Source organism: Vicia villosa, linkage group LG7, assembly GCF_029867415.1.
Source record: "Vicia villosa cultivar HV-30 ecotype Madison, WI linkage group LG7, Vvil1.0, whole genome shotgun sequence".
NCBI lineage: Eukaryota > Viridiplantae > Streptophyta > Magnoliopsida > Fabales > Fabaceae > Vicia > Vicia villosa.
In genome coordinates, this window is record NC_081186.1 from 128034916 (window position 1) to 128107004 (window position 72089).

Below are 72089 nucleotides of genomic sequence, written 5' to 3' on the forward strand. Positions count from 1 at the left end.
AAAAAAAACGTTATAAAAAAACGTTAAAAAACATTATAAAAAAACGTTAAAAAAAAACAATTTAAAAAAAAATACTGAGTTAATATATATAAAATGTTAATATATCATTTCATTGATAACATATGTAATATATCAGTTTCAGTTCAAACATTAAACATAATAAACCAGTTGGCCTAGTGGATGTGTCCAATGCCTATAACATTGAAGACATGGGTTTGATACCCATTGCTTGCAAGATTTTGGGACAAAAACAACTTATTAAATTTTACAAACTTAAAATAATAATAAATAATTTGCCAAATCATCATTAAAATAAATAAAAAATATAAAAAAAGCCACCTGGGACATTACTAGAAATAAAATAAATAAAAAATATTTTAAAAAAGCCACGTAGGACACAGTCAGCGAAATAGTGACAAAGGGGGGACTGCAAATGGAATCTGGGAGTTACGAGGGGAGAATCTCAATTTTTTTTAAGGGGGCGTAAATCAAAACTCGCCCTAATGGCAGGGGGTAACAGTTATTTATCCCTAATTAGAATAATTAGTTAGGGATATTTTAATTAGATAAATAGAATAATATTGGTGTTATAAGTAATAAGGGCGAAATGGTAAAATCAAGAGGGTTAATTGGAACAAAAAGAGAAAAGAAGGAATATGGGTTGTCATTCAATCGTAAAAGTTTGGAAGGACGTGAAAGAGAGGAGAGCTAGGGCTTGGGAGAAACTTGAAGGCTTTGTAGAACGCGAAGAGGAATTCGAGATCGAATTTCAATTTGAGGTAAGGGGATTCTATCCTAGTTATTATGGTTGACTTAAATGAATGATAATTGTGAGATTAGTTTTGGAGTTTTGGGTTTATGATGAATTGTGATGATGTGATGGATGTAGAGGATTTAAGTGAGTTAATTGGTAATATAATGATATCTATAATGTGAAATACATGGGAGTTGTGTTTATGCAATGAAAATATGATTTTAGATGATAATTTAGGACTAGTAACATGAAGGAATCGCAGAAATTGGATTGGTTTTTATGCAAGAATCGCGTCAGAATTTCTCTAATAGTGCATTTTCGTCGGGCGAAGCGATTGTCTCGTCAGGCGAGAGAAGTTTATTCAGGGGCGTCGGGCGAAGGGTACAAGTAAGGAGGAGTGTTGGTCACTCTGCCTTGTCTCGTCAGGCGAGTGAAGTGGCTCGCCGACCCAGAGACTTGAGAATTTGAGAGGTTTGGCTACAGTCTTTTGTTGTCGGGTGAAGACGGGTGCTCGCCGGGAAAGAGGTGTCAGAATCAGAAAAATTGTAGAGGTCATAACTTGAGTTTTCGCACTTCGTTTGATGCGTCGTTCGAAGCGTAAGAGAGCTAATGAAATAATTTGGAGGAAAAAGTGAATCATAGGATGTATATTTCTAGGAGTGTTTCGTGATGAAATGATGATACTTTGTGGCGAATAGTAGTAAGTAATGCTTGCTATTGTGGAAATAAATCAAACTTGTCTTGTTATTACTTGACTTGTATATTGTAATGTTTTGGTGATGTTGTGACGACATGAGTATTATGATGTATATGATGAATATGATGTATATGATGTATATGGTGCATATGATTATTATGATGAATGGTGATGCATTGTTGACTAGCCGTGGTCGTAATGTGTGTTGTTGTGCATCATGCATTCATAGCATTTGTGGAACAGGTGGTCTAGTGAAGTTTGCAGGATGATAAACCAGTGAAGTTGTAGAACAATTGGTCTAGTGACGACCTTTAATCCCATCGTGTGGATTAAATGCAAATTGTGATGTACTGCGACTCAAGTGGGAATCGATCCTATGGTGGGGATCTTTGGAGAATAACGATGACTAAGTCATCAGTGACGTTTGGTACCACATGCATGAATCTAATGACGTTGTATTTCATTATTTGTGGCATTGCATACTAATTGAATTATATGATGTATGTGATTGTCTTTGAGTAATGATGGTATATGTGAAGACATTGGAGACGATGATTATAATGTGGATGTAATAGATGATGTAATGTTGTGTTTTTCCCATGCTATGACTACTATATCTATTACTTATGCTTTTTATAATGATTGTGATTTACTCTTTCTGTTTGAATGTTGTCTCCACGTGGGTAACGCACAGGTGACAAAGATTAGCGTAAGAAGCTTAGGAGATAGCTTTGCAGAGCGCCTATTTGATTTTCCGTTAAGTCTATGGGTCTTGCTTTGATATGTAACATTTGGATTGAGATCGATTGATTTTAGAACGATGATTTATTCCTTGTTATTTTTGAGAAATTTTGTATTAACTTTATAATCATGTAGACTTAACATGAGGTAGGGTGATTGGTTGATGTTGAACCACCCTTCGTGTTATTGGTTATTTATGATGAAGACGCTTGAATTATTTATTCCGATGCAAAGCTTTAGGCTTTGTTTGCGAGTTTGGAGGGGAATGGAGGAGAGGACTTTGGTAAATAGGAAGGATTGAGTGAAAAGAATAGAAAGGTTTTGAGTCGGAGGGTTTTGGAGGGTTTGATTTTATTTATAACACCAAAAACCCCATGAAATGGGGGAACTAAAAAATTGTATTGAAGGAGGATTTTGGAGGGCTTACATAAATTTTTCAAATATCTTTTAGGTTGTTATAGTATTCTGAAAATTAAAAATTTACTAATGATAATGACTCTTTTATCATTCTAAACAAAATCATTTTTTCAAAAAATGTCAAATATTTTCCTATAACTTTTTTAATTTTCATTTTTGGAAGTCTTCCCCTCCCCTTCCCTCCAAACTCGCAAACAAAGCTTTAAAGTAATATGTTTGATGATACTAAAGAAGTTATCTAAGATTTAAATGTTTTTGCAACCTGTGTTACGAAGTAGGGCTATTTGTTGAATGAGATTATTATGAAGATGTGACACCCTTGTTGATGTCTGTTTTGTTTTTTGTTTAAATTATATGCGAAATTCCATGTGGGATAGAAGGGTGTTACATTGACCCCTGCTCTTCCTATTTGATTTCCAAGAAAGTCACAGTTTGGGGCGTTACATCATCCAGATCAGTTGTAACTTCTAGAAGACATCCTAACACAGGATGTCGGTGGAGCTTCCTAGATCTATCAGGACCCACTTGATATCTCAGTTGTCATGCTAAATGGTGAGGGATCGTTGTTGTAAGGATCAATACCTATGGTATCCTCTTTAGAAAAAAGAGGTTGACATCTGCCCTTCCTATGGGGTCTCCAAGAAAGTCGGGGGATATGACTTTTGGCGTGAACAGTTGCTTTGCGTATCTTCTTCAGGCGGCTCTGGAGAGGCCCTTCCCGGAGATACCTCCAACAATGATATTGGCATTGTGACGTAAGGTCTTGTTAGCATCTCCAGAAAAGGGATGTTAGTGTTGGGGTGAAAAATGTGATCCAGATTAGTTTTACCGAGGCTCCACGGTAGGTGTCAATGTTCTAGTAAAAAATATAGATGTGCATGTCCTCCTGCAAGGGCAGGGAGACTCAGTGGCCTTAGTAGGTGTATAACATGTTTTAGTAGTGATGACTTGCTCATGGAGGCAAGAAGCCATGTATGGTGGTTTTTGAGTCTGTTTAGGGGACCAACTCACGTGAGGTGAGAGACCTTATAGACGGTCGGCGCTGCTTAATTGTAGGCGGGCGGTTTGGTTAATCTTGTGTTACAGTTATAAAGAGCGTATAGCTCCTTTAGATAATAGAAGATGTGTATGACTTAGAGTTTGTCCCTTCCCTTCTTGAAAAAAATGTATTTATATAGGTATCTAGGGTTCAGGGTTCCCTCGAAAAAAACCTCCACCCACTTAGTCAAATATTGGACAGTTGAATCCCTATTTCCAAAAGAGATATGAGTTAGTAATGACCCTGAATTTCTCTTCATCCAAGACACATCTTATCCCATGTTTTTCCTGCATGGATGAAGAAGACTTAAGGGCGAGGCGATATTTTTCACCGAGTGACCTTACATCGCCGCCTCCTCTTGAAGTCCTTTTACATGGGAAACTAACTTGTTTTCCCAACAAGGATACAAAACATATTAGACTATATTTAAATCATTAATCAAAATTATCTCTTAACTTAATATGTTTAATACATTTTGAGAGGTATTTTTCCACTTATAGAAAATGAATATATGTGATCTCAATTCATTTTCTTTATCTTGATGATTTTATCTTCTTTTCCTTTAATACATTATATTGGTCTTGATGTTTGAGGAAATATCAATTTGTTAGTATTTTTCTATAAGTGGAAAAATATATAGTCATTTTAATTTTAAAACACTCATAAATTAAAAAATAATAATTCAAATAAGCTATGATAAATATGATTTTAAAAATTTACAACTCGGTATTTTCCGAACCTTCATTTTTTGACAGAAATTCGGAGTTCGTTTATCACTCGAGTCTAATTAGTTATACACATTATATCTTTACTTGCTCTATTTTTCACATCAAAATCCAGCACAAAAGATGATTTATCTATTTTAGTCCTTTATGATTATTCATACAAAGTTTAACATAAAAATGATATAAATAATTTAATTCTTCTTAATTATTTAAATTAATCATTTGCTAGCCATCAAATTACATGTCCAAAAACAGAAATTTAAGGGAGACCCACATCTCAATTATACTCAATAATTGAGAAATCTTGAAACTCTGTATTGTTTCTTTTCCAAATTTGTTGTCACAGAAAATTCCACCCGTGACTTCTTTCTTGGAGCTTCTCTCTCCCGTAGAGATACAACGTGTTTCAAAAACAGTGAACTGAATTGCATTCTCAAAATGTATTTTGCAACATTCATGAAAATTTCTCTTTATTTATGCATTAGTTCATTTGATGAAGCTGAAATAGGTTTATCAATGTTATTGTAAAGAGTCTTTGTCACCACTTAAATCAAAGATGATGATTATGATGATGATAATAATAATAATAATAATAATAATAATAATAATAATAATAATAATAATAATAATAATAATAATAATAATAATAATAATAATAATAATAATAATAATAATAATAATAATAATAATTATTATTATTATTATTATTATTATTATTATTATTATTATTATTATTATTATAATAATAGTATTAATAATAAATATAATAATAATAATAATAGTATTAATAATAATAATAATAATTATATTATCAGAGAAACTCTAACCCCACCCCTTTGGGTCTCTTATGCACCATGCGTGTTGACAAAAATGTTTCCTGCTTCCGTAGATGTACCGCCGGAAGCACATTTTCTATTTTGATCTTATATTCGCGTCAGACTCTTTTCATCTCTCATTCTTCACTTTTCTTCTTCTTCACTCTCAAACTATCTCAATCTTAAAAATCAAAATCCACCAAAGTTGTTTTTTTCTCTCGAGTTTGGCGGTAAACGTGTGCATCAACGACCAACACATTCCAACAACTTCAAAACTCAATCTAATCGTTAAGTTTTCGAGATTTCGAGTTCTTTTAGAGTATTTTCCGTAATAGAGTTTGAATACACTTTTAGGTGTAGAAATCATTAGTTAGTTTTAGAAACATAGTTTAGAGACAATGTAGGTATTTTTTTATGTGTAAAACTCAAGCCACCAAAATGAGGTTTTATAGTGGTTGGAACAGTGACAGACGCCTTTGTTGCGTCCCTGGAGTTTTAGAACCTTTCATAGGTGCATCTACGGAACAAATGAAACATTAGATTGTTCCGTCGATGCACCTACGGAATAATCCTAGTTTTTGAAATGCTGGGTGCTTCCGTAGCTACATGAAAGATTTCTGTATTTGCACGTACGGAGGTAAAAAAATTTTCTTTTCTTTTTATAAATAAATTGTATCTAACTCGATTTTATTTATAATACAATGCAGACATTATGGCCGACCAGTCAGACAGACTTATACGTGAGAAGGCTGCACAACATGCCTTTGTCAGACGTGCACGAATGTAGGTAGTGTCACAGGTGATAGATGGATCCGCCGTTCCAGCATATGTACCTGATACATTCGTTCTAGTGGAGGTACCTGTTACACCTGTTCCACCAGAGGGGCCTTCCACATCCACTACTTCATCCCGGAGTCCTCAGGATGATGGTGAGAGTTCCTCACGGATGCCCTCCGCCCACAATCGTTGCTGGGTAACTTCTTCTACTATTGTGCCACCTCTGACCGATGTTGGATCTCCCATGCCACCTCCAGATGGTATTGACCTGTTACACGAGGAGGCTGATACAGCTGAAGCGCCTGTGCCCAACCTAAGGGGTCCTTCATATTTATCCCGGTTGACAGGGTATGCAGATCATACAGTCAGACATGTCTTGGACGGAGAGGTAAAATTTCTTAGACTTATTACTTTTTTGTCCTTGGTGAAAATTTATTATTTCTAATTTTGCTTATTATTAATAGTGTTTTCTTTGGAAAATTTCAAGATAGGCATCCCTAGAAGTTCTACAACCATGGGCGGAAGATTGCCTTTCTGCAACAGCCTACGGAGTCGTGGTTCCAGGATGTCCTCGCAGCTTCTGGGCTGAAGGACCTCTGTCATATCGGGTACTCCACCATACATAATAGGATGGTGATGGCATTTGTAGAGAGGTGACACCCAGAAACGCCATCATTCAATCTGCCTCATGGTGAGGTTATCATCACTCTTGACGACATTGCATGCCTCCTTCATATATCTATCAGGGGTACATTGATTGAAAAAGGTAAGACACAACAAAGGGGGTTGGATTGTGTCCCTTTTAAAATTTGTTTATATATTAAAAGTTTACTAAAATTAGGATGTATGTTAAAGAAATAAACTAACAGTTTATGTCAAATAAGGATTCTTAGTATGTGAGATTAAATATAATAGTGAATAATATAAGTAAAACACAATAATAGAATAGCACAATAACTTATTCTGGTTCACCAACTTGGTTAGTCCAGTCCTCACACCTTGTGAGATTTTCCTTTTATTGGTTCTTCTTGTGAACACTCTTTCTTCTATGTATTCTTAGCCTCACCAGACTTACACTTCTGAATGTTATAGCTTACATACAACATACAAGATAATTGGTTTTGTATATCTTTGTTGTGATATACAATATGGTATGAGGATGCTTACAATATGTTTCTAGATACTCTCGATATGGAAATGAGTATATGAACTGAGTTTTGGAATCACAATATGATAACTCTAAGATTTAAGTGCTCACTATTTGGTAGTGAGTATTGGAAGTGATTTCTAACGTGAATGATATTCTTGGCTTTTGGATTTTGCTTCTCTCGTTATGCTTAAATGTGTTATGGATACAGAGTGTGTAACTTCTATTTATAGAGAGCCAAGACTTTGTGGCATATCTTTATCATAAAGAAGATTGATTTTTACCAGAATGACCTTGAGAATATAATGACAAGTTCTGAGAATTACTTAGGATATGTTAAGAGTAACTCTTGTCTTATTCTGGAAAGACTAAGTCTAATGCTTGACAGATGCTGAGAATTACTTTTAGAAGTGTTGAGAGTAACTTTGTCTTATTCTATAAAGACTGAGTCTGATGCTTGATAGATTCTGAGAATACTCCTGGTAGTTCTGAGATTAACTCTTGACTTATTCTTGACAGATGATGAGAATTACTTTTGGAAGTTCTTAGGGTAACCCTTGTTTTCTAAGTCTGATGCTGAGAAGTACTTTGGAAATTCTGAGAGTAACTCTTGTCTTATTCTTGAGAATGCAATTACTTGTTCTTGAAGGACTAAGTTTTATACTCAAGGACCAAGTCTTATGCTCATATTAAATCTTTGTTGAATAGAGACCATGTTTTATATGTAATATCAAGATTAATTTAATGATGAGATATACTTAGATTTTCTATAATAAAATAGTTTGTAATATTCAAAACACTAAAAGAATATGTTTCAAAATACCCTCCTTGGTCACTGTAGACTAAAGAATGAGGAAGCGGGGAGGATCTAATTGAGGAGCTCAGGGCTCATCCTGAGGAGGTGGCGAGGACCCGTAGCGCGCACGTGAGGTTTTCCTTCTTGACACAGTAGTACGAGGTCGAGCTACTTGCAACACAGCAGGATGGTGGTGACCCAATAGAGTTGGAGATACACAGACAGCGAGTGCTGAGATGTTACTTCCTATTTTTGTCAGGCACTCAGCTGTTTGTAGACACAAGCTCCTCGTACACAGATGTCGTTTACCTGAGGTACTTATCGGATATCGCACGTATCCATGAGTACAACTGGGGAGCGGCTACACTGGTGTACAACTACCATATACTCGAAGAGGAATGCCTATAGAAGGCAAGGACTGTGGCTGGCAGTTGTTCCCTTTTAGTGGTAACAATCTTACATCATTCTATGTTTTTTCAAAGTTGTTCATTATATATTTGTGATAATGTTTGATCCCCGTATTATTTTAGGGTTGGATATTACAACACTTCTCCATGATCATTGGTTGGGGAGAGGTGCCTGGCTACACTTGGGAGCAGATACAATTATTGGTACAAGATGGGTATTCAAAAATAAACTTGAAAATGGAAAGGTAATTAGAAACAAATCCATATTAGTGGATCAGGGATACAATCAACAAGAAGGTATAGACTATGATGAAACATATGCACCCGTTGCAAGGTTAGAAGCTATTCGAATTCTCCTAGCATATGTTGCACATAAAGGTAGTAAACTCTTTCAAATGGATGTGAAAAGTGCTTTTTAAATGGTTTCTTAAATGAAGAGGTATATGTTCATCAACCACCTGGTTTTGATAAACTCTCTCATCCTAATTATGTCATTAAACTAACAAAAGCATTATATGGTCTCAAACAAGCTCCTAAAGCAAGGTATGACAGACTTAGTGTATTTCTCATTAAAAATGATTTTCTTAGAGGAAAAATTGATACGAATCTCTTTAAAAAATCATATAAAAATGATTTACTTATAGTCCAAGTATATGTTGATGACATCATTTTTGGTTCAACATATGAAAAAATGTGTGATGATTTCTCAAATCTAATACAAATTGAATTTGAAATGAGTATGATGGGCGAACTAAATTTCTTTCTTGGTTTACAAATCAAACAACTCAAAAATGGAATTTTCATATGTCAAGAAAAGTATATTAAAGATTTGTTAAAAAAATTTGGAATGAATGAAGCAAAAATTATGACAACTCATATGCATCCTTCCTCAAACCTTGATAAAGATGAACAAGGTCTATCCATATCAGAAAAGGAATATTGAGGTATGATTGGTTCATTATTATATCTAACTGCCAGTAGGTCTAACATTGTCTTTTCAGTAGGTCTATGTGCATGTTTTCAAACTGATCCTAAAGAATCACATTTAACTGTTGTCAAACGCATCTTCCGATATCTCGTTGAAACCACTGACATTGGTCTACGAAAGAGGAGATTACTTCAATTTAATAGCTTACTGTGGTGTTGATTATCTTGGAGATAAAATTGAAAGAAAAAGTACAAGTGGAGCGTATCAATTTTTAGGGAAAGCTCTCATTACTTAGTCATGTAGAAAGCAAAACACCATAGTCATATCAACTACTAAAGCTGAATACGCCTCTACTGCCAATTGTTGCTCACAAATACTGTGGGGCAAAAATCAATTGGAAGACTACTCGCTTCAATACTCAAAGGTATCAATTTTTTGTGACAATACTAGTGCTATTAATTTATCAAAAAATCCTATTCAACACTCTAGTTCTAAACATATTGAAATAAAACATCACTTTATAAGAGAGCTTGTTCAAAAAGAAAACATAGATCTTATTTTTGTAGATACAAATAATGAATTAGCTGAAAAGAAATTTAAACCATTGGTTAAAGATAGATTTGATTTTATAAAGTCAGAATTATCTATTATAAAAATACCACATTAAATGTATCATTCTCACTACAAAAATGGTTTCTTTAAAAAGAAATATATAGTTATATGAGAATATATTAAATTGAGGATATCAAGGACTACATCATGGTCACAAATAGGGGTGGACAAGGAACCGCAACCCAATTAAAACTACACAAAACCGAAAAAAATAATGATATTGGACAGGTTGTAATGGGCCAGCGGATTGACGGGTTACATATACGGTTTGAAGTGGGTTTGAATGGGCGGAACCGGGTAGAAAAAACTGAACCGCGAGTATCCTCACCCGCCCAAGTATGTGATATGTACAAAACTCTGCCGTTTTGCAATAGGTTTAATCCCTTACTCTCATCCTGACTTCTCTTCTCAGCCTCACTACTCTCACTCTTGTTCACTCTGAGCCGCAACAAGAAACTTCTCCTCTCTTCTCCCTCTCATTACTCACTCACCTCGTATAAAACAACACCACCGTCCACTACCATCACTCACCCACAGTTAACCACCATCACTTTCCTTTTGTCATTCGTTCTAATAGATATGTTAGGGTTCTAAGTTTACTTCTAATATTTAGGTTAGGGTTCATAGTTTCGTTCTAATTTTTGTTCTAATTTTCGTTCTTCTTGTCTACAGGTAAAGGTAAAGATTTAGCTTAACATTTTCTAATATTTTTGTTTTAATTTTTGTTCTTGTCTACAGGTAAAGATCTAGATTTGTGTTTGTGAAGTTGTTATTTATTATTTTAAAGTTGGTTGGAGTGTGGAGTGGAAATAGGGAGTTGTGGGTTTTATTTATAGGTGTGTTTTGCTTTCTTCTTCACATAATTTGTTGGTTTTAAAATGCTCTCCAACTGTTTTTTTTTATTTCCAGGTTTATTGATTTAAATGATTGCTTTAAAGGATTGGGGAGATTTAAGAGGTAATTATTTTCATTTTTTATTATAGAATATTAATCAACAACATTATACCTTGTTGAAATTTGATTTAGAGTTTTTTTTATGAACTCTCCTTCTGTCAATAATACTGCAAAGTGTGCAAAGTGTTTAGTTGTGGAGGTAGATTTCTTAAAAATTATAATGTTTGAATAATTCATAGTGGATTTTGGTTTTTTTTACTAATTGAAATATTTCAGGGTTGCTGGTTATGTGGTGGTGAATTCACATCCTCTATTACCTTTGTAAGAATTGTTTTCATCAACCAATCATCCTTTTGTTAGTTTAGAAAAGATCATGATTCTAATGTACTTCTCTTTGCATAAATAAGAAGAGATCATGATACTTTTGTTCAGTAGTAGTATTTTGTTATTCAATTATTTTAATTTTTTATTTTCAAGCTCTAACTTGAACCAATATCAAGTGCTTGTAAATATTGGTGGCCATGAGTTTTAAATTGTTAGAAATATGAAGAACTAAATATATTCTTGTTGTTTATGGAAGCAGGAGGAGTGGTGACGGCCTAGATGGCATGCGGTGATCTGTGCAGGAAGATCGGATGCAGTGTATCGTGACAGGATAGGTTTATGAAACAAAGCTAATTAACTGTATTATACTTCTTCCTTTTCAGAGTCAGAGTGATGAAGGGAAATTGACGAAGGTGATATAAATCCAACATTGATAAAATACTTCAAATGTTTAGTTAATTTACATTTACAACTTATTTCATTTAGCTTTCAATCTCTATTGGCCATTGATATGTTTAAATTTGAAATTATTGATTTAGTTTTTAATTTGTTTTGTCTATTAATGTTTGAATTTGACATTATTATGTTAAATATTTGGCAAGATAATTTTTAAATAGATTGAACCAAAAAATTTCAGAGATGAGATTTTAAAATAACCTTAAATGTTATTGGGCTAAGCAATTAGATCAACCCAATAACCCGAAATAGTTATCCGAACTAAACCGCAACCCGTTTAAAACCAACCCGATAAAACCGAATTGAAATTTGGGCGGAATCGGACCATAGTTTTTCATCCACGGTTTCGGTTGGGTGGAGGTTTTGGGCCCGAAACCGCCCAACCCGGCCTATTGTCCACCCTTAGTCACAAAACAACAAAAATATGTCATTTTCTCCTTCCAATCAAATCAGCCTACTTTCTACCAACTTTAGTCTCTTCTCTCTTCCCTAGACTGCATGCGCCAACTTTTTGACATCTTTTACACTTCCCCATTCCTCCCGTTTAAAACCAACCCGATAAAACCGAATTGAAGCTTTTCACTGTTTCAACTTCTCTTCCTCTTAGTTGCTATACTCTTTTTCAATGTCTTCAAAATTATTCACATTCATTGATCTCATATTTCCTTTCTCTCTCAAAACAAAAAATATCTTCCAATGGACCGCCCTCCAACCAAACGACGAACCACCGTCTCTCGTCCCAAATCCTCCATGAAATCAAATCCTATCCGATGATTATCTCGTCATGCTGCTACATCCACTTACGATTCTCTTCCTTCAACCAATAACGAACCCATTTCCCAAAACCCTAACAACCTTATTCAAACTTCTAAACATTGCTCGTCTCACATATCAAATCAATCAAGTGAAGGAAATCCCCTCGTATCCGCCTCGTTTCAAGCTTATGACTCTCCTTCTGAAAATTTTGTTGATATGTTCATCAATGATCTGCTTATTTGTGAACTCTTTGATAACAAATGGCGTTATGTTCCTATCGTCACTAGAAAATCAATCAATCTTGATAGCTACAGTCACTGGGGTTACAATTTGAAAAATCTTGCTGATGAAACAGGTTGGGCAAACTTTCTCCAACTTTCAGATGTTTTTTACCCTAAACTTGGTAGGAGCTTTTATGCCACAATTGAACCTACTAGCACTGATACCAAACTAGTGTCAACTGTTAAAGGCTGTAAAATAACCCTAAACCCTTAAAATCTTTGCACTATTCTAAATGTCCCAAACGATGGTCTTCATCTGTTTTATGATGACTGGTTTGGTAACTACAATACTGATGTTGACTCTTTTAGATTCTCCATCACCAAAGACCCTTCAGAAAGATTTGTTTCAGCCAACCTTGAATTCTTAAGCCATATCATCTACAAGTTCTGTGTACACACCATTCTTTATAGGAAAGGTAGTATGGAAAGAGTCATTGAACAAGATATGTTTGTCATACATCATCTCTATAAGAGGATAACTCTCAATATTGGTTATCTGGTTCTAAACTACATCAAAAATGCCAGCCTCCGAGCAAGAAGCGCCCCCTATGGTATGCTTAATCGGTTTTCAAACACTTCAACATTCCTCTGGACAACGAACAACCTTTTGAAATCAATAAAATAGTGGATGCATCTAAATTTCGTCGCGTGAAAGTTTCATATTTAAAGCCTGAGTCTTCCCCCAAACCGAATCCCAAACCCAAACACAAGCACCTTGTTAAAACATATGCCCCATCAAAATCTATGAAAACAGGTCAAAACTCATCTAATTCTCCAAGTAGCTCAATTCCAAGTAGCCCAATTTCACTATCAGTTGCTCTCCCTGCATCAATTGACATAGCCTCTACACAAATCTCTCTAACTCCCTCACCTGAAACACATCCTACTGACCAACCCTTATCTCCACCACTTGAGGCAGAAATTAATCCCTCTATCACTGAAAGTTTAGAGGACATTAGTACAAACACCGGCTCGCCAATTATTGTTATCCTTGAAAATTTGACAAATGTTGCAAAGTCTCCTAACTCGGATGTTCCTAACCTTCAAGTGGTAAATATTTTTGCTTCTGAATTTCTTCTTCAAAACTCTGAGTACAACTTACAAACTTCTGAGCCTAACTAAGACCCTTATAACACCACACCTACTTCACCTCACACTCCTACCTCTCCTATACTCCCCAAAAATCAATTATCCTCTTTAATCTCTATGCTTGAAACCAAACTTCTCACCCCACCATCCTCAGCGGTTCAAAACATCACCATTAGCTCCCCAAATGTCACTTAAACTTCTCCAACTATCTCAACTAATCCTGAAAAATACTGCATCACCATTACTCTCCCCTGATTCTTACAAAGAACCATTTCCATCAAGGATCAATCTATCCACCATTCAAGAAACAAATTCTGATGACCTCCACCAATAATTGGATAAATTACTTTTCAACCATGAAAATCAATCTTCTAGACAATAGTTTGGTATTACTAATACAATTGTTGCTTCTTCCATACCATCCTCTGATCCATATGCCATACTTGTATCATCTCCCATCTTCTCCTCTCCAAAGGATAAAGAAAATAATTTTGATGTAAACACTCTACTTGCTCCCAAATATGATTCATCCCCTCCTCGCAACACCACCAACAATTCTAACACTTTGCTCCCTGATCCTGCTAGAATCACATATCTAACATCATCATTCTTTAGGGATCTCCCAAGCATTGGTACACGACCTCCTATTCATCCTCGTACTACCACCTCTTTTGACATCCACATGATGACATCCATCTTCGGTCCATTACCGCACTACAAAAACATCAGATGGCTTCTGACAAATTCTGGGCCAACTACATCACTGAATAAGTTGTCCTAGGTTTCCAAGAATGCTTCCTCTAGATATTACCAGATGCAGTTTCCTCTTCTCCCTCTCTCCTCTGAAGCCACTTTAGACGATGAGACTCCTAACAATTAGCTTAGCATCTCTTGTTTGCTTTCCTTTTTTCCCCCTTCTTTTTGCTTGTTGACAGATGCTATGTCAACAGATGCAGGGAGAGAAACTGATAGTGGAATTGGGCTACTTGGAATTGAGCTAATTGGAGAATTAGATTAGTTTTGACTTGTTTTCAGATATTTGGATGGGGCATATATTTTAACGAGACGCTTGCGTTTGGGTTTGGAATTTCAACAAGACTCGGGTCTCAGAGATGGAATTTTCATGCGACGAAGATTAGATGCATCCACTATTTTATTGATTTCAAAATGTTGTTCATTGTCCAGAGAAATGTTGAAGTGTTTGAAGACCTTAGTGAGAAGCATATCATAGAGGGTGTTGCACCCCAATTTTTTACCACTGAGATCTCACCATATCTTAAATATTAGGATCGTCATTGTCATTATAACCATCATGCATTTATCATTTGCTAACCAAAATACAAAAAAAAAATTATTGTTTGTTGCTCGTGTCTCAAGACAGGAGACTGATCAAGAAGAAATTGAGCAAGTTAGGGTTTTGAGACCCACAAGGAAATTAAACATCCTTCTATGATTCAAAGGACTCTCTAATCAATACCAAGGTCCAAGGATGGGTCAATGCAAGATCAATCACCTTCAAGATCATCAGAAGCTCAAATTAGGGTTTTTGACCTAATTTCACTAGAGGGTTGACTTTTAATCAGGAGATGGTTCAAGGCTCAAAATATGATTCAAGGGCATCAAAATCAACATTATAGTCCATCCATATCATTTATTTGAAGAGGAGAGCTTGATTCATTTGGAAATCACAAAACTGCATTCATTTGGAAAAAGTCAACTGTGCAAGTCAACCTTTGACTTTTGAGAAAAATAGTCAACTATGGACTTTTAAGGATCCTAATCATCATCATATGGATATTAAAGAAATTTGATCAAAGAAAATTCAAAGAATTCATCAAGAATCAAAAAGTCAACAAAAAGTCAAATTCGGGTTTTTAAGTATATTTTGACCTAATTCATGGATCTCCAAATTTTGCTTACACACTCAAAAATCTCCCAACATGAAAGTTGTAGATCTTGGAAAAACAAACAACTTATCACATTGGAACTTTTTGCAAAAAATTATTATTTTGAGAGATATGGAATTAAGAAGATAATTTTCAAAAGACTTTTAGAAATTTTCAAGTGTTTTACTTGGATTTTTTCTTAACTTTATTACCATTTTTCTCAATGATCCAAAAAGAGTTTGAGGAAACTTTTAACTAGTGAATTGAAGTATGTAGCAAGGGATTTCCAAAGAGCTAAGTAGCATGAAAATCCATGGCTTGATCAAAGAGATATGAATTTGTCAACAGGGCACCGTGAACACTTGAAATGGAGCATTTTCATGAAGAACATAAAGAACAAAGTCCAAAATTCATCCAAATCTGTAGGAATCTCTCAAGTACAACCATTCTTTTGAGCTATGGACCAAGTGTTTTATGCATTGTCCAAGTTTCATGCATTTATGAACTAAAGTCTCCACTTCCATTTTGGAAAAGCTAGCTTTATGCACAAAGTCCACTCCTTGAGCCACTACAATGTCTCATCTGCATCAAAAGCAAATTGAACACCACAAGCAAGTTCTCTAAACTCAGAATAAAGTCATGGAAGCATGCTTGAACTTGTACCTTGCCATTGGAACTCCAATTTTCTCATTTCTTCACAAACAAGCAAAGAAGTACAAAGTCACATGGGAGCTTCAAAACTCTAAACTTTTTCCTCCCACAAACCCTAATTCTTGCCTATAAATAGAGAGTATCACTCCCTTGATCAATTACACCAGAATTCTCCAAGTCACCTATCACTTGAAATTCTCATTTTTCTCATCTTTGCATTTTCATAGTGATTTTGAGTTCCATAAGTTTTGGGTGTCAACCAACACTTTGAACAACTTCTAAATACCATTTGGAAGCTGTCTAATCCTTCCTTAACCTCTCAAAGGTCCCTTAACCAAAATTCACCATTTTCACTTTATTAAAGCTTTCTTTAAGCTCTTAACCTACCAAAATCCAAACCAAACATTTCTCAACCAAACAAACACTTCAAATAGCTTCTATTAATCATATAGGAACTGTCCATAACCATCAAACACTTGCCAAACACATAAAACCAGAAAACACCTTTCAAAAACTCCATTAAAGCACCTTGTGAACCAAAGTTGTGATTTTCATTTTTACTCGTGCATTTTGAGGCCTTTTGTTCAAATACCTTCTATATTGTATATAGAAGCTATTCAGATACTTAACATTGATCTGTATTACCTAGAACTATATATTCTAGCCATAACTTTTTCTTGTTGTAGGTGAATTCGTGTTTGAAGAAGGAGGAGTGTTCAAACCAATTTAGCTGCCCGGAAAGCATCCTTAGGGATCATTGAAGCTATTTATATCAAAAGAAATATGTAACACCTCCAGGAACGAGTTAGAACTCCATTTTCAGAGGTACATAACTCAAACTTTAGCATATCTGTTTAGGCATCTTTCTGATTGAAACTTGTTACCATTCTACTTGAAATCATGTAGGGATTAAAAGCCCTAAGGTTTTGGGGCTTGATTGTGTGTTGACAGAATTTAATTGGAAATTTAAATTTTAGGGTTCATATGGTTTTCTCTAAAATTCATGATTTAGAATGTGTTTTAATTGTTGTTAATATCATGGTTGAACTCGTGATAAAATTCTAAGCATTTTAGCAGTTTACTTTTCTGAAATTGATTGAGTTTTGAGAAAGTTCAAAAATCCAGCCATGGTGTTTTGTTGTTGTTCACGCGGAGAAGATGAAGTTGGTGGAGGGAAATTTGAATCTTTGAAACCAAGTTTATTTTATGTTTAGTGGAATCCATTGCTTAAAGACTTCATCATAATAGCACAATTGGATACACACTTGCCTCTTAAAGCCCTCATGACCCCTTAGGTCTGTGGTTCAAATCCCCCTCGCCCCCAGACCTTTTGTTTTATTTTTTTTCACAATTTTCACTCTTTGATAAGTGTTATGTTGGATTGAATGAGCTCTATGACCAGATGCGCGCGCTTGGCCTAGTGGCTAGTGTTTTATGCTGCAATAGAGAGGGCCTGAGTTCAAACCTTGGCTCCCACAAAACCTTATTTTTATCACTATTTCATTTTAGTTTTTTTTATTAAACTTCAAAATTCATAAAAAATAGTAGATTTAATATTTTTTTATCCTTTCTTTTTTGTGTGATTTATTTATTTCATGTATTTTCATACCATGTTAAAAAATCCCAAAAAATATTTATTATTTCTTTATTTAAAAATTAATTAAAAACAAGTCTTTTATGTTAAGAAAATCAACTAAAAATTATTTTGTTTTGATTATTTATTTCATATAACTTTGTGAATGTTTTTGTACATATTTGTTTAGGGTTAAAATGGGGTGTCTTTGACTTTTTCATGTGCCCTTAGACCATTTCTCTTAAAGAAATTGGTATTTAATAATTAAAATTAATTAGGTTTAGGTGTTTATGTTTAACCCTAATTTGAAAAGAACCTAGGTTTAAAACCCTAACCCAAAAACATGTTGATCTTTTGTTTATCCATGATTAATTAAGTTTGTTATCTTGTACATACTTATTGATTTTAATCCATGTTTTGTACTTAATTGTTATTTTAATCATTATTTTGTTAATTCCTCTTATGTATTGTTTATCTAACCCCGTGTTTATTTATCATATCAATCATTCATCATTCATACAGGAGTTTGAATCCATGGGTTTAGATACATCTATCTCTCTTGCTTATTGATTATCATACTCACTTGTTTGTTCTTGTGCCACATGATATCACACACACACACTTGAGGTGTTTATTGTTAATTGCTTGAGTTTGTTAGTTTTGTCCAAAAGGATGAGAATGATATTGACTAAATTGTCAAAGGTACTCAAACTCTTTTCCAATCTCTTTTACTTTTGTGTTAAGTATTTTAAAGCTTTTCACTTGTTTATGGTTTTGTATTGTTAAAGCTTAACCAAAACCCTTTGTTTTTTAAACCTTGGCACTAAGAGTAGAATTATTCCCGGTGAAACTATTCTTAGTCCATTGACCTTTGTATTGTTAAAGTTAGGTCTTTTGTTTTAAAACCTTGGTGGTGAAACTCCTCCTAACCCGTTGACCTTGTATTTTAAAGCTTGGTCCCTTTTTGTTTAATATTGTTTAGTATTTTAAAACTTAACCTTTTAAATTTATTAGGTATTTTAAAGCCTAATCCCCTTTAAATTTGTTAAGTATTTTAAAGCTTAACCCTCTTTTAAAAACTTGTGAGTATTTTAAAGCTCACACACCAAAAAGATTTTGGCCACTTCGGCCCCCTTTTTTTCCTTTTAAGAGGAACTACAGAAGCTCTGACTTCCCTATTGCACTTAAGGGGTATGTAGGTCTAAGATGCGATATCTTATCGAGCTCACTTTCATAAACTTCCCTTCTCATCCCCACCCTCTATTTCAAACAAGTTTTTCACATAGGATTTTCAAAAAAAAAGGCTATGTATAAACAAAAGACAATAACACAAAACAAAGAGGTTCCCATGGAGTACCATGAATATGAGGGGTGCTTAAAATCTTCCCCTTGTATAATAAACCCTCCGTAGCCAGAACTCTGATAAGTTTATTAGTTTTCATTTTAAAAACATCTGTGGGTTTTATTTGCTCTTTCACCCATTCCTTTTTGGAAACAATAAAGCACGGTGGCGGCTCTGTTTAAAATGAGCTAAGTCTTCTCATGACTCTAGTCTCACCAATTTCACCGCTACAAAGGGCGCTTCTTGCTCGGAGGTTGGCATGTTTGACAAGCAATATTGAGAGGTATCCTCTTATACCAATTGATGAAAAAAGGAAAGACACAACAAGGGGATTGGATTGTGCCCCTTTTAAAATTTGTTTATAAATTAAAAGTTCACTAAAAGTAGGATGTATGATAAAGAAATAAACTAATAGTTTGTGTCAAATAAGGATTTTTAGTATATGAGATTAAATATAATAGTGAATAATATAAGTAAAAGACAATAATAGAATAGCACAATAACTTATCCTGGTTCACCAACTTGATTAGTTCAGTCCTCACACCTTGTGAGATTTTCCTTTTATTGGTTCTTCTTGTGACAACTCTTTCTCCTATGTATTCTTAGTCTCACCAGACTTACACTTCTGAATGTTATAGCTTACAGACAGCTTACAAGATAATTGGTTTTGTATATCTTTGTTGTGATATACAATATGGTCTCAGAATGTTTACAATATGTTTCTAGATACTCTCTATCTGCCAGTGAGTATATGAACTGAGTTTTGGAATCACAATATGATAACTCTAAGATTTAAGTGATCACTATTTGGTAGTGAGTATTGGAAGTGATTTCTAACGTGAATGATATTCTTGGCTTTTGGATTTTTACTTATCTCGTTATGCTCAAATGTGTTATGGATACAAAGTGTGTAACTTCTATTTATAGAGAGAAAAGACTTTGTGGCATATCTTTATCATAAAGAAGATTGACATATACCAAAATGACCTTGAGAATATAAGTGACAAGTTCTGAGAATTACTTAGGATATGCTGAGAGTAACGCTTGTCTTATTCTGGAAAGACAGAGTCTAATGCTTGACAGATTCTGAGAAGTACTCCTGGTAGCTCTGAGAGAAACTCTTGACTTATTTTTGACAGATGCTGAGAATTACTTTTGGAAGTTCTTAGGTTAACTCTTATTTTCTAAGTCTGATGCTGATGCTGAGAAGTACTTTGGAAATTCTGAGAGTAACTCTTGTCTTATTCTTGAGAATGCAACTACTTGTTCTTGAAGGACTAAGTCTTATACTCAAGGACCAGTCTTATGCTCGTATTAAATCTTTGTTTGATAGAGACCATGTTATATATGTAATATTAAGATTAATTTAATGATGAGATACTTAGAGTTTTTATAATAAAATATTTTGTAATATTCAAAACACTAAAAGAATATGTCTAAAAGATCTTAATATCTGATCTATTGGAACCAGGGGAGTTACCCATAACAGTCCACAATGAGGATATTTGATCTTTATCAAGTCTCAGACTCAAGGGGGAGTTTTTCATTCAAAGGATAAGTATTTATTACCCTCTATTCTAAAATTCTTTCTCTGATTATTTACAAAATTGTGTCATCAAAATACATAGTTTTGTCATCATCGAAAAGGGGGAGATTGTTAGAACAAGATTTGGTTCTCAAATATATGTCTAAGTTTTGATGATAACAATGAGTATGTTTGCATGAACAATTTTGATACTCTAATGTTTGTTGCTTTGAGCTTTTAACAAACAGGTTTTGAATCTGATGAAAGGCGTGGACAATACATCAAAAGATACCAAGTTCCGCATCTGCGCTACACAAGTTCTGATGAACAGGAAAAAAACGCTTCAGAAGCCTCTGAAGTTGTCATTCTGAAACGAAGTCTGAAGAAACCAATATTAAGACCAAGTGTTGAAAGACTCTGAAGACTTGAAGCTCTGAAGATTCATGTTTTTGAAGACAAAGGGTACTGAAGACTAAGTGTTGAGGACTCTGAAGACGTGGTTTTGAAGACTCTGAAGACTTGAAGTTCTGAAGACCCAAAAGCTTATTTTCTTTCTTCCAACTCATATTGTCAGCCTCTGAAGTTCAAGAAGAATATAAGATAACGTTGTGTAGTACAAGGTACAGACGAATGTTTCGTTCCACTACTGTGAGAAGACGGACGTTGCGTACTATCTTGTCTCCTACTACGTTCAAGCCGCTAAACTTCTGGAAATTCCATAACTGCCCTTCAACGGATATATTATTATATTGGCTATATAAAGGGCTTCAAGACTCGGAAAGCTAATAATTCACAATCATATCCATTCTTGAAAGATTATTCATAGCTTTGTTCTCTTAAAGTCTGGAATCTGAAATATTATTCATAGCTTTGTTGTTTGATTGTTCCTCAAGAGACCTGTTGGTTAGAATTCTTGGGAAGTTTAGGACTAGTATGTCTTAAAGGTTGTTAGTCACTTGTGGGTAGCTTGTGCATTGTTGTTAGTCCATTGCGGGTAGCTTGTGCATTGTTGTTAGTCACTTGCGAGTAGCTTGTGCATTGTTGTTAGTCACTTGCGGGTAGCTTGTGCATTGTTGTTAGTCACTTGCGGGTAGCTTGTGCATTGTTGTTAGTCACTTGTGGGTAGCTTATGCATTGTATTGTTAGTCACTTACAGGTAGCTTGTGTAGTGTTAGTCATCGACAGTTAGCCCAAGCAATTGTAATCAGTTTGGTTATAGTGGATTAAGACCTCGATTGAGAGAGGCGAAATCACCTTGGCGGGTGGACTAGACTAGCTTGAGGGTTTCTCAAGTGAACTAGTATAAACATACATTGTTCTTTCCTTCTTGCACTTTATAATTAGTATCAAGAGTAAAGAGTTTGTTCTTCAAAAAGGGGAGTTGTTTTTTATCAAAGTTTTGTTTGTTAAAAACCCTATTCAAACCCTAAATTTATAGTGTTTTTCACACCTTCAGCGAGGAGGCTCTGATTGAGGAGCTCGGGTTGATCGTGAGGAGGAGGCGAGGATCCGCGACGCGCACATGAGATTTTCCTTCTTGACACAAAAGTACGAGGTCGAGCTCCTTGCGACACAGCAGGCTGCTGGTGACCCAATAGAGGTGGAGATACACAGACACCGAGTGCTGAGATGTTACTTCCTATTTTTGTTAGGCACTCAGCTGTTTGTAGACATAAGCTTCTCGTACGCATATGTCGTTTACTTGAGGTACTTATCGAATACCGCACGTATCCATAAGTACAACTGGGAAGTGGCTACACTGGCGTACAACTACCAGACTCAGAGAGGGATACCTGTGGAAGGCAAGGACAGTGGCTGGCAGTTGTTCCCTCTTAGTGGTAACAATCTTATATCATTCTACTTTTTCTCAAAGTTGTTCATTATATATTTGTGATAGTGTTTGATCCCCGTATTTTTTTCAGGGTTGGATATTACAGCATTTACCCATGATTATTGGCTGGGGAGAGGTGCATGGCTACACTGAGGTCATGTCGCGTGCTAGTGCCTTCATCCCTATTAGATTGTACCAGATGTTGAATCCTTACAGACGATATCTTGACTGCATGGCTACATAGGACATCTGATACGACTGCTATGTTGCTCACCGTGAGACGGTTGCGTGGGATGACGTTGCCCTATATTCTGGATGGTTGGCTGCCAGTTTGACCATCACCGTTTGTTATCTTCCAGAGCGCGTCATGCGACAGTTCGGCTATTGTCTAACGATACTTCGTCACCCTTTCGTCTTCGCTCCTATCGTCATTAACCGTCAGCAGATAGATGAGGTCTTGGCAGACTTTGAGCATCACATGGTTCCTTACGAGGCTTGGGCGACCAGATCAGAAAGACTAAAGTTGCGCCAACAGGTACATCACTTGGTACTTCATGGTGTCACACTCATACATGATCCCCACTACAGCGGGATCACCACCCTGACCAGTCCATGAGAAGATCTTGCAGACTCATCAGTCTCAGTTGGACCACACTAATGATGTTCTTCCTCGTTGTCGTGAGATAGTTGACATGGCGCAGGCAAGCATTGCCGATGGTTTCTTCCTTGAGGGGTTTGATCACATGCGTATACTGGATGAGATTATTCAGGTGGCAGATGAGGCATTTTGTACCAACATCGTGCCAAGATAGGTAGGGTACTTGACGGTAGAGGCAGAGTAGCCAGCAAACGACGTGATTGACACAGAGGCAGGGCCAGAGGCAGGGGAAAGGATGAGGATGTTGTCTGGCACACAAAGTAGTGATGCTTGTGATTTTATTGATGTTTGTATTTTGATTACATTTATGTACTTCATTTTGATTATGTATTTGACACTATTTGGATGATTTATACGATGTATTCTTTTGGTGTAATATATTTCATTGTCTTTAAATTGCATTAATTTGATGTACTATAATTTGATGTTCCAGTTTTGTTAAAAATATTAGAGTTTAAGAGTGAAATGTAATTGATTTGAAAATATAACAAAAAGTTCTGTAGGTACACATTTACGAAACATTTTGTTTTTAACATGTTCCGTAGATACATCTACGGAAGATTCACTGAACTGAATTAATTTAAATTTTTCCCAACGTTCATTATGTTTTTAATGCTTCCGTAGATGTACCTACGGAAAAAACTAAATTTTATCCATAAAAAGTACTTCCGAATGTGTATCTACGAAATCAGGGGGCATAATTGAAATTTCGCCAGGTGCCTAAGAGTATCAAGGAGTGCATTAAGATATTCTCTAATATCAATAGTATATATGGTGATTTCAGATTTATCAAAAGGAGAAAAATAAAAGAGAAAGCCATAAAGGGGCTGACAAGAATTGAACATGGCATGGCACCTATGTATATGCTGCTCAATCTTCAATGATGTACCGGTTCCTCCTTGCCCCAAATGCAAATCTCTGTAAGGTAAACAGAAAAGAAGGCGTTGAGTTCGGAACATGATAGATTATGTTATGGTCCCTAGTTCCATGATAAAAGAAAATTTATGACATGTGCATGAATGAACTAATGCAATGATGCATACAAGTACGAGATTTAAACTATTGAAAATTAGGATTTTCTTAACTGAAAATATCTGTGAATAGGCTTTCAAACCCGTGAGGAACCGGATGTATGTCGGCTTCATTGATCTGTTGGTAGGGATAGATCTAATGTTTGGAACTAGGTATTCTGCAACCTGAGAATCACCATAGATATGTTAGAAATGTAATGATGTTCCTTCACTTAACAGGTTAAGCTTTTGGAAGAGTTGAATCATGTGAGTAATTGTGAAGAATTTAACTTCAAATATTCTACAGATCAATAGTCTATATTGTTTTCCGCTTGAGTTTACTTTCACGAAGTTATTCATAAAAGCTACATACATATCTATGAAACATGAATGGACAAAATCACTTGCTATGATTGTCGGGTGATCAAAATGATTTAATAGAACGCATTAGGATACAATGTCAGCAAGTTTATCTTTCATAATTCATTGCTATGAAATGTCAAAATATTATAATATACATGAAAATCTTACCACTTCGGCTGGTTCAGCTAAGACATTAATAAAAAATTTAGCCTGCAAAGAAGAAAGAAGTCAGTCAGTTTAAAGAACTAAGTGGAAACTGTAAGATAGCTGCATATTTACCTGTTTCGTATTGGCGCCAGACATGAGAAGATCAGTTGTTACCATTCCTGGCTGCAACACCAAAAAGAAGGGGGTAAAAAGAGAAAAACATGTCCTAACAATTGAGATGAAATGAGAGAGCATCAACCATCAAAGCTTTACTGGAATTCCATCCTGATGTCTTTTCTTAAAACGTGACAAGATGAAAATACTTGAACAAACTAAAACCACCAATAAATAAATAAGAAAGCCATGCAAATACAAGGTTTAAGAAATTATTTTTTTCTGGCAATGGATTGCAGTTAGACGCATTTGGTTTTGATGATTTTGCACATTTTTAAGCTTAAACAAAGATCTAATACCATAATTCTCTTTAATACAGTGAGCCTGTGTTTTTTCAAGAGTTTCTCCTTCTAAGAATTATATCAATCAAGCTTGTGGTCAAAAGGTAATTTTGTTCCTCTAGATTCCTTTCTGCTTCTTTAACATTGCATCTATTGAACTATTCAGGATATCAAATTCATGTGCATTTCCCCACATGATCTGCATACAAAATTAGTCTGTGAGGTGAAGAATCCCTCTTATAAATACACACTCACGCCTAGGATTGAACATTTGGAGCATGATCTGTGTGTCTTGGTGGCAATGACCTTATAGCACGTGGCCAAATGAATCTTAGATAGGCTCTCCTATCATCTTAGTTTGTTGAGCCTAACTCAATCCCACTAATAAACACATTTTAGATCATATCTCATCTAATGTGGGACTTTTAACAACTCGCAAGTATGATTTGCTCTTTTGAATTTTGAATTAGATCCTCAAAACCATTGTATTGTTCAAGGGATGAAAAATATGTAATAGGGTTGGCACAAAATAGTATAAAGGGCAACCTAGATATAATTTAAATAAGTTTCCTATAGACCAGTAAATAATACCCTTTTGATTATTTTAAATTAGCATATAATAGAGTAATGGACTCGGATTATGTCACTAAATAATCCAAATATTTCAGTGTTTTTTTGTAGACAGACTACCTTTCTATGGATAAGGATCTAGAAGAACAACAGCAATGTTTTCACTACATCAGTACTTAATTTGCTAGTGTTACTTCCTCCATAATGAGGTATGTACTTAAGAGGGTACAGTAATTATGCTTTTGTTGATGACATATCAACGATTGAGATTTCAACAACTTCATATTTGTTATATATATGTGTGTGTATGTATTTCATCATAGTATAAATCACAGGTTTCCCAATAACAACGAAACTCTGCACTTTATCTTGAAAAGTGCACTCCTGGTTTTACATGAATCAAATTGTAAATTGATATACTATTTTTTTTTTTATAACATTTGGGTCAGTTAGGTTTGAGAAAACATTTTTTGTTTTCACTATGCTTCTTATTTCCAAAGATTTTGGATCCTACCCAATGGTAAGAGCTTGACCTTGTAACCTCAAGGGACTGAGTTCAAAAGGCCCTTAAATTTTTTATGGATGGGGATAACATCATTATTTAACCTACTTGGACAAGCATGGTGGTTTTTATCATTGCTAAAGCTAACATAGTTTTATTTAAAGTTCTTTCTCTAACAAGCGCATTCGGAATGTATGTGGTAATAAGTATGCATGTTCATTACAAATCAAATTTAGCATATCCAAGCCAGTAACTCAGAAAATGTGGCTGTTAACGTGAAGGGGCTCATCAGTTCTAAGTTCTAACATAGTAATAAAGACTGAAATCATTCAGCACAACAAAAAGTGTCAAATTACTAATTCTTTGCAGCCAGATTTATTAAATTATCATACGAATAAATAAATAACTATAACAAAGCTTATATTATAGAAGACGGAAGTTTTAATATCCGTGCGGAAATGCCTATTATACTTTACCAAAGGATAAAGAAGTCAAAACATACCGAAAGATTGTGAACCATGATGTTTTTAACATCTTGCATCTGCAATTCGGCCTGTGAAATTCAAGAAGATTGTTTTAATAAATTTTACAAGATACTTAAATGTAGTATCCTGCCCACCAAATATCTCATTTCTGATACTTGAATGCAAAAAGTAAAATTATCTACTAATATAAAATTTGAGGAATAATGTAACTTACTATACTTTTAAAGATATTGTCAGGCATTACAGGTCATCTAAAAAGGCTGCCCGACACATAACTCAGTCCCAATTATTGTTTATTTTTTATTAACCATGTTATAGGTGCTATGGTTTTGCCAATGACTAATATCCGACAGAAAACCTAGATGGCCTTTAGTAGGGTCTGACATTGTTTAGTTTTAAGGGTTACTTAAGAATTATCTTATAAGCTCATTTCAGTCTGACCACCTAGAATTACATTTAGAGAATTACGATAAAGAAAGAAAAAAAGTAGCATCCTTTTAACATGATCAGGCTGATAATTGTGATGATGTCTTAGTTAATATCATAGGTAGGGGTCAAAGAACACAAGAATCAGTAAGGTCCATCACAGAATTAGCAAGGTGACTTGATTCACAAAAGATTTGTTGAGATCTCCCTAATTTCCCTGTTTCCTTTGTATACACAAACTTATGTAAATTAGGAAACGGCTGCGATTATTGAACATTTTACATCTAAAACATCAACCTGTAATGACTTTGTTAAATGAACCACGCTTCTCTTTGTTGCTCCATATGCAGCAAACCTAAGAAAAAGGGAAAAAAAATCAATAATTTTCCCCATGGCATGTACAAAGACTATAATATACAGTAGAATCTAAGGTTCATTTTTGGATTTTCATCTAAAAAATACCTTTCAGTTGACAACGCCCATAAAACACCAACTCTCAGGCTTTGCAAGTATTAGTAAAGAATATAAGCAATTATTAAACTTAAAAAAGAACTTAATCTATGACTTTAATCAAAATGGGTGTTAAATCAATTGGACCACAAAAGACCACAGCACGGTTAACCAAAGATCAACAAAAGATGATTCAGTATGGCATGTTTAATTTGGCTGCCAGTCCTAGAAGTAGTTAATAAACAGCAACAATCTAAAAGTGTAGCCAGGAAATTGCACCCAACCAACTGATTATGCAACAGTCCAATGATGTCAAAAAATACCTGGGAGTTGGTCTTCCATCTGAACCTGCTCCGTCAATATTGAAAATATGTCCTCCGCGAGGTTGGCCCACCATCATCTTTATTGCCTAAATAGAAACTAAACATCCATGCATAACAAAGTACCTACTTTATTTACAGTGTGCCTCTTACATGAGAATACATTTTACCTCTCGACAGCATATCATCAAGCCAAGTGTGTTTGTTGTAACCACCTCACTGCACACACGGAATTGGGAGTTAAAAGAAAAATAATACAAAAAAAATCACATTTAGGGTGAAAAGTTTATTGTGGCTCACATAAGATCCTCGTCCGATGCTTCAGCAAGTGGCTTGTAGCTATATGCATTTGATCCAGCATTATTGATCTGTACCATTTTCATAGGGCGAGAAAGAATGGAATTAGTATACTTCAACAAACACATTAAATTAAACGAGGGAGTTGAAACAAATGAAAAATTGGCATAGCTACAAGAAAAAGTCGAATAAGTATGAGGAATTGAAGGGAAAGGGAAGATGGAAGGGACATGCTTAATGCTGTCCGTAAGTGAAGATGATTGTGAATATAACTACGAAAATAAAATGACCAGAAATATTTTCAGAACATCAGCTTACATAGTTAATCAGACCATGACTTTAACAATGCTAGCAATATTTTTCTACCCATATATGCAAAATAAGAAACCGCAATGGAAAAAGAAACCAAACATTAATACCCAAATATCAATGTATTTCAGTTTTTCTTTGGCAAACGAAACTAATTTCTTCACATCCTCTCCATTTTTGACATCGCATGTAGTGCCCTGCAAGAAACATAATGTGAACATGGGAACACACAAGCTATCTATATATATTGATCATAGATTGGATTCAATTTCAACTAAGAAAGAAGTTCAAGAGGAGGTACCCACACATGCTGCTCTCCAAATTCTTCTCTCAAGCACTTGACAGCAGTCTCTACCCTTTCATCTTTAAAACAACGTGTTTACAATTACATTAACATATAAATATAAATAAATGTCGCCGTCAAGGAATGAACCCTGAACAAGCAGTTTACACTCATTTAACTCAACTACCGCACCTGATCTTGAACAAACTAAGACATTATCCCCTGCTTTCAGAAACTCTTTTGCCAAAGCAAACCCTATCCCTGAATCATATAGAGAAAACAATTCAAGTAAATTATTGAAATTAGGCGCAAAAGTAGAACAATTCGACCTAATAAATGAAAAATTAGGAAGTGAACTTGAGTTTTACTGAATGATGAGAGAATAATGCGAACCTTTGGTTGAGCCGGTAATCAAGACGTTGTAAGGGGGGAGCATGGGTTGTGTGTTGGTAGAAGAAGAAGCCGTTACGGAGAAAGATGGAGTTGGTTTAGTGAGAGAAAGAGAGAAGAGGGTTTTGTTGTTGGGAATAATTTGGCGGGAAGAAACGGTTGGGGAAGTGTGAGTGATGAATGTGTAAGAAGGAGTAGTATTGTTGAAATGGGTTAGACGTGTGAATGGAGAGAGGGAAAGTTGGGGAGAATGGGAAGTGAGAGCCATTGTGAGGGAATGAGAATGGGAGACTAGCTAAGCCAGAAATGATGCCGTATGCTTTTCCTGGATATTTTATCTTTTGCTTTAAAATTTTATTCTTACTTACTCAACAAACTTAAATTGGATTTAGATTTCATTAGGGGTGCTCAAAACCAAACCAACCCAATAGAAAACCGCAAACCAAACCAAATCAAACTGAAACCGCAAAAAATCGCATTTGGTTCGGATTAGTTTGGGTCATTTTTTAACAAAACCGCACGGTTCGGTTTGCGGTTTGTATTTTGTAAACCGAATCAAATCGAATCAAACCGCATTATGTTACAACCTAAATTTTACTTAACTCACATCCAACCCAAAATTAAACCTATTATACATTAGCCTTATTAATACGAACAATATTCTCATCCTTACACATATAATTTCAGTCCCGATCTTCTCAAATTTCTAATAACATTATTTCACCTTCTTTGCCACATACATCTTCCCTCTTCTTCTATAATCTTTACTCTCCTATATTCTTTCTTTTTCACCTTCTCATTTTTATGTAAATGTTCCGTATTTCAGTTTCATTTATATCGCACATCTTCTTCTCTAATCTCTCAACACTTTTTCTTTTTCTTTTTCACCTTCACTAATCTTTCGTCTCTTCTATTTTTTTGTTTCATTATAGTAATTTTATATTTTTTATGCTATTATTTTATGTTTAATATTCCACTTTTGTCTAATTTAATTTTTACATATTACATGGAAAATTGTTGTCAAAATATGACGAGTTTTGTTGTTATTTGTTAGTGTATGAATGTCTAAATATAAAATTATGTTGTCATATATATGTGTATGTATGGCTCAATAAAATATTTGTAAAAAACCGAACCAACCGAACCGAACCAAACCGCATTAGTTTGGTTTGGTTCGGATTTTTTTTAAAAGTCAACCGAACCAAACCAAACCGCACTATTTTTTCTCTTGCGGTTCGGATGATTTTTTTCGTCAAAACCGTTCAAACCGCACCGCGTGCACCCCTAGATTTCATACCTAAACTAGTACTAAGATGTCCGCACAGGTAAATTTATTTGATATGATATAAATTTTAAATATATATATATATATATATATATATATATATATATATATATATATATATATAAATTTAAAATGAGTTAACACATAAAATGAATAATAATAACAATATAAATTTAATTTTGATATATAAAAATTAAAATTTTGTATCTTAAATAAAGATAATTGTTAATTAAAATAAAATATGTATTTTGTTTGTAGTGACCCGTGAAAAAATAAAAAATTTGACATTTAAAATTAAGAGTTTTGTGTCTCAAATAAAGATAATTGTTAATTAAAAGAAAATATGTATTTTGCTAATAGTTGTCCGTGAGAAAAATAGAAATTTTGACATATAAGAGTTATATGTCTCAAATAAACACAATTGTTTATTTAAATAATAGATATTTTGTTGATAGTTGTCTGGGAGCAAAATAGAAATTTTAACATTTAAAAATAAGAATTTTATGTCTCAAATAAAGACAATTGTTAGTTAAAATAAAATAATTATTTTACTGATAATGATCCGTGAGAAAAATAGAAATTTTAACATTTTAAAATAATAATTATGTGTCTTAAATAAAGACAATTGTTAATTAAAATAAAATATGTATTTTGCTCATAGTGTGTGAGAAACATAGCATTTTTTGCATTTGAAAATAATTTTTTTAATAATTATAAAATAATTATATTTTCGGTTGAGTAAATTTTTATTTAATTTAATTAAATTTATTTAATTAATAAAATTAAATTTATTTAATTAATAAAATTAAATTTATGTATTTGTGCTTTGAAAATAAAAAGGGAAAGAGAACAAGTTAAAATAGAAGTGAAAAAGTGTATGAAAGAGAAATTGTGAGTGAAAGAGTGATAAGTGGAGGAAAAAGTGAAAGTTGAAAAAGTATCGAATAAAAATTTGACACTTGTAAGCATTTGGTTAAGTAAAGTGAATTAATTGAGAGATTATGTTTTTACTATTTTAACCTTTTGCAAGTGTTAAAAAAATTTAAGTAAAAAATATTATTGGTAGTTTATAGGCATGTTGTTTTAATGGATAGATACTTAATAGTTGACTACCAAAATATATGTGCGTGTAAAATACATGTGCGTGGAATAAATTTATTTAACACAATAGAGATTTTAGGTTTAAATGCAATTTCTACCTTTTAAATTTTTCAATTATTTAATTTTGATCCCCAAATTTTAATTATTTGATTTTGATTAAGTATGCCCTCTTTTATATTTGATAGTCCCCAGTAAAATATAGACTAAATTTCACTTATCTAACATTTAAAAAATGATGATAATAATAATAATATTCTGGACTGGGCCAAGATTCGGCTCAATCTACCTTCGGCCCACTTAACCTTGGAGGCCTAAACCATCCCTGGACCCGTAAGGAGCAAATAGTGCTCGTCTATTCTATGCCCGGCATAAGTGTTCCCTGCGGGCTATCCGATGCCCGGCATAAGGGCTCCCCGCGAGCATCCCCACCTAACGAGGACTTACCTCCTCTCCTAGATCCAAGCGTGTCGAGCGTGCTCCCTGCGAGCACCTTTTCTGCCGAGGACCTTTCTCCTCGCAACGTTCCTTCATATCCAACCCCCGAATAATACGGAGTCCACGTGGTCCCTAAAAGACCGCGTCTCCCTTGAACTTCGGAGTGGTTGACCAGGACGGAGAGCACTCACGCATCTCCGATATTTCCGCCTAGGAAACCTGGCAGTCTCCTAGTTGGGCCTGGAAATCCAGCCCAGTAGCGAGATCATGGCCCAGCGCTGGGGGCAATAAATACCCTCTTTCACTAGAGGGTCAGGTATTCATTCTCTTCTAACCTTTAGCTCGTACTTGCACTATGATTGCTCGTTTTCTTACTTTAGCATCGGAGTACCTTGCAGGTACACCCCCCTCCACTTCTCAAAGATCTAGTTCCGAAAAGGCCATGACGATCCGTCTGATCAGGTACGATCAAATAATAATAATAATAATAATAATAATAATAAAGTTGCTGATGGAATACAAATTTTTATTTTCTTCTTTTTTTTACCTTTATTTTTTAATTTTCTTCTCTATAATTATTTTTGTTATCTTTTTTTATTAGTTAAGCTTAGAACATAATACCTTGAAAATCTTAAATATTTCTTCAACATATGTGTAATGACAAAAAAAATTGATAACAAAAAGATAAACTATTAACTAATTAAAATAAAAGACTCTTTGGTCAAATTCCACATATGTCAAATAGCCAAAACAACAATAAAAAAGTCTAAGAAGTTGTGACAATAACAATTCACCATATGTGTTATGGTCAAAATCAACAATAAAAAATCTAAGAATAAAGATAAAGATTAAGTTTTGTTTGTTAAAGTTTGAGTGTCCATCGTATCTTAGTCTTTCTTCTCTTCCCTTTGTGTTAAACTAACTCTGGAATACTTAAGAGATTTTTGTGACTACATAAACAAACAAACAAACAATTATCATAATGATAACTATAACAATCATCATAACATAACATAACAAGAATTATACAAATTATCATAACAAAGTAGAAGATACAACCGATCAAACAGACAACACAAATTAAACACAATAAATAATATAATTACAATTCATACATGTACTAGTGTAAAATAAAATCTTTTTGGTTGCTGCTATTAAACCACATGCAACAAATAACATGTACACAAGATATCCCAGATTAATATGTTGAGTGAAATATTTAAGAATTCTAAGACGTTATATTAAAAGCTTAAATAATTAAAAAAGAAGAAAGATAGTAGAATTGTAGAGAAGAAAATTAGGAAACAAATTATAAAAAAAAGAAGAAGAAAATAAAGATCAATGCACATTTGTCACATTAGCCATTTTTTAAATGTCACATAAGCAAAATTTAGCCTACATGTCACTAGGGAGCTATCAAATGCAAAATAGGAGAAACTTTATGGGACAAAATCAAGCATTTGAAATTTAGGGGTCAAAATCAAACAATTGAGAAAAAGTCGATTTTTTGGAAACACAAAAAAGTCGAGTTTTTTTTAAATACGAAAAAATTGATTTTTTTCGGAAAAACGAATAAGAAGAAAAAGGGGTTTTCGGAAGAACGAAAAATCGGGTTTTTTAGAAATACAAAAAATCAAATTTTTTCAAAAAAGAAAAAATCGAATATTTCATAAACACGAAAAATGAAAAATCAAGTTTTCAAAAACACGAAAAAATCATGTTTTTTCAGAAGAAAAAAAAACAAAATGTCGAGTTTTTTAGGAAAAACAAAAAATCAAGTTTTTCATAATTATGAAAAATCAATTTTTTTTCATAAAATATGGAAAGTCGAGTTTTTTCGGAAACACGAAAAAATCGAGTTTTTACAAAAAAAAAATCAAGTTTTTGAAAACACAAAAAATCAAGTTTCTCAGAAATACAAAACAGTCGAGTTTTTTTTCGAAAAACGAAACAAAAATCAAGTTTTTTGAAAAAACGAGTTTTTCAAAAAATCGTGTTTTTCTGAAATATGATAAATCAAGTTTTTTTAGAAATACAAAAATCGAGTCTTTTCAAAAACACAGAAAATCAAGTTTTTTAGAAGTATGAAAAACCGATTTTCCAAAAAAATAGTTTTTTTTTCTGAAATATGAAATATCGATTTTATTTTTGAAAATGGAAAAAAAAATATTATATGCAAAATATTTTGAATAAATTTAAATTAGTTTTTTGGATGGATGGATATTCATTCATTAAAATAATGTTAATTGATGGATTTTTTACTTAATAGATGAATTGGATTGGATATTCTTAAAGTTTTAATGGATTGTTAATAGGGTAATGTATTGTTTTGATCCATCCATTAACAATTCAATCCATATCCATCTAACTCATCCATTTTGCCACCCCTAAATGTAGGTGATGGTGTGAACAATGATGGTGAGGCTCATGATGGTATAGAGACTAATGTTGGTTTGTTGAATGTTACAAGCTCTGATGACAGTGAGGATGAGAGTTACAGTTATGATAGTGCTTTGGAAGTAGCATTTATTGATTATGATATGAGTGAGGATAATTCTGATGAAAACTTAGACAATCTTCTTGAATATGATGGAAACCATGAAGGAACAAGTAAAAAGAAGAAAAAGAAATGGGAAGGAGACTGTGGAGAGGAGAATGGAAGCTTATATGATAGTGAGGAGTTAGATAGTGGATGTGATAGTGAGGAGAGTGATGCACCAAGAAAGAAAAAGTATCTTATTTTTAAGTTAATGAAAGATATGTCTCATTATAAACGGGAGTTGGGAACTTAATTTAACTCAAAAAGTGACTTTAAGGAAGCAATTCAAACCTAGGTTGTTCAATGTGGTAAAGGTCTTAAGCTTTTGAAAAATGACAAAAAGAGAGTGAATGTGCCAGTGGGAGGCATATTGTGGAAAGCTGTCTAATGAGGAGACTTGGTAACTTAGGAAAATAGTTTATATACACAATTGCTTTAGAGAATACAATGAAAAGAGGATGAGTACAAAATGGCTTAGCAAGAGGTTACAAAACTCACTGAAAAATAATCCTAAGCTAAAGCTAAAGGACATAAATGAGAATGCTCAAAAGAAATGGAATGTGGGGGTTGATAAGACAGAGGCAATTATGGCCAGATTTGCAGCTAGGGATATGGTTGATGGCTCATTTTTGGGGGGCTACACAAGGATATATGATTACTGTCATGAAATTCTAAGGACAAATATTGGTTCAATTGTGAAGTTAAAATGTCACACCAGTCCTAGGTTTATGTTTGTGTTAATCAAATTTGAACAAGGTTTATGTTGATCAAAATTCTGTTATACCAGATTATGTTATGGTATGTTGAACAAGGTTTATGTTATGCTATATTGTCCAGATTTTAAGCTCAGATAACAAAAGACCACATATTTTGAACAATGCAAGTTTTACTACAACTTAACACTAAAACAAAGAAAACAACTTGAACATATTTTGAACATATTTCAAACAATGCAAGTTTTACTACAACTTGAACAATGCAAAACACTACAACTCAAAATTCTCCAACTCTCACAACAATTTGAAATTTTTTTACAACAATTTGATTACTAAAACAAATAAAACAACATAGAACATAAACTTTCAGATCTTCTTCCACCTAATGGTGTTCTTCAAAGTATCATTTAATTCCATATTATTGCGCCTCAAAACTTCAACCACTTTTTTGGCTTCTTCCATCTCCTGACTAAGCACATTTATCTTCTATTGATCCTTCATCAGGGTTTGCTCCTTTTCACCATTGAAAAAATCCAATCAACTTGTCTCCAATACAGATTGAGAATGCAAATTACAATGAATTACATAGACATTTCAACAACATTCAACTTATCGGGATTCAGACTAAAGCTTACTTTAAAATGTTGAAAACCCCAAAATAGTTTTCCATAATTGTTGACAATTCTTGCCTTACGAAGTATAACATTATCTCCAAAACGACATAGAGGCTTCCGCGGAAGATTAGAGTTGTTAAATACATGTGAATCACTTCGATTTCTGGTTGATGATGACGAACCGCGCATAGAACTCATGATTAGATGATGATTTAGGTTTCAATTAGGGGATTTTGGGAACCATTTTGCGTTAGGGTTGATTTTGGGGGAAAATATAAACGTGTTTCAGCAACAAGGAAGAAGAATGTCATGACTAAACATTCCACCAATCAATGTTACCTTCAACGTCATCTATAGTAACGTTGTTAGTCAGTATTTGATAGAAAGGACCACTTTGATTATGTTAGACAACGTATGGGACAAACTTGAAACTTTTAAAAGGAAGAGGACCAAAATAGACCCAGAGACATAGGTACGGAACCAAAAAGAGTATTAAGTATATTCTTTTTAATTAATTTTTGAAACAAAAAACAACAATGTTAATCGATTTAAAATTATGTTGGATTGAAAAAACTACAATTTGATTGTCTCTGCAAAAAAAAAAAACATGCATGCGAGAATTCAGAGATGTATCTCCGAACACCTAGTTCGCTGATACATCTCCAATCTATTTTCTTGAGTAAATTCAAAAATGCATCTCCGAACTAAATTTAAGTAGAGAATAATATTTAGGAAAAAAAGAGATATGCACTGACAGTGTAAAATAGTTTTATACTGTCAACCAATAACGATCATGAATCAGAACAAGTCAGACTGAAAATTTAAAAAAACTTATATGACATTGCAGAACGTTATATTCTAATTGGATGACAGTGTAAAGCTTTTTTACACTGTCAATACATAACCATTAAACTCTAATATTTAATAAATTTAAAAATACATCTCCAAATTCACCTAAAAGTATTTTAAATTTTTCAAAAGTACGCTCCATGCTCCATGATACCAGGGTGCAATGAAAAATTGCCTTAATATATACTACTCTGGACTTAAATATAATGAGAAAAGTACTCACATTTTCCGATAGATAGATCAAATACTTATTTTAACTAACTACTAGCATATTTTATCAATTCATTGTTTATTTAATTATTTTATATGCTGATTAGTAAACAAGCACATCCAAATCTCCATACAAACAAAAAGTAAATGTACCTACCATATATAAATAAATAAAAATATAAAACATCAATGTACATTATTGTTACAAAAGATTTTGGATTTGGCTTCAATGAGACTGCTAAATTATTCAATCAACTTTTCTAGTGCAAACCAACTGCTAAAACTGGATGCCTTAAATTAACTATAGTTTCCTGAACCATTTTCAACCCTTCAAAAGAGGGGGAAATGAGATTACAGAGAGAAATCTATTATCACAGATAAATTAGGTACCACAAAATAGTACCTAGGAGGAACTCATGGGTGTCTTTTACCTATAACAATGCACTAAGTTATTAACTAACCTACAAAATCATCAAGGGAAGACAAGTCAATCAAAACGTCGATTTGATTTTCTACGCTTCCCTAGGAGTTTTAACATGTTGTCAGTAACATCAGGAGGAGATTTATCGTCTTCATGCTGAGCATTGTCTGAGGTGTGAGTTAACCAAGCCAATGCCTCTATAGCAGCATCCCTTTCTGCAAGCTGCTTGTTTCTTTTCGGTTTGCCAACAAATTGCATTCCTTTAAACTCCACCAATGCTCTGAACTCATTTGTCTTCAGATGTTTTGTTTTGTATTTCGGCGGAGAATGCCCTGCTCGCATCAAAAGTGTTTGGAGCAAGCTCTTGGGGTTTGTTCCATCTTTTGTGAATTTATTCTCGTCGTTAGAGGCCTTAGGCTTCCGGCTGTCACGGCCAAATACAAATCTTCCTTCACACTGGTCCCCTGAGACCAATTCCTGAACAGCAAGCATCAAGTACTTCCCTTCCTTATGAATGTCAATGTTAGGATCTTCTAGCTGCAATATTACAAATCCATTAAATAAAACAAAACAATAACTCCTACTAGACATCATTAAAGCTATAACACCATACAGCAATGTTTTGTAACTATAAGTAAACAAGGAATACCATTACAAAAAAAATCTGCGAACCTTCTTTTGGATAAGCTTATCGAGTTCTTCCTTAAGCTTCAAATAGCAGTCAGCTAAATTAGGATCCAAAAAGAAGTCAACATACCCATCTAACATTTTCAGATGCCCGGCCTAAACCCATCAAAGGGAAAAAACAAAAAGCAAGTTATTGTACTGAAATATTTGGATCCTTATCTTTCTAATGGAAGAAAAACATGTATCGACTATGAAATCACCTGTATCCCATTACTTAGAGCACCGCCGAATAGAATAAGTATTGAATCAGATACACCAGTGGAATCGCGGATGAAAACAGCATTGACTTTTACTTTCTCACCAAAAACCAACCATGGGTAAGGAATAGTCTGGTACCGTGCATTCACCGAGTTCTGGATAAAATTATAGAAAAAAACATAAATCTGAAGAGGAACAATATGGGAGCAGACAAAGTTCATCTCACAATATAAAAATCTCAGTTAACTGACATTAAATTGTCCAATGGTTTTGCAGTTCTGGTCCTCAACAAATGTGCACCCAAGCAGTGCTGGTCATAATTAATTGTTATGAATTCCTTTTATTCACTGACATGTTGCATAGTTTCCTCAGATAGATTAGAAAGGATTACCAATTACCTATTTCAACATAATCTATTAACTCAAGGGGTTGCCCATTTTACTGTGTGTACTGTATGATTTTCATGCGATAGAGACAGAATAAAGTTGAGTAGAGTTCAAGTGAAAATTTAGATACAACAAACAATCAAGCCTTATCCCACTAAATGGGGTCGGCTACATGGATCAACAACAACCAAGTGAAATTTTAGATGCTCAACAAAAATCTGAATTTCAAAAAGGATATTTCATTATAACACAAGATAGATAAAGCAATCTTATGATGATAGGAAAGATAAGATTTGGTTAGTCACTTACTGCATATAATAAAACCTGGCCATCGTCCATTGTCTTAAATGACATGGATGTCTCCCTGTGCTGTACATAGGAAGAAATAAATTAATAGATAAAACAATAAAGGCTCAACTAGTAAGAAAGGTCTGGTAGCTACTGAAATAACATTATAAGAAAGAGATAGCTCACCACCACTGATGCTATTCCAGGAAAGAGTCCAGAACATATGACAGCACGTACAAGAGATTGATTATGACTCAATTTGTTATTAATGCTTGCATCTGTATCTACCAAGCCAGCTTCTTTCAAAATGAAGCTGAATTGCTTCCGAAGAGAATGAATTGCCTGAAGAGTTTGGGCAGAGAGAAAATTTCTCCAGCAGTATTCATAAGCTGATCCTTCTCTTTCAGCATCTTTCCATCCTTCATATGCTCGAACAAGAGCCATATGATCGCTGTAATCTTTAGCAGAAAACCTAGACTTTGCAGTTCCTGCTAACTGAACGCAAAAGATAATTAGTTTCCACTGACAGTTTTAAACTTAACTTTTTATCAGTTCTCCCGGTCCAAGCAGTAACCTCTGACTAGAAAAAGTATACATGGCAAGTAACACAAAAGGTGATTAAGTTCAAAGACTGGATCCTCATCAATGGTGCATTATCAGACCGGACTAATACCATTATAGAACACGGGAAGCACAATATCAGATTCCAGGATGAAATGGAAATTATATGTAGGACTAGTTTTCACACCTAAATCAAATTGACATATACACAATCAACTAAAGGAAGAGGAAAACAAATTAAAAGTTACTAAACTGAAAGTCAACATTTATTTCAATATTAACAAGTACACTTTCTAATACATTCCATATTTTTAATAATGGAAATCTTGAAACCTCGTATTACCCAAATAAAGCTTTCAAGGATATAATGATGCGATTATAATTATTATCACTACCATCCTGTTAAAGATGAGATTAGCTGTTCTCCATTAAAACGTTTTCCAATCACATTAAGAGCATTCTAATTAGTAATTTAAAATTTCATATGAAACATTTATCAAAAACATAGTATAGAAATTTATTGAACAAGTTTGTAATTACTGCCTTGCTACATAACCGAATTCATATATACAGCAAAGATTGGATTCAAATGGGCACCAAATTTGGCTTACATCTCTTTTGTCTTGGGGCAAGAGGAAAGGATCTCTGACACTAAGGCCGGCAACTATCGTAAGAACAGGATCAAAGCACCGAAATATAGCTCCCATTATTAGCATTTTTCCCAGCTTGGGATCTACAGGAAGTATGGAGAGAAACTTCCCTGATTGAAAGAAAACGAAAAATAAGTCAAGGAATCAACAATAACCGAGAAAATAATGAGACTCTTATGCAACCAACTGAATAGGACAGAAAAACAGACTCACCAAGATTGGTAAGATTTTCTTTTTCATCTAATGCTCCAATCATCGTGAGAAAATCAATAGCATTTTGAACCTGTTCCATTAAATTGTGAAGATATGGTATATTTACAAAAATCCTAACCAATTATAAGGTCTCAAAAATGTGAAATAATTTTCATTTCCTTAATACTCGTTTTCTACGGTCAATACTACTTATAGTCTTATCATTCCTAGGAAGATAGCTCTCAATTCAAATGAATTTTATAGGCATCTGTGGATTACTATATCCAAACTTCCGTGCAGTGCTTTTAGGATAATTGATATTATCATTAAAATATACAGGTAAAGATACAAGAAGGATTGAAACATGGAATATTTACATCGCTGAAACCACTTCCAATTTATGAAAAATCTAACCACTCAAGCGGTTAATTAAGTCAACGACGCATTCGATTCATACATTTTTAAGTCCTTTTAATTAATTCAATGACGTAAATTATTAGCAAGGAAGTCTTTTTCTGTCATTTAATTTTTACTACACTTTTGATGTATACATTTCTTGACATAAGATTTCCTTTAGTAGAATTTATAATTGGCACAAATATACAATTGAAGAGCTTCGATACTTACGGCACGTGGCTTTGGTGCCTGCAAAGCTGATGATAGAAATTCTCCAATGCTCTCAACCTGCAAACTTTTTATTTGCAAGCAAAGAGAGTTCAAGGGTGTTCTCAAAAGTTCAGGAAGTTGATAATCAGAAAAGGCTTCATAAACACATTTGGGGTAAAGGTGGTAGGATTCTCCTGGCTGAACACGACCAGCCCTACCTCTTCTCTGCAAACAAAGAAGTCAATACAGGAAAAAACAATTACTTACATGTTTAGATTAGATGTATAATAAAATCAAGAATGTTGTATGAACATGTAGTATAAAATAGAAACAAAAGCAATTGAAGGCAACCTAAATTTTTCAAATAAAACAATTTCAGCACTCAAACAATTCTAGAATACAGAAAAAAAATGACAAAAAAGGAGGAATACAAATGGAGAAAATCTAGCTTAAGTAAAAACTTAATGACCTAAAGACAATAAGAGATACTAACTAGTTGTTGTTTCCACTTGAAATCTTCAAGCTCAAAACCTATGAACTCTACTCTCAAACAATCAACTTTGAGCAAAGTTAACATAAACATTACACCTGAAGAAGTGGGAATCCAAATTTACAGGAGATTTGCTGTTTAAAATGGAAGAAGTGGGTTGACCAATCTATCACTAGAGGAGCTAGACTGTGGTGCATCAAACTAATAGATTTATTTCAAACCAAAATGCAAAAGAGTACTGAGCAACAGTAGCTACCTTGAACCTTTACCTTCCTCACATTTGAAATAAACATTTAACTAAAGATTGAGGGAGAGATGACTAACAAATATTATCTTCTTCTAGGACTCGTGAAACAAATGACAAGAAAGAGTTGAGCATTTTTGGCTCCTTAGAAGTTGGACATAAAAAGAAATATAATTTCAGAGGAAAATAGAGAAGAGACGGTAAGAAATCATCCAAAATAAACCACACGACAAAATAGGAAACATTTGCACAAATTCTGAAACATAGCAGAAAGGAATTTGCCACAGAAAAGATAGGAAAGAGCTGATCATATTTATTCTTTTGGACCGAGAGAAATATAATAAGTAATTACAAAGGAAAAAAGAAGAAGAGAGGGTAGGAAATCCCCCAAAAGAAAACACATGACCAAAAAGGAAACATTTGCACAAGAGTCCAAACACAAGCAAAAAAAAAAGTTAATAATCTATTCCTTTGATATCCTCTAAATTTGATCCAAAGGGTGTCACCGTTTCTGGAATCTTAGCAGTCTAAACCAAAGTACCTCCTCAACTCTTTGCTAGGCATTATCCATGTGACAAGCAAATGTCGGAACTAACTACGCCAATCATTTTGCTATAAACAGATGGAACCTCCATCTGAAATGTACCCTGAAAATGAATTTGTGATACTCTCCACCTGACACGGCTGATTTATTTTCCTATTATGGATAGGGTTTTATATTCATATATGCCTTCACCTATTTTATGATGGAAGAAGAATTTACCAGGATAAAGAAAAGACAATTGAAAAGAGTAGAAAGACGAGAGATCTTCCTTAGAAAAGAAAAAATAGTCAATTAAAAAAGCTCGTTACTTCCTTGAGAAAAATTAATCAATCAAGTAAATAAATTCATGCATTTCTGAGGGCTTGAACTGAAAGAACTGTAGAAGAGGAAGATGCAGCCATGTGATTATGAATACTAGAAAAGTTAAAAGTAAACATAGTACAAGATTAGGATATGCATACTCGCCTGCCGTGCAGATGCTTGTGAAATCCAAGACGGTAGTAGACATGGTGTGTTATTCAAAGCATCATAAGTAGTCTCTTTTGCTTTTCCACAGTCGACGACAAAAACTATATCATTGATCGTAATACTTGCCTCTGCCATGTTTGTAGCAAGTACTATTTTCCTTACATTTGGAGGTGCTTTGTCAAAAATGAGTTTCTACAAAGAATGTAAAGCAACAATAGTAAATGATTTATATAAATACAGTACGATAAAGTCAAATTAAGTAACATCAGAAAAGATATAAGCATCAGTGCTCTTTGTTAGAAGCTAGAGTAGGTAATGAGATTTTCATTTCTCTAACTGATAACTGAATTCTGTTACAATGGAAAGTTAGTTACATGTGAGGTGGCACCTTGTTACTTATAGTGGTGGTAACAAGGTGACCTGCTACTGTAGATAATATTTCTCTAGACTGACAGCTGTCAGTAACAGTACATAAGAGGGCTATCTACTAACTACACTGATACTCTTAGAAATTAAACATGCGAATAAGGTTCTACCATAATTATAGAACACCAGTCTAAGTAAAAATTTAACTTCGGTATTGTCTACCATTAACTACTTTTAGTTTAGATATTAATGAAAAAAGCTTATGAAAAAGAAATTCGTTTTTATGTCAAATAAAAGATAAAAGAGAGAGATGTTTTTCTATTTTAAGAGCAAAAAAATGAACAAGGGTAAAAGCTAAGGAATCCCTCAAAATCTATAAGATTAGTTTTGAACGTATAATAAATGATACTGGAATACATACTCATTCATATTTTTTGTTTTATCTCTACTTCATCTTCCCAAAATGGTGCCAGTTATTTTCTTTCTAATCAAAATGTTTCTATCAAAAAAATGAGATGTGACAATGGAATACCACCAAAATTTAGCTTCTATTACATATGTATCAAACTATGACACATTAAAATAGCATCTGAACAAAGGTTTGTAAGTACATTACAATGTTATTACACGCCCATAAATAAAAAATAAACCAAGAAAATGACCAACCTGTTCAGAAGTTGCCATTGAACCATGGCATGTTTGAAGGAGAACCCTATTGGGATCACCTAAGAGAGGATGTGCTTTAAGCTGATCTCTTAAACAGCTTATATCCTCCCACCCAGTCATAAATACTAAAACAGCACCTGGTCGTTCCTTCCGACATATATGGCATAGAACAGCCTCAATGAGATTGAATCCTATGCAATCCGGTGTCCAAGAAGATAATGAATCACGTGTCTTGGGACTATAGTTCTCGAAGCTTGATTTAGAAAGAGCATCCTATTCAAAAGTAGGAAAATGGAAAATTCCTTGTCAACATAATGCACTTAAAAGAATCCAATTTCATTTTAAAGGTCAAACCAGAATATCAAGACAATTCATTTGATTTAAACATTACATAAACTGATATAATGAGCTGTGTTATTTTGACACAAAATGGGACAACAATTTTAAGTTAACAAATGGGTAATCTATGTTCAGCCGATATTTGATGAATAGAACTAGGTGTCTCAATCCATTAATCATCCAGTAAATACAATTAACCACAATTTTGAATGTCATTAACCAAAATTTTCTTTCATGTGTATATTTGAACACAAAGCATGGTTATATCATGAATATTTGAATACCACAAAATCATGTGCAGTTGAACACAATTTGGATGGTTAATGGAATTATGAATATTAGGAAACCTAAATATCGTGGTTAATGACATTTAAAATCATGATTAATTATTATGGATACATGTTTGTTATATTTATTAACCATATGCGAAACGTAATTAACTACATATTTGAACTGCATTAACCATCCAAATTCTTGTTGAAGTTTGTTGTCAAATTTGTGTTAAAATATCATTTTCTATTATAAAATATGATCTCAAAAAGGATAAGAGGAATAGCAAACAAGGGACAGCTTTATATTCAAGTTTGAGTGGAATATACAATCCTAGTAAAAAATATTTAAGAATAATAACAATGCAGCAAGACACAACATCAAGGTATCAGTATGCATTAGAAAGATGACGTCAGGCAAAACAGTGGAACCTAAAATCCCTCAAGTACAACAGAAATTTAACTTATACCTAACTAAACTAGAGACTACATAGCCACTAAAATAAGGAATTAAAGGAAAGATATCAGTGGCCAACACAATGCGGGGATAATCAATATGTTTGGCACCAAATTATGCCATGACTGATGCAGGGAAATGAACCAACAAATTAATCAGAAGTAAATACCAAATAAGAAAATATGCTCCCATGCACAACATTAGAATTTTGATTGGGCCTAACTCAACATTACAGAACCGGCTGCCTACTCTAACCTATAATCACATGTATGCCTCTTTATTAGCGTCTCACTCTTAACACACACCCTCACGCCCAGAATTGAACATCTAGAATGTGACCCGAGTAGCCCGATCGAGGTGACCTGATACCAAGTAGTCCAATGGATCTTGTATAGGTTCTAATATCATATTAGAATTGTAATTGGATTTAATTCAACCTTACAAAACTGACTTGCAAGGTATGGACCACCCTCACTTATAAACACATGTTTATACCTTATCTCATCCAATTTGAGAGTTGAGACTCTTAACAGTTGGCACTACTAAAGCTCTAGATTTGAGAGACTTTTCTTCTCCGCACATACACAACCTTAAATTACCTTCACTAGAACATGTATGCGCATTTGGTTAAAACAACAACACGAAGAGCTTCATTTTGAAGAGACAAGATCAATAACGCTAATATGTGATAATCAAATTGCATTACATATTGCCTCAAATACAATTTTTCATGAGAACCAAAAATGACTGTCATTTTGTCAAGCACCATGAGCAATTATTGATAAAGATCGTATTGGGTAACCAGAAAGTAAGGAATGGGAGTCCTGTGAAACTGTGTTGTGCGAACAAATCAGGTATCAGCATTGCTCACAGTCTAATTGGGTATGGGAAGACAACAGATTGAGATAGGCATGTGCTTTATTAAGGAAAAGAAGTTGGATAGTGGTTTCAAAACAATTGCTTCTAGCACCAACTACTAGATATACTAACTAGGGGCTTGTAACTAAGAGGACTCAAGAACATACTTAAAATTTGGGAATGAATTATCTATGCTTGCCAATTTAAGGGAGTGTTATAAATAAATGTGAATTACACTATTTTAGGAAGGGATATTTCATGAATTTATTTTCTTCTTTTGTAAACATCAAGGGATGGCAATGGTACTAATGGACACGGGAACTAGTCCCCCGCTACCTGCCCCGTTTAGTAAATATAATACTCATATCCACCCTATATCTGTGCGGGTATCCGTGGATTTTGAGATACCCACGGGTATTTATGGATATCCATGGATACTAATATTTAAATAATTTTTAAAAAAATAAAATTAATTAAATTTTCTATATCCCTTTTAAAGACAAAAAAATAGTTTTAAATTTAACACATAATGATAATAACAAAAATAAATCACATTCATTTTATTTCTTCTTCTATCAAATAATTATACTAAATTCAACAAAATAATAATAATAATAATAATAATAGTTTCTATTTAACAAAATAATAATAATAATAATACTTTTAGATTAAACAAAAATAATTTTGTTAATTATTAACAAGATACCCACGGGTACGGGTATCATCAAATTCGTATTTGTGCCCGTAAGGAGACGAGTAACTAATTATCCGTTTATTTTACCTGTGGATACCCATTAAGCTATCCAACTCGTACCTATGACGGGTTTTACCCGCGGGTACGAGTTTTTTTGCCATCGGCATAACGTGAATTAGTATAAGATATATTTCATTTCATCTATTCTAACTATCACTTAGGAGTTTTTCAGTTCAGGTACAACGGTCTATATGTTCGAGTTTATACTTGCCAATTAATCAATCAATAGTGTTCAAATCATTTAGTATTTAGCCCATAGAAGTGTGTCTAATTAAGCTTCATCAAGGATTTTTGCTTAGTTATAAATACCCTATATGTACCACTAGTAATTGAGACTTTGGACTATTTATAATATTCACTCTTTCTTCTTCAGTTCAAATAACTTGTGTTAAGAAATGTGGTTGGACCTAACTCAACTCTACAAAACCGGTTTGTAGGATGAGGATTGTCCTCACTTATAAACACATGTTCAGACCACATATTGTCCGATGTAGGACTCTTAACACACCCTCTCAAACGAGGCTCTGATACCATGTTAAGAAATGTGGTTCGACCTAACTCATTCCTACAAAACCGGCTTGTAGGGTGAGAATTGTCCCCACTTATAAACACATGTTCAGACCATATATTGTCCGATGTGGAACTCTTAAACAACATGAAAGAATTGAGCCAAGGGATCACTTCATCCTAAAAGAGCACTCCAGGTTTAACAGGTATCTGCCAAGAGAAAAACTCCATGCTACCAGTGTGCCCTACCAAGAGGAACGAGGTTACCTATCCCACAAGATAGGGGAGGAAATAGTAAGAATGAACAACATCACTGTGAGATGGGACTTTCATTCTTTATGAACAACATCCCCGTGAGATGGGACTTTCATTCTTTATGAACAACATCCCCGTCTCATTCTAATATACCTTGTTCAATGAGCTTTATCACATTGACAACATCAGTATTAAATTTAAAGCATCATTGGATCTTGTTCAACACTTTCAATAAGGATTTTTATAACATTTTCAGAGTACATATGTGTAACTCTCAAGAATGCATGAACACCACACAAAAACACATTGCAAATAATTAAGAAAGAAATATTTTTAAACATCATTTAAACTTTTAAGTAAATATTAAGACCAAGCTCTTAAGCCAGCTAGATACCTCAACAAGAGCAGTGATCTGGTTTTTCCTCTTCCGTGGTGCAAGCTGCTTCTGTGTTTTCCACAATTTATCTTGACCATAATCATCAACTTGGTTGAAAGAAGACAATTTATATCCAGTCATTTCCAAAACATCTTCTAAAAAGTGAGCTCTTACAGGATAGGTGAAACCCTGGACAACGAATAAATGAATTCAAAATCCCTTGTTAAAAAACATTACAAATATAGTCAAAGCAGCTGATGTAATACAATGGCATGTATTGCACAATTCGATAAAATTTGGCAAGCCAGTGTTAAGTATCCTACAATGACTTGCAAAAGACTGAATTGTGTCATACATGCATGAACCAGTGCACTATGTATCACTGATACATATCCCAAGTTTTAGCAATTTTGTTTTCTATTTTTTACTTTTCTTTCATCAATTACATCAGAGAAAATGAAAGGTCAAAAAAGCTTAAACTGCTAAATGAAGAGTATGAAATGCATCCTATTTTTTATTTTTGTTTGTCGGAAGCATGGCTTCAGACAACCACTCACTATTTTACTCATTTGAATGTCCTATAATTCTGTTTTCAATCCTCTGTAATAGAAGCTTTTCATCCCACCACCACCTCATACTCATACAATAGTTTCAGTTGGGACACCCAAAACAATTTCAATATCAACGAGCATACAATTGCATTTAACATCTAACAATTAGAATAATTCAAGTTCAGTTATCAACATTCAACACAAATAAACAATCAATTAAAACTAGAGAAACACCATACCGGGATATGAAATGTCGGTGCACCTCCAAAATAATTTGAAAAAAGTTCAGCATTCAAAGTGGCACTCATCAATACCAATCTTAAATCACGGCGTCGTGGAAGAAGATCCTTCAACACAATCAGTAAGAAGTCTAAGAAGAACAAAAACCAATTATGTAAAGAATAAGTTTACTTGGTTAATTCCTTAGGACTATACAAGGATAAACTGGCGTTAGCAGAGAATATACCTTCATTCATGCCTCGCTCGTGAATTTCATCCACAAACACATGGGTTATACCACTCAGGTTTCGATCACTCAGCAACCTTCGGAGTAATATACCACTGGTGCAAAATAGCAGATGGGTGTTTTTCCCTCTCATTCCTTCTAACCGAACTTTGAATCCAACCTATCAAAAAACCTCTGTTGTGGTATAGCAGGAAGAACAAAGATATTCCCAATTTTAAAATCTCATTGAAAAGCAAAATATATAATTTATGAATATTTTATTTTCTTGATGAAAAATTACATCTGTATTCATCTTTTCTGTACAACAACATTTGTTTGTGTTTTGGTCTATTTCAAGAATAGGCGACTTACTGTTTCACCCAGAGACTCTCCTCTCTCTGCTGACACTCTCTCAGCCACTGCCATAGCAGATATCCTTCGAGGCTGTGTGCAAATAATGCTGCAAAATGCCCCACGGCCAGATTCTATCTCTGACTCTAATATATATTGAGGAAGTTGAGTTGTTTTACCACAGCCAGTCTCTCCAGATATAACTATTACCTAGATAATAATTCAGACATAAGGTATCAATGATGAATGCATAAGTCATAACCTCAACAAAGTTCGTGACATTTAACTCATTCCTACGGGGAAATCTAGAAACATAGATAATGTGTCATTGGATCCATATATAACAATAAAAATAAAATAGAGGATTCGGAATTAATTAAATGACAGTAAGATTTTCAATGAAAAGAAATGTCATACTTATAAGAATGTGAAACTGTTGCTCGGCACAAGGTTTCTTATCATGGGAAAAAACTATATAAAGAGCATCTATGAATTTTTAGTCAAATGAATACCAAGTAAGAGTAAGGAAAAAGAATTTGAAATTAAATTGTTTTTTTAATATTTAATACATGATAAGATAATAATACAAACTCAAATATCAAACAGAAATTGAAAATATGGTCAAATTTTGGCATGGAATGTCAATGCAAATTGTCAACAGGGTCTAGTATTCTAAGGACAAATTATAGTATTATAAGTGTTGGTACAGTCAAGTTCATCTGAACTTTTTCTTCTTCTCAGTTGCAGGTGTTCCTTTCTAGTTTAGTAGACTATGAGCAAGAATTGTGCTTGTTATTAGATTTTGAACAATTTAAAACTTACCAAGTTCCATTTCATTATGTTCTCACTAGTATAGTATTCATAACAAATTTCTAAAATATTAGGGGGTTAGAGGTGATTGGGTTTTCATTTTTAATTTCAAAGTGCTGAAGACATACCGGTAGCAAACATGGCAGGTATCAACTGATAATACAAGTAAGAAACTAGTAGCAACTATACCTGATTACGTGCTATAGCTTGAAGTAAACCTTCCTTCTCCTTAAATGATGGGAGAGACTTCCGGAATTCCAGCATCTTCTTGCCTTCAGGAGATTCCTATATATAGAAGCCAGAAAATGTGGATATTACTTTATTAACTTTCTACTTTATAAAATAGAATTATAGAGGGAGTTCCGCTTCGAAAATAATTAGTTGGTATTGTTTTAAAAACCATCCATGAACATCAGTTCACTCCAAAATATTAGTTTGTAAAGAGCATTTAAAATTAGAGGTACGTTTAGGCTGGACAATGGAACATATAGAAACCAAATCAAATGTACCCATATACCTAAAATCAGAGTTGCTACTTGCAAAGCATATAAGCTTTTTCCGAGTCAATAGTATAGGCCTGAGTGCTTGCGTACACCATCCTTTACGCACTATTACCTTTAGGATGTTTGATAACTTGAATAGATTTTATACTCTTGTATAATTGTTTGTTACAGATTATACGTGAATTTAATATTTAAGCATTTATGGATTAATTTTTAGAGATTTTTAAAATTTAAAAACATAAGTTATTTTGTGTTTGTTTACCATAATGAAAATAGTTTTTTTAAATCATTTATCATAAATGATTTTCAAGATAAGTTACTTAAAACATAGACTTCTGATCATAACTTGCTAATTTAAGCATGCAATACAAATCGAAATATCCAACAACAAAAATCAAGAAATCAAACAAGAAAAAACAAACCTGCCAAGATCTTTGCATATTACGCATCCTCAAACTCCTCTTCTGGAGAACCTTTTCCATAACAGACTCCTCCACAAAAGAATTGGCATTTTCATTCATGTCTATATCTTTAACCTGATTGGTGGAATTAACACTATCCAAACAGTCCGATCTCTTTTCAGAATTTAATTGTATCCTATCAAGGTACTCCTGCACTAGACCCTCCACCCTCCTTTGCAAGCTTAGTGGAATCACGACCTATGACAATGGAAAATGGAGAAGGATTATTTTCCTAGGATGACATCAATCTCAATGTTAAACTATTAGGTGAAATGTCCCACACCACTGGTGCAACCCATACTATTACCTCTCTTTGTGGACGTTTGTCATCCAAATCTGGTCTGTAGTTAGGAAGAGGCACTTTGCTTGCAACAACTACTTTTCCAAACAGCTCACTATTCATCAAAATAAAAGACAATAACAATTGATGATTGATGAGAACGAACAAGGATTCAATTAAAAGTTTCAGTTTATCATTAAAAGTCAATCAAATCAAAGTGAATATACTCCAAGCTAATAGACATGTTTTATTCCATATGGCATAAGGCATACATAGTAAAAAATAAGTACATTTTACCTGTAAAGTCCCATTCTTTTGGCAAGGTTAGCGATTTGTTCATAGTCTCTCCTATCTCTTTTATCTCTAGACACAATCTCCTGATCCTTTTCGTTCCGTAACAGCATACTAAGTTTCCATTTCCACTCATCCACATTGGCCACCGTAGACGATGCCTTCAATAACAATTACATTTACTTAGAACCTATGTAGCACAGACACCAGAAACACAACACTAACACATCGACACCAGTAATAATTTGAAAAAATAATAAATTAAAACGTAATCACAAGTGTCAGTTCAGACTCGTGACACTGCCACACCTTTTTTCAGAGGTGTCAATGCTACATGGCAGAATTGATAACAGATATCAGAAGCTAATTAGCACAAAATATATTGATAGAATATTGAATTTAACTCCATATTTGACACATAATTCCCAAACAAACAATATAACATGTTAGGTTGCAATCAAATGGATTCTTATCAATTCAGTATCACAGTTCAATTCAAGCAAAAACCTAATATCCAAATATGTAAAAAAAAAGGGGGGGAAAACCTGGTGGTTCTCAAATTCACATTCATATTCATCATCAGAGAACTGTTCGAGATTGTAATATCCAGAGAAGAAGCGTGTGGAGATAAACGGTTTAGAATTCGATAAGAAAGAAGAAAGCGAGGGTTGAAAGTTGAATAAGAGTGACCGTGAAGATGGAGTGAGAGAGCGATAGTTGTAGCGGCGAAGATGAAGAGACTTGGCACGTGCTATGAGGAAAGACGCGGCAGATTTTGGATTATGCATTGTTGTGAAGTGGGAGGTTGAGGCATCGCGGTGTGATGATGCGTTCTTTTGTGACGATTGCTACTACTGCGACGAGTGTGTTGCTTGGGTTTTGAGTCAAAATGGAAGAATGGGAATCGTTCTGAACTGTGAATGAAAAAGAAGTAAAAACCATCGATAGTGAGAGCGGGTCGGGTTTTATTTGACATGCGGTAATTCAAATCTTAGTTTTTTTTTTTTTATCTACGATATAAGAAAGTTAGATGTTTTGGAAAAGACCTAACTGCCCCTTTGCTTCCATGTTGCTCCACGTGGATAGCTTACTTGCCTTTGCTATGCTCCCAAAATACTTCATGCTTTTCTGAACAAAGCCAAATACAAGCATTTCCAAATATTTTAATTTCTTTTCTATTTCTCTCTCTAGCACATCCTTCTCCCTTCTTTCTTCCTTCTTCATTCTTCCTATTCCGTCTTCCTCTTCTGTCTTCTAATCTTCTGCGTTCTTCCTTTTTTTTCTCCTGTCTTCTACGACATGACTTTATGATTCCAAAAACAAATCTACATTTGTTATTAACAATATTGCTAACGAAACTCTAGCCGAAGGCAAAAGAACGGCTCGAAGTCTTCCTACAGATGTCAGTTTGCTTTCGTCGCATTTGTGACCGGCATCCACCGTTTGGGGTCTAAATAATCCACATCTGCTGATTCAATGGTATGTTTGATAGTTATTGAGATTTCAATTTTAGGGTTTTCTTTCTTTTTGTATTTTTGTTGGAAAAATTCAATATTTTTTGGATTTTGAATCATGGATTTTCTTTGTTTTGTTATATCCATTGGAAAAATGTAATCTTTATGGGTTTTGAATCTTGGGTTATGGTAGGTTATTACGGAGAGGTTGTCCAAGGAAGAAATTGGTTGTTTAAAAGAGTAGGTTTTACACTATGCCGGTGTTGGTTCGCAGCGGACGACGATTATTATTCTGAAACAGATTCGATTCCAACTTTATCTTTTTTTTTCTTCTGATGTTGTTTATAGTGTAGATTTCAAATTTGGAGTGGCATGCCCTTTTGATTGATAACTCAAATAACAGGTAATAGTTAGTTTGGAGTAACTTTGTAAGTTTTAATTTTAAGCTATATTTGATTGAATTCTTTAAGGGCTAATGTGTTAGTTTATTTTACACTTTCTTTATTGCACACATGGTGTTTGATAAAATGTCTCAGCAAAGGAGAAAAGGAGTCGGTGAACGGGCATATGGCAACTTATTTCTTTGTTTCACAAGTTTTAACAAATGCAGTAATTTTGGTATGTTAGTATTACTCTTCTGTTCACTGATGTTATTATTTTTCCACTATCTTTTTGTTATACGTCGATTTTGCTGTTGTTCTTTGGTTTCACGGTAGTTAAAATGAGCATCAAGCACGTGTACGCATCGAGGAAACAAAGGGAGGTTGTTTATAAAGTAAGTTTTTTGGTTTTAGGTTTGTAATTATTCGATGAAAGCTCCTAAAAAAACACGTTATTTGGTACGACAGTCCCTGTTATAAGTGGAATAATTTATTTCACCTAAACTATTTAGTAAATAAAATTTACCACACCGTTGAAGCAATATCTCTGGACTAAAAACTAGCTGAAATATATTTTTTTAAACCTTTTTCCCTTTGATTTTTAGGTGTGAATGAATGCAGTTAGACAATGGTGATATCGTATGCTTTCATAAAGCTTCTGCAATGGGTAACGGGTAACGGGAGAAATTAAATATACTGATAAAGCTTCATTGGTTACAAGATTGGTCAAAACTTTCTCGATGTTTGCATAGGTTCGCACGGGTTTTTGAGATTCCAAATTTAGGCATTAACTATGCAGATTATCTCAGTGATAATTCTTTCCATCTTACAATATTATAGATTAAAATGTTTGAGTATTGAGGGAAGAGGTTGCAAATGGAGCCATTGAAATTCAGCGGTGCTTATCCGTCGAGTGAGGAGTTAGAATCTCTGGAATTTAGAGGAGTAAGTAATGATTGAGGTTTTATGATGTTTACTAATCATTTATAATTAACATAAATAGTATTATGGTTCCATGGTGCAGACTAAAGCTCTTCCAAATATTAGCATTGTGTGAAAAGAAAAAGTGTCCAGGAGAGGTTCTCTTGATGAAAGCAAAGAAGCTGAGAGAGAACAAGTTATTGAATTTGAAATTGATTTGACGACTGGAATTTACTCTACTGAAGTCATCAATACGGTATCTACATAGTTCATTCAATCAAAGGTTGACTAGAATTTACTTTTGCAGGTTATAAATAATTTTTTTATTGTTTACTTTTCATCTAATGGCATAGTTGCTTGGCTCAGTTTAATGTCGCTTGGCATCAAGGTTTCGGTTTCGGTGTTGCAACTGTGGTATTTGAGACACTACTTTTATTCATGACTACTAAAAGTATTGATAACGTGTTTCAATATGAGGCGGTACTAAGCTTGAATCATTCCTTTTGCTGTTTGTTTTTACTTCATCTACTTCTTCTCTGGTCCCTGCGTATTTCCGTTGTGCAGGTTGTCGTAACTGTCGGTATTACTTTACAGGTTCTGCGTATTAGTTCTCAAAGTTTTTGAATTTCTAACATGTACAAATAATAATGAGTTTTTGGTCTCATTGTTGTTGCAGTAAGATACTGGACATGGTGGTTTCTGTGGAGTATACTCTGAGGGATGATAGTGAGAGGGTTGATTAAAGCTGTAGCAGTCCCAGAAGAGGAGGAGATGGTATCACATGTATTGTATTTGAAGTCAATTTTATGCATTTCCTACAGTTATGTTCCTTTCTTGAACTAATTTATTGTGTTATTTATCTACAGTCGTTCACCGGTACGAAGGTCAAGGACTTAGGTGATGTCTGGTTTGAGAGTAAGTAGTAGGGCTTCAATGGCACTATACAGAAATCTGGTGCTGAAGTCCTTTCCCTTGGAGCTGCTTCTGGAACAACTGTCTCTCATGTGTCTGATATTATTGGTCCAGTGGGTATTAATTAAATATTGTGTATTTAACAATTTGTGATTAAGGATTGATTAGAATAACATTTTTTGTTTATGTAGACTGGAGTTGTGTATGCAGTAGAGTTCTCCCACCAAAGTGGGCTCAATTAAATCATGAAACTTATTTGTTGTACTATCAGACATGGGCGTGAGGATATATTATTCGGTTTCAGGATCGAATTCGTACAATTATTCCACAGTTGTCTGGTTGTTCGAATGGTGTTTCAGACCTGCTGATGGACAATATTACGTGCTCCGTTTTAGATTTTGCACCTGTGCCAATTCCTGAAACATTTAGTTATTTCCAGTGGTTGAAATTTCAAAAACTCTTGATAGTGATATCCTGGAAGAATACTTGGGCTGAATGAAATTTTCTGCATTTTATAGGTACTGTGAGTTTGTTTCCAATAAGTCAGCTTTTGCCAAGTATATATGGATACAAATTTGGTTCAGGAGCTTGCAGTATTTGGGTGGACTCGTCAAAAATCCTGAAAGTTTATCAAAAGCATGACGAAGTCTTAGTTATAGTCCGAAAACAACTCTCGGTAGCATGATTTCTCACTTGGTTCTTTGACTATTGGATTAGCGTGACATCGACGGTTGTTATTTAAGGTAAATATCCCACCATTGTTAGATCATATCGAAAGAAAAATCATAACAACTATTACCTAATGTTATTTTTGTTATATTTTAGTTTCAAAATTTACCAGCTATTGAATTATATTTTAACAACTATTACCTATCTTAGTATGATTAAATTGAATTATGCACAGTGACATCATAGGTGATTGGGTGAAAATTGGTTTTCCTGCCAAAGTCAAAGTGCTGAAAGAATATCCAAACCATGATTTCAAAGAACAATGCAGACTCTGTGAAGTAGTTAGTTAATTATGTTGGAGAATATCCAAACCATGGATTCAAAGAACAATGCAAACTTTGTGAAATGGTTAGCTAATTATGTTGGAGAATATCCAAACCATAATTTCAAAGAACTATTTTATTTTTATAACTAATATTATTTATAGTTGTTGATATGTGGATGTCGGGATATCTGATGTGTTGGATTCAATTCGTTGAGATCAGAATCAATGTCCGGTTGAAGCTTGCATGTCAGGGTGATTTATCGGTGTCTTTGAATTGAATATTATTGGAACTTTGGTGATTTTTCTTTTCCTTGCTGGTTTAGTTGGTTTTTCTAATTAGTAACAGCTATGCATTAACAGTTGTTTAATTAGTTGGTTTTCTTATTAGTATATTTTGGGATGGTCTGGTTTTTTACAATTTGATTGAAAAATTGTGTCATCAAGATATGAAAAATCCCTCATACCCCATATGTTTAACTCGTGGCCATCTTTTATGTCTTAATAGAGTTGCCAGGAGTTCTTTGGGTACTGCCAAATTCATATCTTGATGTTCCTAAGTCCTAACAAGGACGTGAGTGAAGTTGTTTAAATTAAGAGTTTGGTTAACTATTGGATCATTGTTTGTTAACTTGGTTAATCTTTCCAATTTCAGGTGATTTGTTTATTGATGGTAAAATAATCCTTAAGCAGAACTGAAACTAAGTTCAGGGAGGACATATGCCACCATAAAATTCTAATGAATAGTTGAAATTGCTCTTAGGTGGTGGAGAAAGCCATGAAATGTATATTCGTTTAAACAAATATTTGGTGGGAATATCTTTGTTTTGCATCTGTCATTGAAGTTACTTATTCCATTCTTTTGTTTAGAGTTGCACCTGTATGGATCTTTTGCTTGGTTGCATGCATTAATATTATTCATATAATCACATCTCATTTTGTGAAATCCTGCATTGCTTTTGTTGAATCAGTCATGTCAATTCTCATATCAATTTCAAACTTTAGGGCAATATGAGTTTTCTTTCATTGGGACAATTTTCAACTAACATGGATGTTATTTACAGATTTTAAAGGTGATTACAAGATATTTTGGTAAAAAAGTCAGAAGATTTTTATAGACTTCGTAGGAACATATCGGTACCGGCCAGTTCAACCGGTTGGACCGGGAACCGGATTTTGATATCCGGTCTATTTAACTTTGAAAACCACAATATTAAAAAACCGGATAACAAACTGGAAAACCGGTCGAGAACGGCGTAACCGACCAAAACCGACGGTTTGAGCGATTCTTATGGTTTGACTGGGCTTTTGAGTTTTCTTCAATCTTCATCCATGGTTACATGATAAAAATGCATTGAATCCCACTTCTATGAAAATCAACCAAAAAAAAGTTAGAGGAAGTGAGATTTCATTCAGATGAAATGAACTTATGGAATTGAAAGGGAGTTGAAGAAAATGAAAAATGAGATGAATAAGAGTAAGAAATTGAGATGAAAGAGTGGAGGCGCATCCTCTCTCATTTTAGGTATTTAGGGTTTCATATTGAAATTGGGTCGGGTCAATAATTTTGAACTTAACTAAAGTAAGTAACAAATAAAAGAATTAACCACGTGACAATTAATATTTTGGCATTTAATAAACTTAGAGTGCATTTTACGGTAAGATAAGAAAATGTATAGACTAAGAATTTGTGAAAAGTAAATATATTAAATATAGCTATTTATTTTAGGGGTGTTCATTGATTCGGGTAAATCTGAACCAAACCATAATCCGAACCAAACCATAGTGTTTGGATTGGACATTTTTTTAGTTCGGACAAGAACCGAACCAATCCAATGAAATCCAATGACAATCGGTTCGGACATCGGATTTTCAATTTTCCACCCGCAAGTCAACCCAAACCAACCATAATTAATTATCATAAAAATTACTATCAAGCATTCAACTTCAAGAAAAAAAATAAAATGTTGTGTGTGGACAAATTTTGCTATTTTAATTTGTTATTAGAAAATTGATAGTGTAATATGATAAATGAACATAAAGTTATGAAACACATTCATTATCATTTTATTTTGAAATTATATTTAATTTAAAATACAATAGATAATGTATGAATAATTAAAATATATATTATTAATGTCTTTCTTTTAAAAAAAATGAAAAATCCATACAATTTTGATTGTATTTTAAAAATAATAATTTATTTTCATAAAATTATTTTATTTTTCTAATTTACAATTTTTTAAATATATATGTTTTTCATTTTAAATATAATACTTCTCAATTTAAAATTAAATTTAAAATTTATCTGGTATACTCAATCCAACGTAGAAGGCTGTATATATCACTTAAACTTATTTGAAATAAGAATAAAGCCTTTTCACATAAGAAAAACTATAGCAGTATTTTCGGTATAGTTTGTAGGTGACTTTTAGAAATGTGAGTTTAATTATGTATGTAATTTATATATCAAAAAATAAAGTATTGGTAATTCAAATATTTTAATGATTTAATATATATTTTTTTTGTCAATTTTAAATTTTTATATTTATTCATAATTTTGATGTTGATCAATAATAAAAAACAAATTTCAATCATATCATAACTTAAAGCATTTATAATTACTCATTTATTATCTTTTTTTAATAATAAACTATTTTGCATAGATAAAAGTTTTTACATGTTTTGTACAATTAAAGAAAATAAAATTAAATATATTTAAAATAATGTATAAATCCAAATTATATGTAGAAGAAAATATTGAAACCAATTTATTATCGCTTATAATTTTAATAAACCATTTTATTTAGGCAATTTTGTCTATTTTTCACAATTGTTTTTTTTTTCAAAGTTGTGTTTAATAGTTTTTCTTAACAGTTTTTAAAAACTTATAAAATTATCTTGCAGTCCATTTTTTCTTCTTTTTTTTTTTTCCAATAATCTTTTGATATTTTCTAATTTGTTTGAATTTGCATGACAAACTGGTGACGTATCTGCGGTCCACACACAAGACTCGTGCACGAACGGGTAACACACCAGTACCGTGTGAACGCACGGGTAACCATACCATAATTCCTGCGAATCCACGGGTTATTACATGCTTCGTACAAGTAAAGAAAATAAAAATCATGTATGAATCTAAACACGACAAAAATAAATTGTTTTTAAGTTATTCATGTTGCTAATATTCTTATTTTGAAACTATTTTTAATTTAAGATACAAAATTATTCAAAATAATATATGAAAAGTTGAAATATATACTATTGATGTGAAATAATTTTGGTAAAATTATTATGTTTTTACTTTAAAAATATGTTTTTCTTTTAAAAATTATAATCTATTTTGGTTAAATAATTTTGTTTTTTTTATTAACATTTTTATTATATTTTGAAAATAAAAGCGTATATACCACACCAGTACCCGTGCAGACGCACGGATATCCCATTAATATTCAAAATATTGAATATTAACGGGAGCACGAAGTTATTGATAAATTTTGGATATTTATTTGTCTAATTTATGTTTTATATGTAAGATATTTATTTTTCTATTGATATTCAACTAATGATAAATTTTAGATATTAATTGTTTTTGACATTTGTATTTTTTATGTAATTATATCAATGTCTTTGAACAATAATTTTTTATTTTTGGTTTTCCACTTTAAAGTATATATGTTTTTTATTTTATATTCAATACTTCTCGATTTTAAATTAAATACAAACTTTCTGATATAACTGCTTCTTATTTTTTTAACCACTTACTTAATAATTTTACTAATACGTTTTTTTTTTGGTAACCCTTACATTGTTATCACAAGTTATATTTATTTTAAATACTTCAATATATATATATATATATATATATATATATATATATATATATATATATATATATATATATATATTTTACAACTCCCCCATAATATCTGGTATGCAAATATTCACTTTGGGACAGTAATTTCTTTTATTCGATATTTACTTTTAAAAAACATCCAGCCTAACTGTCTTTTTACTTATACTATCAATTTTTTTGTTTTACTTATTTTTATATAATAAATATATTATAATATTAAGTGGAGACTTAAAATAAATACGCGTCACGTATCAGAACCCGTGCAAACGCACGGGTTAGTTACTAGTTTATTATAAAAAATGTCAAAGCATCCAAAATAGTCGGGTTGGAGATGAGATAATCTAAAGAGGATTACTTCTCCCACCTTTAGTGGTGAGGAGTCACTTTATGTAAATATGTAGTGTTATATTTGTAAAGATCTTAGACAAGGGTGACTTTGGCGTTCTCATCTTAGGGCGTTGTTGCAAAGGTGTCATCTCTACAAAACAAGGGGGTTTGTCTTGAGGATTGAGGATATGTGTAAATGAAGGATAGAAAAACATTTAGAAAGGGAGGGTTTGAATAAGTGTGGCTTTAAAAACTCTTAAGATAAAAACAATGAACACAATTATTTTTATCTTGGTTCGTTGTTAACGAAACTACTTCAGTCCACCCCCTTAGAGTGATTTACCTCAACTGAGGATTTAATCCACTAATCAATCTGATTACAATGGTTTTTCACTTAGATACCCTCTAAGTCTTATAGAGTATATTGATCACAACTTGATCACTCTAGGAAATCACCACTTAGATAACTTCTAAGTCTTCTAGAGTCTACTGATCTCACTGATCACTCTAGGAACCTTTTACAATCAATGTAAAATAAATGTTACAAGAGTTTGAATCGCTTCTTATCAAGCTATAATCACAACTGTGATATTTCTCTTAAGTTCTAAGCTTAACACTCACTAAATATTACAAGAGTTTGTGAGGTTGAAGATGAAGTTCGTGAGCTTTGATTTCAACAGCGTTTCAGTATTTTTGCAATAGTTATTAGCTGCTTCTGATCAGAACTTCCATATTTATAGGCGTTTGAGAATATGACCGTTGAGTTGCATTTAATGCATTGCGTGAATAGTACAACTTTGCATTTTATGTTTTCACTATTTTGTCAACTACCTCGAGTCATGCTTTTCCTGCTTTTACTGACTTTGCCTTTTGTAGCTTCTAACGTTCCTTTTGTCAGTCAAAGATTAGACTTAATAGCCTGTCATCTAGTACTAGCTTATGATCTCAGATTTGTGAATACAATGTTTGAATAATCAGAGTCACAGCTTGGTGCAGAGCATCTTCTTGTCTTCTGACTTTGAAGTGCTTGAGCGTGATACCACAAGAACATCGGTGCTTCTGCTTCTGACTTCATGTTCTTCTGATGCTTCATAGACCATGTTCTGATTCTGCTTGACCATCTTCTGATGTCTTGCGAGAGCATGTTCTGATGTTGCAATCCTGAACCTTCTGAGTCAGTGCTTCTTAGCGCTGAATTATGCATACTCTTTATATATTTCCTGAAATGGAAAACGCAAAGGATTAGAGTACCACACTGTCTTATACAAAATTCATATATATTGTTATCATCAAAACAAGAATATTGATCAGAACAAATCTTGTTCTAACAATCTCCCCCTTTTTGATGATGACAAAAACATATATAATTGATATGAATTCGCAATCAGAATATCAGATGACAAAAGACAATTACACAGTTATAGCATAAGCATATAATCAGAGTGTGTGAATATGTCTCCCCTTGAGATTAACAATCTCCCTGAAATAAATACTAGAAGAATTTATAAATAAAAGACTTCCCTGAGTATTTTTCCATTTCAGTAGAGACGTTCACTTTGCCTAGAACTTCAGAATATTCAGAGCTTCTGCTTCTTGCTTCCATAGGACAGCTTCAGAACTTTGAATTTCTTCTTTGTAATATCATGCTTGATTGTATCAGAACATTCTTGAATGTACCAGATCATCATCAGAGCATCTTTACATCCTGAAATGTATCAGAGCATACTAGACAAAAAAGTCAGAGCATGAATGTATCATCACATTCTTAAGAAAGAACATGTATCAGAGCATTCAAAAGAAGAAAATGTATCAGAGCATATTCTACAAAGAGAATATCAGAACATTCTTCTTGCTTCTGATCTTGAAGCTTCACAGCACTAAGTTTGCTTCAATTTTCCAAGAACATGCTTTTTTATAGAATTGCTTTTCCTCATGTATTTGCTTCTCATGTTGAGCTTTTTCAGAATATCTTCAATCCTGCAAAAAATCTCAAAGACATAGAACTTGCAAATAATGTTAGGAAATGTTGAGACTTAATCCCAGCAACTGATATAATAAACCAAATCAATTATCATGTTTCTCCCCCTTTTTGTCATAACATCAAAAAGCATTAAAAGATTCAGATGATAAAACACACATAGAGTGAAGAAGATAATGATTTCATTAATCAACAGAATATATCAGAAGTACAAGCGAGATAGAAGCAGATGCAAGAAAACAGATGCATAAAACAAGAAAACAACTAAGACCAAGACAGACTACGACTAGCCAAGCTTAGAAGCTAAAAGGGCCAAAAGGATTTTAATCTCAGTAGTGTCTTCAGTCTGCGTCTTCATGAAAGATCTGAACTCATTGTGAGTACCCTCATGCTTGTCCAGATGAGAAGCTAGATCAACTTGATTCTGTTGAAGAGCCTTCATGGTGTTTATCAAAACAGAAGGTCCAGCAGAAGAAGCATCACAATTATTGTCCATAAGAGGAGGATTCTCAACAGCAGCATCGACCATGAGAATATCAACTTGATTTTCCTTAGCAGGAGATTGCTCAGTAGGATGATTCTCAGCATCTTGATTCTCAACATCAGCTTCTAATCCAGAAGCATCTTCAGCATACACAGGAACAGGGATAGCAGCATCTGGATTATCTAGAGCCAGAAGAATGTCAGGCAAATTCTGAGGAGGTGTTGGAGCAACTGGTTTTGATGTGTATTCAACTTCTGGATATACCATATCTGGTGCATTAGCAGAGGGATTCTCCCTTAACCAGTTGAATATGAACTGAAAGTCTCTAGTCATAACGTTGAGTTAAGGCTTCCACACGACCATAGCCAAAGGATGCACTTCTTCAAGCTCATCAACCAATTCCTTTTCCTCAAGAGATTTCCAGATCCTGATAGGAAAGAAATAGTTGTCTTCAAAATCCCTTAGAAATCCACAAGGGCCAAGAGCTTCTGCTTCACAAGCTTTTTGAAGCTTCAGAAAGTCAGAATTGATCTCTCTTCTGAAGGCTCTCCAAAGACTCTTAGTAGCAACATAATCCGTCCTGGCATTATGTGCAACCTTTAAAGCTTCTAATCTTGTCTGTACCTTATGCTTAAGAAATTCAAAACACACACCAATAAAAAGTTCAGGGTTAGGGGTTTTGAATTGGGTGGATGAGGAATCTGGGTTCATAATGAAGTAGGGTTCAGGTTCTCTATCAAGAGAAAGCAATGATTCTGCTTCATTCTCAGAATCCAGGTCAACAAAAGCGGGTTCAGGACGAGGTTTAGGTTTGTAGTTACAATCACGCAAGAGGTTGTTAAAGGAATCTTCATCAAAAGATTCATAAGCAGCAGTATCATTGACCTCAGGATTGACTATAGGAGGGGATTTGGAATGAGGAGGAGGTTGAGAAAGAGGGATAGAGGTGTGAGGAGGAAAGAGGGTTTGAAGGGGTAAGATATCTAGGATAGGATCAGAAACAGGATGGTCAGAAACAAGGTTTGTCTTGGGTGAAGGAGGAGGGGTGAGAACTTTTGTGGTTGGAGGTGATGAGGCTTTTTCTGGTTGAGAGATGGGGGGACCTTCTGTTGGTACAGATTTTAAATTCAAAGCAGATACAGAATCAGGTTTAGAAATGCGAATACTTGAAGATCTCTTCTTGAGATGCCTCTCAGATTCATCTCCTACAACCTTCCTCTTCTTCTGAATCACCATCTTCTATTTTCCTTTCAACGCTTCCTTCTTTCTTTCTTCTTTTGTTTTATCTTCTTTTGGCACATTTTCCTTCTCAACAACTTTCAATTCAGTATCACAGTTCAATTCAAGCAAAAACCTAATATCCAAATATGTAAAAAAAGGGGGGGAAAACCTGGTGGTTCTCAAATTCACATTCATATTCATCATTAGAGAACTGTTCGAGATTGTAATATCCAGAGAAGAAGCGCGTGGAGATAAACGGTTTAGAGTTCGATAAGAAAGAAGAAAGCGAGGGTTGAAAGTTGAATAAGAGTGACCGTGAAGATGGAGTGAGAGAGCGATAGTTGTAGCGGCGAAGATGAAGAGACTTGGCACGTGCTATGAGGAAAGACGCGACAGATTTTGGATTATGCATTGTTGTGAAGTGGGAGGTTGAGGCATCGCGGTGTGATGATGCGTTCTTTTGTGATGATTGCTACTACTGCGACGAATGTGCTTGGGTTTTGACAAAATGGAAGAATGGGAATCGTTCTGAACTGTGAATGAAAAAGAAGTAAGAACCATCGATAGCGAGAGCGGGTCGGGTTTTATTTGACATGACCCGTCAAATTCTTAGCGGCTGTTCAAATCTTAGTTGTTGTTTTTTATCTACTTTTAATATAATAAAGTAGAATACATATGAAATTCTATAATTATCCCTTTAATCACTATTTTAAGGGTGATAAACGGGGACATAGATGTAATTGCATCTCCCTTAATATTTTAATTAATAAATAAATTTTCTAATCATGATTACATTCCAACATCCAATTTAATGCAAAACTTCTTTATTGGAACACGCTTTTTTTATTGCATCAGTGCATTTTCATTGGGTCATGCAGACATAGAGCCAAGTGAAGTCTGCATAATTTCAAATTTGCATACCTTTTCCATTCCTCTCATTCAATTTCGTTTGCCTATTGAATCCTATAATAACTACATAATGCATCTCTCATCCACAAGTTCAACCCTAAACCCATTTGCTTTATTCCATACACAACAATATTTTTATTGCTTTTACGGTTTAGTGTATTAGGAATTGTTGAACCATTGTATGAGTCCCTCCATCTATCTCTTTGCATCACCTTTTCTTCTTTCATTCTCTGTTATTTATTTCCACCTTCTTCATTCTTTGCATTCTCAATTTTTTATTCTCTTCCTTTGCTCCTCATTCACTGCTCTGCCATCATTCAGTTGCTCTGCTTAACTTCATATCTTACTATTCTGCATATCTACGAATATGATTTTCAATTTTAATTTCTGATTCTCTAATATAATTTTTGTTTGTTTCAGGATTTTAAATTCAGATACGTGAAGACAAAAGTTTTGCTTTATAATAGATTTGTGATTTGCACCATCATCTGCATTCAGTTTCCTTACCTTTAATTCATTAATGTATTTTTTTGCAGTGACAAATAGTGGAAAATTTGACTGCATCAAGGATATTAACGACCACAAAGAAACGTGGAGTTGATTTAATGAGATAAGAAAGAGAGTATGGTGTTTACTTGATATTATTACAATAGAGAAGACATAAATCAGAGAAAGAAAAAATGATTTTGGATTGAAATAAGCACTTTTTATAAGTGTTTTTGGAGATAAAAAGTTATTTTTACGTTGCTGCACACAAAATTTACATCACTGCATTCTCTTTCCTTCCTTATGGTTACTTCTTTTATTTATTTTTCTTTAATTTTTAATTAAATGGTGAAATCTCATTTCTTACTTGATTTGAAAAATTCAATATAAAAATAATTAAGATTATTTTTATTAATTATTATTGTTAATTAAGAGTCGTTAGTTTTAATTATTAAGATTTAGTTTTTTTAATAAATAAAGTGAAAGGTTTTAATTTTCCCACTTTATTTTTCTAAACTCTTAACTTTTCATTTTTCTACGTTACTCTTACTTTATTTTTTTTGAAAAAGAAAAAAAATATATGAGAAATAGAAAGTGGAAAAGTTTAATTACAGAGCATTCCATTGAGAGAGATATATTTTGTTTATTTTTTATTTTTATTAAATATTTTGTTATATTATATGAGTATAGAATGAGTATTATCTTCTAAATATTGCTTTAAAAATTTAGGGTGTTATTATATATATATTAATTTTTAATATATAAGACCATCAAATTATCTACTATCTATATAAGAAAATCAATAGCCGATTTAAGGTCATTTTTCATACCCTAATTATCTCATTAATCTCTAAACAATTCTTAGGGTCTATATCAATAATGACATTAATCCACAGAATCTTTTTACGGCTATTTAATTAACATTCTTAATTATTTGTTTTTTTTCCAAAAACTGCAATTGTCTTTTGGTATTGAATGAGAATATGAAAAATGAATGAGAATATGAAAAAAAGACAATAATTGAATGAGAATATGAAAATATTAATTGAATGATAATAAGAAAAATATTTATTCAATGATAATAAGAAATCGGAATGCAATAATTTTTTATAAATGAATATTTTACATGGACAATAACAATAGGTGAATACACAAAAATCACAAGATCATTTTGGTCCTATAAAAATGGATTTAATAAATTAAGTATGATTTTTTATAAATTTATCTTAAAAAAATATCATAAATTAAAAGAAAATAATTATATTTAATATTATGACTTAATACAAGAAAAAAAATACTTAACTCCTTTTAATAAGAATTTATGATGATTAATTTTGATTTCAAACTAATAGATAAAAAATATTTATTTAATATTTGATGTAAATTATCTTAAAATAATTGGAATATTCTTACATTACCAAAATATAATATGGTATAATCCATTTTTTTTTAATTTTCTTATATATGTAATTCATATAAATACTTATTAATAAAACGTTAAATTAATTAATTCAATTTTATTTTGATTTTCAAATTTGTTTTTGATTTAGAGTGTCAATTTTATAGGCAACAATAATTTGCTTCTATAAAAATTGTTTCAATCAATTAAGTATGATTTCTTTTATAAATTTTTTAAGCAAAAATATCATATACCTGATAAAAAATGATATATATCATTATTACATGATACAAATAAAAATAAAATTGACATGAAAAAATGTTAGCATTTATTTATGATAAGATGTTAACATTTATTCTAAAAGTTGATACATATATTTGTTTTTATTAAAAAACATGAGAAAATTATGATTGATGAATAAACAAATTTTTTTATGAAAGACACAAATTTATTTCTTTTTTATATTTAAAACAAAAGGCCAAGATATCAACTATTATATATTTATTTACTATTTATTAAAATATTATATATAAGTAGTGTACATCCTCATATTTAATTCTTTAAAAAAAACTTTTAATATATTTAATTGAAAAAAATGGGTATATGAATTTCACGGGAGAGTTTAAAATTGGGATTGCAATTTTCTCACGTAAAATTTCAAAAGGAAGGATAAGATTTCACGGGAGAGTTTGACCTACGATTCTCTCATATAAAAATTTCACCAAAAATAAAGTGTCTTCATGATTCGGAGGACCATCTTTTTTTTTTGTGAATAAAACACACTTAACGACTTTCATTAATCAAAAGATGTTCAATACAAAGAGGAGTCGAACTCAATAAACTACGTCGAGCCCAAGAATTGGCCGCCCTTGCAAGGGAATGAGCAACCGAATTCGCTTGACGTTTGACAAACTTTACCTCAAAGTTTTTGAAGGACCTCAATAAACTACATATATAATCAATAATAAGACAAAACTCAGAGTCACCCTTTTTATTTGAGTGGACAGCTTGTGTAACAATTTGGGAATCACTTTCAAAAATTACGAACTCCAAATTCAAGGATATAGCCCCAAGGATGGCCTCTTTAAGGGCCAAGGCTTCAGCTTCAAAGACGGGTAGAGTTCCTGGGTCCCATGCTGTACCTGCATAGATAAAGTTGCCAAAGTGATTACGCACACACCACCCCCTATTAGTAGTGCCGTTGTTATTATTGAAAGCCGCATCAACATTACATTTAAGCCAACCCCCGGGAGGTGGACTTCACTCAAGAACATGATTGGAACTAGCACTTCCAGCCATTCTCTCTTGGGCTTGGAACCACTCATTCCAAACGTAATTCGCTTTTAAACCCAAAGCTGACGCTTCTTCTTGTTCATTATGCCAAACATAGTCATTCCTGTTTTTCCAAATACCATCTAACATGACTGCGAATCTACCTGCAACTTCCCGGCTTTCCTTCGAGCAGATATCAAAGGTAAGAGATTTAATATCTTGAAAGGAATGTAATCGGGAGTCGATAAGATGAGACAAACCTGCTGTCCTCCAACACTGATTAGTAACAATACAAGTCAGAAAAAGATGCCATTCATCCTCAGATGTACTATCACAAAACTGACAGGCTGACGGGCACATCACAAAACGTTTCCTGAGTCGCTCTCGAGTAGGAAGGCAATCTCTACAAATTCGCCAAAGAAGGTGTTTGGCTCTAGGAGGTGCTTTGATCTTCCAAATACTTCCCCAATTCTCTGCTCCCCCCCACCTCACCTCCTCTTACCGCGTTACGCCACAGATTATAACCCGTTCTCACACTATAGACACCATCCTTCTCATCCTTCCAAATCATTTTGTCTTCTGTAACTTCTTCAGTCAAAGGGACTGACAGAATTTTCTCCATATCTGACGCATCAAAAAGGTCTCTAATGATATCAACATCCCATTGTTTAACATTGATCTGCATAAGATTATTGACAGACAAATGGTACACCTCCTGTTTTTGCGGTCCTCCCAATTTACCGTCACTATTACCACGAAACCATGGTTCCTGCATAACATTTATCTGACTACCATCACCAATACACCACCTGCAACCTAGAGTTAGAACCTCACGGGATTTCCAGATACTTCTCCAGACAAAACTCGGATTATAACCAAGGGAAGAATCAAGAAAAGAATTATTGGGAAAGTACCTTGCTTTGAAAATTCTAGAAACGAGGGTGTCTGGTTTCGAAAGTAAGGACCAACCTTGTTTAGCAACCATAGCCATGTTAAAAGCTTTGAAGTCTCGAAAACCTAAATCGCCTTCTTCCTTAGGACACGCTAACTTATCCCATGCCATCCAACGAATTCCACCACCATCCTTCCCACCTCCCCACCAAAAAGCATTCAGCATCCTTTCAATATCCTGTATAACAGCCTCTGGAATGATAAAAAGACTCATAACATACGAAGGGATAGCCTGGAGAACAGATTTGATCATAATTTCTTTGCCTGCTTTAGAGAGAGATCTCCCTTTCCAAGAGTTAATCCTATTCCAGATTCGATTCTTTAAATAAGCGAACGTAGCCTTCTTACTTCTTCCAATCATGGAGGGTAATCCAAGATAACTCCCTGTTCCTAACACATGACGAACTCCCATGATACTGGCAAGATCCTCCTGGGCTGGTTTGGATAAGTTGCGGCTAAATAACACCTCCGATTTAGTCAGATTAATTTCCTGACCTGAAGCCTCCGCGTAAGTCTTAATAATCTGCATCAAGTTTGTCACTTCGGTTAAGTTTGCCCTGCAAAACAAAAAACAATCGTCAGCAAAAAGTAGATGGGACACTTTAGGTGCCCCTCTACAGATTTGTATCCCATGAGTATCACCACGGGCCACCGATGCTTTCATGAGTTTGGAAAGACCTTCTGTAACAAGAATAAACAAATAAGGGGACAGTGGGTCCCCTTGTCTAAGCCCTCTTCCTGGTTCAATTGGTCCTGCTTGATCCGAGTTCACAAGAACAATATATTGTACCGAAGTAACGCACATCATCATCCAATGAATCCATTTCTCATCAAAACCCAACCGGGATAGGACACCTCTTAGGAAACCCCAGTCCACTTTATCATATGCCTTGCTAATGTCGATCTTAAGGGCCAAGTTCGCCCTATTGCCTCGTGTTTGTCTTTTAAGAGCATGGATAACCTCAAAAGCGATCATAGCATTATCGAGAATCGATCTACCTTCAATAAAGGATGATTGTTCCTCGGTGACACATTTTTTCAATAAATGTTTCATTCTGTTGGCTAAAGCTTTGGACACCAGTTTATACACAACATTACAAAGGGAAATTGGTCGATAATCCTTCATACTTTGTGGGTTGGAGCATTTCGGGATTAAGCAAATGTTGGTATTGTTCAGGGATGTCGGAAAATACCCCCTCGAAAGCCATTCAGTCGCTGCCTGCCAAATGTCTCTACCACAAAGTTCCCAAAAGTTTTTGTAAAAAGCCGGATTAAAGCCGTCGGGACCGGGAGATTTATTAGGGTGCATGTCACAAAGGGCACCATATAATTCTTCCTGTTTAATAGGGCGGAGGATCTTCTCATTATCTTCCTCACTAATAACTTGCTGAAACAAATGAAGAACAACCTCATAGTTTCCTACTGTTCCCGTAAAAAGAGAATTAAAATAACTGCCAGCCATGTCACATAAATCATCCTGCTTGGTAACCTTTTCTCCCTCATCATTCTTCAAGGAACTAATTTGCTTGAATTTCCTTCTTGCCGTTGCCGATTGATGGAAAAACTGGGTGTTACGATCACCATCTCGGTACCAATGCAACTTAACTCGTTGCCGCCAATAGAGATCCTCCTTTAAAAGAGCCTTATCGTATTCACGTTGGGCTTCGAAAAAACGAGAATTCGCTTCAGAATCATGGCTACTACGGTAGGCCTCCATAATAGATTTGGATCGTTCTAACTCCTCCTTCCTTTTCTTTCTGCTTCTACTGTTCCATTCCTCCAAATCATGTGCACAGTTGGCTAATTGTTGTGTAACGTCACAAGATATTTCCTGCTGCCACCCATGTCGAACCACCTCTTCTATTTCATCTTCTTCAAGCCAGCAATTTTCGAAACGAAAAGCACGATGCCGACAGTGCTGAACAGCGGGATCGCATGAGAGCAGAATCGGAGAGTGATCTGAATGCGTTGCGAGGAGATTAACAAGCTTTGCCGAAGGAAATTTCTCCATCCAGGACGGATTAGCAAGTGCACGGTCTAGTCTCTCTTCAACCATACGATCAGTTCCTCGGCTCTTAATCCAAGTATATGGGTGTCCTTCGAGAGGTATATCGACAAGGTTACAAGCACTAACAGTATCCCGAAAACCGTTGCAAAGCCAGTTGGGGTGTGGGTGGATTCCATGCTTGTCTTGTTGGGATAACATATCATTGAAATCACCAATAATACACCATGGTAGATTTGACATAGGGCTGATTTCTCGCATCATATCCCATGCTTGTCTTCTTCTATTTCGTTCAGGAAAACCGTAGTAACAGGTTAACCGCCAGTCCCCTTTGTTAACGTCTTTAACATGAATGTTGATAAAATTACGAGTAAAATTCTGCACACTGCACTTATCCGAGTTTTTCCAAAGAACCGCCAAACCTCCGCTTCTACCATCGACATCAATAACTAAACAGGCCGTAAATTTCAACACTACTCGAATAGTCTCTAATTTGCGAGTTTTAGCAAGAGTCTCTGATGGAAAGATGATATCTGGCTGGTGCTTATGAGCTAGCTTACGCAGATTAGAAATTGCACGCGGGCTGCTCAGACCCCGACAATTCCAACTTAAGATCTTCATTAGTCCCGGCAGTCCTGGCTGCCAGGACTTGCCGTTAAAAATGCACAGTCGATGTTGTTCCGTCATTATCCGCTATTGCAACAGGCTCTCTTCTCCTCTTCTTATCTCCTTGTTCAGTTTCTCTAATTGATTCAAGGGAAATGTTTTCTTGGTCAAGGTTCAGGACAGTAGTATGTGGAGGTTGTGGAAGTTTGGCTTGAGATTGTGGGTGTATGAGTTTAGGTAGACGAGGTTGTTTGTGGTTGGTTTGTCCAGGTTTGTTGTGTGTTTGTTTGGTTTTGAATTTAAATGGTTTGGCATTGAGTAATTGGTTAGATGAAGGTGGGTTATCATTCTGAGGAGTATTGTTTATGTTGCTGTCGTGAGGAAGGCTAAAAGGAAATTGGTGTTTGCATGGGGGAGAGGTTTTGATTGGTTGGTTATGGGGAAAGGGACGTGTGAATTGAGGGGTGGGGCCAGCGCAAGAAGTTGGGTGGGATTGGGTATTTGGTTTCCGATAATTTTGGAATGGGGGAAGCTAGGAGTTGACGTGTCATTTGGGTGGGGGCTGGTGTTTAATTGGTGAGTTATTGTTGCGGTTTGGGTGGGGGGCAGCTGTGGGACAGGGTGATTAATAGTCACGGCTTGGGTGGGGGACAGATTGGAGACAGAGTAATGATTGGGTGATGATGGATTTAATGGCTTTGTCTGGTTATTTAATTGGAAAAGGTGGATACTATTTTGCACATGCCCATGTTTAATGGTGCCAGCCGTGTGATCAACATTTGTGGG

General features: G+C 33.9%; 3 protein-coding genes and 1 long non-coding RNA gene across 11 annotated transcripts; 1 reads left to right on the forward strand and 3 right to left on the reverse strand.

Annotated features, from left to right (window-relative positions):
* Window positions 1–23842: 23842 nt before the first annotated feature.
* On the reverse strand, window positions 23843–29458 carry LOC131616797 (chlorophyll(ide) b reductase NOL, chloroplastic-like). Its single transcript, XM_058888244.1, has 13 exons — window positions 29132–29458; window positions 28931–28999; window positions 28757–28818; window positions 28566–28652; window positions 28150–28217; window positions 28020–28068; window positions 27853–27938; window positions 27377–27434; window positions 26671–26721; window positions 24774–24824; window positions 24663–24704; window positions 24207–24317; window positions 23843–24039 (listed from the first exon to the last, which is right to left on the reverse strand). Exons 1-13 carry the CDS (start codon window positions 29394–29396, stop codon window positions 23992–23994), a joined length of 1047 nt encoding a protein of 348 aa, XP_058744227.1. The 5' UTR covers window positions 29397–29458; the 3' UTR covers window positions 23843–23991.
* A 7563-nt stretch (window positions 29459–37021) lies between these two features.
* LOC131616798 (DExH-box ATP-dependent RNA helicase DExH3-like) lies at window positions 37022–52065 on the reverse strand. Its single transcript, XM_058888246.1, has 19 exons — window positions 51697–52065; window positions 51158–51312; window positions 50888–50975; window positions 50542–50778; window positions 49806–49901; window positions 48828–49016; window positions 48477–48636; window positions 48250–48380; window positions 47478–47648; window positions 43645–43917; window positions 42610–42804; window positions 40888–41091; window positions 40282–40351; window positions 40030–40178; window positions 39044–39352; window positions 38879–38938; window positions 38186–38338; window positions 37971–38081; window positions 37022–37835 (listed from the first exon to the last, which is right to left on the reverse strand). Exons 1-19 carry the CDS (start codon window positions 51937–51939, stop codon window positions 37365–37367), a joined length of 3465 nt encoding a protein of 1154 aa, XP_058744229.1. The 5' UTR covers window positions 51940–52065; the 3' UTR covers window positions 37022–37364.
* Window positions 52066–52305: 240 nt separating this feature from the next.
* Window positions 52306–56740, forward strand: LOC131616799 (uncharacterized). Of its 8 annotated transcripts, XR_009288241.1 has the most exons (8): window positions 52306–52630; window positions 52799–53008; window positions 53142–53223; window positions 53322–53737; window positions 53826–55561; window positions 55723–55895; window positions 55975–56107; window positions 56465–56740. It is a non-coding gene; the product is annotated as an uncharacterized LOC131616799 (long non-coding RNA). The 8 variants fall into 8 exon arrangements; XR_009288237.1 differs by having other exon boundaries at window positions 52799–53737; window positions 53826–54931; window positions 55010–55561; XR_009288239.1 differs by having other exon boundaries at window positions 52799–53737; window positions 53826–53930; window positions 54010–55561.
* Window positions 56741–67252: 10512 nt separating this feature from the next.
* Window positions 67253–67891, reverse strand: LOC131620169 (uncharacterized). The gene is made up of 2 exons (XM_058891181.1): window positions 67759–67891; window positions 67253–67611 (listed from the first exon to the last, which is right to left on the reverse strand). Exons 1-2 carry the CDS (start codon window positions 67889–67891, stop codon window positions 67253–67255), a joined length of 492 nt encoding a protein of 163 aa, XP_058747164.1.
* Between the last annotated feature and the right edge of the window lie 4198 nt (window positions 67892–72089).

Coding starts and splice junctions, on each gene's coding strand:
- LOC131616797 (XM_058888244.1), bottom strand. CDS start 29,396: ATGGCTCTCACTTCCCATTCTCCCCAACTTTCCCTCTCTCCATTCACA. Junction 29,000..29,131: donor GATTACCGGCTCAACCAAAG/GTTCGCATTATT, acceptor TATATGATTCAG/GGATAGGGTTTGCTTTGGCA. Junction 27,435..27,852: donor GATGGAAGACCAACTCCCAG/GTATTTTTTGAC, acceptor CCTTTTTCTTAG/GTTTGCTGCATATGGAGCAA.
- LOC131616798 (XM_058888246.1), bottom strand. CDS start 51,939: ATGCATAATCCAAAATCTGCCGCGTCTTTCCTCATAGCACGTGCCAAG. Junction 50,779..50,887: donor ACAAACGTCCACAAAGAGAG/GTAATAGTATGG, acceptor CCATTGTCATAG/GTCGTGATTCCACTAAGCTT. Junction 40,352..40,887: donor AGGCACCAAAGCCACGTGCC/GTAAGTATCGAA, acceptor TTAATGGAACAG/GTTCAAAATGCTATTGATTT.
- LOC131620169 (XM_058891181.1), bottom strand. CDS start 67,891: ATGTTAGATGGTATTTGGAAAAACAGGAATGACTATGTTTGGCATAAT. Junction 67,612..67,758: donor CCAAGAGAGAATGGCTGGAA/GTGCTAGTTCCA, acceptor TTATCTATGCAG/GTACAGCATGGGACCCAGGA.